Below are 72,089 nucleotides of genomic sequence, written 5' to 3' on the forward strand. Positions count from 1 at the left end.
GTCTGGCAGAGTCTATTTCTTCCACCCATGAAATGGGAAATCAGTACCTTTGCAACTTATGTCCTTTTTCAATGAAGTTGCCTTCCTCATTTTCCTTTTATTTTTTTTTTTTAATTTTTTTTCAACGTTTATTTATTTTTGGGACAGAGAGAGACAGAGCATGAACGGGGGAGGGGCAGAGAGAGAGGGAGACCCAGAATCGGAAACAGGCTCCAGGCTGCGAGCCATCAGCCCAGAGCCTGACGCGGGGCTCGAACTCACGGACCCATCAGCCCAGAGCCTGACGCGGGGCTCGAACTCACGGACCGCGAGATCGTGACCTGGCTGAAGTCGGACGCTTAACCGACTGCGCCACCCAGGTGCCCCCTCATTTTCCTTTTAAAAAGCATTAATCACCATCAGAGTGCTGTACAGGATCAGAACAAAGGCATTCATTCAACAAATGAGCTTCTACTAAGTGTCAGGCACTATTCTAGGTAATGCAGATATTGCAAAATAAAATATCTGGCTTAATGGTACTTATAGGCTAGAATGGGAAGACAGGATGAAAACAAATAAATGATCAAGATAACTTTTGTCAGTGATACATGCTTTGAAGAAAATAAAACAGAATACTAAAAGCAAGTGACCTAAGAAAAGCTACTCTACTTTAGGCTGTATCAAAAGATGGGTAAAACACCAGTGACCAACAGTAGGGGATTTATTCAATGGACTATGCTCTATCCACATAATAGAGTACTAATCAGCTGCAAAAAGTAACAAGGGAGGATCTCTAAGTACTGATGTGGAATGATTACCAGAATAGTTTCTTATTTAACATACTACCTTTTGTGTAAGAAAGGGGAGACATGAACATATATGTATATATATCTATTATACATGCATACACACAAATATATACGTATATTAAAAGTGTATATTTTGCTTGCATTTTTTTAAATAAGAGTGGCTGAGAGAAAACTGATGAAAAATTTACCAATAGGAGAGAAGGGAAAAGAGAAGAATGAAAAGGAATAGCAGTGAATTTTCTGTGAATGTGTGTTCTTTGGTATATAATTGAGGCAAATTATTCTTTTCATAATTTAAAGAAAGTTATTGATTCCAGAAATTGCAGAAAAGAATGGAAACAAGATTCAATGAGATGCTTTAAAAAATATTAGTAGATGCCATCAACACTGTTTTCTTACTGGTTCTTCAGTATATCACATATATTCCTGCCTCAGGGGCTTTGAATTCAACATGCTCTTTTTAGAGTGGTCTCTGTATCCCATAGCTTGTTCACTCTATTAGGCATCTGATGATATATTCTGAGTCGTCTGTCCAAAGTAGCACCTTCACTTTTTTATGACATTTATTACCATTTGTCAAACCATGAGATACAGGAAATACATAGCTGGATCACTGTGGAAGAGAGTTAATCTTTGGTAATATCTGTATTCTTTTCTTTCCAAGCTAAAAGCTACATTAGATTCCCAGGCTCCCTTGTAATTAATTGTATGTAACCAGTCATGTGGGTAGACTGAGTTCTAGCCAGTTTACTATGAGCAGAAGTGATGCAGACAATCCCACACAATTATTCTTCCCAGTCCTCTATCCTTTCTGTCTCCCCATATACCATTGAGTAGGGAAGACTCCAAAGACTTAGATAAGGTCAGAATTTCAAAAGCAAAGGATCTTGAACCCAAATGCCTGCTGGAGAAGGGCTCCTGCATTTTTCTGTGAAAAGAGCATGGTATAAACTTTATTTTGTTAAGCCCTTTTATCTGTTGAAGTCTAAACAGGTAAATGGAAAACACATGAAGTACATAGACCAAAAACATGGAGAATTGGTTGAAATACATGATGGAGGAGATGAGAGTCAGATAAGGGACTGAGTCATAAACCAGAGGTTAGTATCAGCAAGAGACTACTACCATCCTAGCCAAGGGAGACAAATGGAGGTGTGGTGATCATAGAGCTTAGGGCTTGGTGGGCGCCAGGACCATGGAAAGCCTGCTCTGTGGGAGGTACAGGAAAGAGACAGAAATATATTGATTGGAGTTTCCCTTTCCAACCCTCCAATCCACTGGCAGTGCCCTCTGTTATTGGATTGATCTAGAAGTGAGTTCACAAAGGAACCTTTGAAGAGCAGCTTGCACAGATCAGCTCACTTGCAATCAGAGCAGAGTAGGAAGAGGGTAAGTCTCAGGCTATCCCTGATGTTGGCTTTTGGGTTTCTTTAGGTTATGGTAACTATGCTAGCTTTTATGTCCTGCGTAATCAAAAACCTCTTGAGGATTGTGAGCAGAATAATACAATGATCTGATATACAATATGATAGCATTGCTCTGGCAGCGATAGGGAGAATCTACTATAAACTGGTTAGGAAAAGAAACAGAGAATAGTAGCCTATTGCACAAATCTAAGCAAAAGATGAAGAGTACTTGAACAGCATGGAAGTAGTGGAGGGAATGAGAAGCAATTGAATATCGGAAGTTTGAGCCAACAGTGTTTTAGATAGGTTGGATATGAGGTATGAGAGAAAGAGAGAAGTCAATGAAAGCTTCCAGATTTTTGATCTGAATAATTAGGTGAATGATAGTACAAGTTACTATACTGGGGAACACTTAGGTTTAGAATTTGGAGGAAGGAGTGAGGAATTACTGGATTTTTGAGATGCCTATAGGAATGACAGTTTTTGTTGGATGCTTTAGACACCCACTACATTTTTTTTAATGTTTTAATGTTTATTTATTTTTGTGAGAGAGTCAGAGCATGAGTGGGGAGGGGAGGTGCAGAGAGAGAGGGAGATGCAGAATCCGAAGCAGTCTCCAGGCTCCGAGTTGTCAGCACAGGGCCTGATGCCGGGCTCCAACTCACCACTGTGAGATCATGACCTAAGCCAAAGTCAGATGATTAACTGACTGAGCCAACCAGGCACCCCACCCACTACATTTTTAATGGTGGGCAGTGGCTACTTGGAAGTACTGGAAAGTCTCATTTCATTGGCATTATCTATTTGGATCACCACCATCCTTTTATGTAAAACAAGCAAACAACAACAAAACCTTGTATATGGTGCATAGAAACCTAGTTTTCATAATGTCACCATTGTACCATGTTACTATGTCATAGTAACACCAAACTAAATATGAATTCCTTTGGTTAATAGATTAGCATTCCCACTTTTTTTTTTCCATAAAAAAACTGAAATCAGATCTGAGTCTTGGAATGGGAGGGAAGGATCTTAGGAAGGAAAAAAGAAAATTCGATTTTAGACCAAAATACAACTGAGTCATAAAATTTGAAAATTCCAAGTAATGACTTTGTGGTTCTGAAGAATTGAGACTAACCAATAACTGTTATATAATTATAATCTCACCTTAAATACTAAACTTAAAATAAATATATGACTATAAGACTCACCTATAAAGTATTAAAATTTTATTATACTGATGATGATGGGAGTTATTACACAATATTTAAAAAAAATTTAGGGGCACCTAGGAGACTCAGGTGGTTAAGTGACTAACTTAGGCTCAGGTCATGATCTCATGGTTTGTGGGTTCGAGCTCTGCATCAGGCTCTGTGCTGACAACTCAGAGCCTGGAGCCTGTTTTGGATTCTCTCTCTCTCTCTCTCTCTCTCTCTCTCTCTCTCTCTCTCTCTCTTTCTCTCTCTCTCCCTCTCTCCCTCTCTCCCTCTCTCTCTCCCTCATTCTCCTTCTCCCACACTCATGCTCTGTCTCTCTCAAAAATAAATATTTTAAAAATTTAAATTGTTTAGTTTATTTATTTTGAGAGACAGATAGAGTGAGTGGGGGAGGGACAAAGATGGAGAGAGAATCCCAAGCAGACTCCATCCACGCTGTTGGCACGAAGCCTGAAGCGGGCTTGAACTCGCCAACCGTGAGACCATGACCTGAGCTGAAACCAAGAGTCAGACATTTAACCTACTGAGCAACCCAGGAGTCCCATTTCACCATATTTTTTAAAAGTATTCTCACATCTTTTCCTTTGGATTGCCCTTAAAATAGCTTCTTATGTTAGCATGGCTGAAATTAGAAATAAGAAATGGCTTTCAGTCTGTCACACTGTAGTCTCCTTTTGAGGGTGTTCAACATTAGTCAGTGTTGAAATAATGAATACTGTCTTGAAATGGACACAATACTCCTGATGAAATCTAAGTAAGGTACGGCACAGAGACACTATGGTTTCCATGATCTGGACACATGTCCAGATAATGACAGTATGACCTGGTGATTACAACTGGTCTGCTTGGGTTTGAACCCCTTCTTGGGTTTCAGCTACTCACTGGTGATGTGATTTTGAGTATGTTATTTGTTTTTAAGTCTTCTTGTTGGAAAAAAAAAGAATGTTCTAGGAGGCATTGCATCTTAGCAATTGGGTTGTAACCCTCTTCACTTAGCCATCCCTTTCTGTGTACTTTCCCAAAGCAAAATGGAAACTGTATTATTCAGAATAAAATCTATAAAAACCAAATCTCCAAATAAACACAATGATCTATAATGGAAATGATCATTATTTATCCCTGGGACAAAAAATTAAATAGATTATGAGTCATATTTTGCTGAAATTTCAGGTTGAGGAGTCCTGTGACTCCCTTCCCATATATTACCCAACACTGTCCCTGGTGTGAATTATTGATAACTTTTTTGGTGGATTCTCCTAAGATTGAAGTTTACAGGTGAAGCAAATATTCACAAAATGTGATAGCTATTGTGGGGGTGGGACATGTATAGATTGAGTCAGAATGGGGAGACACCTGTTTCTTTAGTAACAAACAACATACGAGATATTGGCTTCATTAATTTCACTGCCTTTGTAAACTTAATTAACAAACATCAGCATCCTGCTATCTATTCCCCAGGGTCCCGACATTTTCCACATCTTCAAATACCTTAATTTTTATTGATTGAACATTTCCCAAGCAGCTATTCTGACAAAGTTACCAATAGGTGAAATGTCAAGAGTAAAACTATACTTCTTGAGGCTTTTAATTGGCTAGAATACCAGTGCAATTTTTGACCACTAATCATGGGGTGTGGAAGAAAAACTGGGTACATTGCATTGGTTTTTTTTCTTACTGTCCAATTCCACAGATGTCAGCAAAAAATTCAAGATCACTTCAGTGTCTGTAGTGCATATATAACTAAGTTCATATCAATTCAGTTTGTTTTAAAAATAACCAGTGATTCACTACGCAGATCTTAGATGTATTTTTATATTCCCAGGCATATTCTTTTGTCCTTTTGGTGCCCCTTCAACATCCACCCAGGGTTTGATCTTCCTCAGTAGTGGCAGATTTATGGCTGTGATTACAAGGAATGGGGAAATCTGTCTGCTTCTCTTTCATATGAATGGAAGGCCTAGATGTGGATTTTGATGGAGCTGGGCAAAATTATTTTACCTCCTAAAGGCCTCAGGTGAGTGAGTTTGTGGCAAAAGATAACTGTGTCTAAGAGCCCTCTGAACTAGCCCATTTCTCTTAAAGTTATTTCAAAGGATGTCCCTGGCAACCAGCTGATTGCTCAGCCTGCATTATCAATAGCCTGCGTAGGTGCCACAATTTAAATTGGCTCCCTGGCTTCTTAGGTTGATAGTTAATATTTTCGAGGGATGCATCTCAGTGCCAATGGAATACTGTTTGGAAATGGAAAATTACAGACATATAGGTAAAAAATTATTCATTTTTATAGAAGGAAATGTGTTCTTTTAATATGCTGCGATTATTTTTAGATGTCGAGATGAGAGCATGACTCACCACCTTCCATTTCATCCACCACTTGTGCCGGCCCCCACTCATCTTTCCTGACACATTGTGCTGATGAAGGGAGTGACAGCCTGTTCTTCACAATGTGGCCATCACCACATGTTGCAGCCACTTTGGGAAAATATGGGGTGCTCTATTTCTTGGATACATATCCCCTGACTTAACATCAGTATTCTGTGGGTCAGTCCACCCTGTGACCTAGAGTATGTATCATCACATAGGGTATCAATCAGTGTACTTCTTAGGTTTCAGAATATATTAGACATCTGGGTTCAGATCTAGGTCTCACCTCTTAAAAGTTGTTGACACTGAATACATTTTGTAACAACTTTGAACATCTCCTTTTCTATGAGGGAATGAATAATACCAACCCAATAGAGTTATTTGAAACATTAAACAGGATTGTGATTATTAAGAACTTATTACTGTGATTTACACAGAATATAAAGCCATTGCTCTGCTAATAGTGAAGATCATTATTATAATCATAGTTATTCCAACTATGGCCTCTCCCATTTTCTCAGCTGTAAAATTAAAATATGCCTATAGCATCCATTAGAATACCATCAAGCTAAATTTCTACATATTCATATGAGCATGGTGTGCTTTTGGGGAAGAATCCTAAGAAAATCCAATTTGCTACTACTGATATTTACATCCGGGGGGATTTTTGATTGGTGGTATCAAAAAAGAAATTTCCTTTGCCGTTTGATTTTTCTTATGCTCAAGAGGCAATTATTTATTTGTAGTCAGTTTTATCAAGCCTTAGGCATGATTCATGTTCTATCCCATCCTTGGCCAAGATTTCTGCCCACTGGCTCCCCACACACCCCAGTTCTGCCTCATTGCTAGTCCATTGCTCATATTTTCAGAATTACCCTTCACCAATTTTCCTATTATTCCTCTACTTACCTTCTTCTAAAAGCAATTGGTTTTTAGACTATTTTTACTGATTGATCAGAAGAAATATAAGAACTGTAAAACACTTTAAAAAGGGGGAGGATAACAGAAGAGTGCTCAAAATATCCTTCTCATAAATATCCATTATCATAAATATCCTTCTCATAAATATCCATTATCCTTCTCATGTGAAATCCCTCTCCAACGTCTCTGATTTTCATTGCTCGTATGACTGGTGAGTAGACACATCTTAGAATCTTTGTCAAGCCAGCTAGGGGACAGATGATTGTAGTAGATTTATATCAAATTGTTATTATTTCAGAAGAATTTAAGCCACAATGTGTAGTTCTTCTTTCTTAGTCAGACATTATGTTTCTTGATATAAAGTTCAGAAGATTATAGGGGACATTTTAGGGGGGAAAAAGCATGTCCGTAGTGATTTGTCTGGTGATCTCTTCTTTTCTCACCTCCTTTTCTCTCTTGGCAAATAGAAAGGGAGAGAAAAGAAGATTCTCAAAACTACATATTGAAAATAAAATTGACAAACTGCCATCTTTCTAAGGGGAGGGTGAAAATATCAGTTGACTGTTATTCAGAAATGAAATTTTTGTATGTGCAAGTCCATTATAGAAGGAGGGATGGAAAATGTGAAGTTAAGAAGAAGTAATTTAAAGAAAATGATTACTCTAGTTCTTACATTGGTGTGGATATCTATGTGGTAAAATGAGGAAGACAATGACCTAAATATAATATAGGTTTCCCAATGTTGCTACTGGTGCTTAGGATCTAAGAATCTCTAAACAATGCCTTTAAAATGAGTCTATTCTACTTCTAGATCAGAGCCAGATTAAGATAGTGTAAATTTCTAGAAGTCTTAAGTAATAATAATAATGATAATGATGATAATGATAATAATAATAATAATAATAATGATGATGATGATGATAAGTCAGTCCCCACTGTCCCAGACTTGTCACATCCAGTTAAACACAATACATCCCCCCACACACCTCCCCTCTGGTAACCATCAATTTGTTCTTCATAGTTAAGAGTCTGTGTCTTAATGGTACCCTATATATAAGCTTAGTGTGAAAACTTGCATTGCCTTAAACTTTAACAGATATGAAGTGACAGGTTGTAAATAGTTATAAGTTTCAGCTTTAGGATAAATCTCTACTCTTTATTTTGAAACCTGGGAAAATTTCTCTAAGCTTCAATGTTTTATAAGTGACGTGAATGATAATAGAAGCAAAGAATTAGTGTATTAATTAACTGAGATAACGTTCAGTACATTTTAATCATTATTATAAAAATTATATGAGTGCCCACCTCTTAGGTGCTCATGAACAACGGGACAAATACCTGATCCACTCATATCTCTTCTGTAAAAAAAGGAATGGATAGCAGCAAAATGGGAGTAATGAAGAGTAGTATTGTGGAGAGATAGAAAAAATCATGTTATTAAAAAACAAAGCAAAACACAAGTCTGACACATAATAGACATGTAGTAAATCTTCATTCTCTTTTATCAGTATGCCTTACCAGCACCAATGCTGTTCAATGGATTATTTGTTTGTTTGTTTGTTTCTTTGTTTGTTTCTGGGAATGTAGCAGAAGTTATATGAGTGTTGCTGAGGAGGAGAGGACAAGGAGAAATCAGGAAATTCTTTTTCTTCATTTTCTTCAAGTCATCCTGACAATTGAACTCTACTTTACCAAAGAGAATTTGGAATGGACGATAAGGGTTCATTCTCACTCCGAGATTTTATAGGATTTTGAGTAGAGAAACTGTTTCATAATAGTATAGGACATTTAACCAGGAATTGGTTAGCAAAATATGAAGATCTTAAAAGGACAATTTTCTTAAACGGAAATCAAACACTAACCCCATCAGTTAGTGGCACCATTGCAGAGGCTGTACAGAATCTGAAAATGTAGTCAAAATAAGAGGTTGCTGGCACAAAAGAATTATCTTAAGTCTTTCCTTATTTTCTTGGTTGTTTTTATTTTGTATTGATTAATACTTACTTCACTGGGTTATTTGATTAAAACCATCAAAATCTGGGAGTATGATGAATGTTAAAAAATAATCTATATATCTAATACTCATACGAGGACACTTGCAATAAAATCTAGCCATGCATGATACATGCTTATCAAGATTGTACTAAATAAATTATAAAAGCAAATCTCAAATATTTTCATCTACAAATATTGTGTATAAATTACTTCTATAGCAAACTTACTGCTTGTCAGTTTCTGTTATGAACACTATATATTTACAAATATGTTTACAAACTCAGTGCCTGTTTTAATTGTTTTGTTGTGTTTCCTCCCAATAGAATAAACATGAATAAAAGAGTTTTCTCCAAACCCATTTTAACTTTGAACCAAAAATGTTAATTTATGGGAGAAAAGGTGTTGAGGTCTCCCAATTCAAATCATAATCATCCAAGGAGTCAAAAAATTGACAAAATAATGAAATAATCGTTTTTAAAATACTGGATGAATGAATGAACGATGCTTAACCCTGAGAGATGGAAAACAAAAAAGATGAGCCAAACAAATTTCACAATTACTAATTTGAGAGCATATCTAGGCAACGGTATGTGGAGGAGAAAATTATGTGGGGCCAAAGGAGTCTTGAGTTAAGGAAACAGTGCTGAGAGTCTAGGAAGACAAAGGCAGCTAGAGTATAGGACAAATTATCAGAAAGAGTACAAAGAAAGAACACTCCTGAGATCTGTAAGTGTCTCCCTTCAGTATTCAGCTGCACATGCATGTGAGAAAACTACTCAGGACTATGGAAACAATTACCAAAAGGAATAGAGTAACGATGTCTAACATGAAGTAGGAATAATGCCTGCTTGCATCAGGCAGATTGAAAAATCTCATGATTTACAGGGACTTGGGAAGTATTTAAGGAGATCTTGCCTTGATAGTGCAAAATAATTATTTCTAGATTGACCATTGACCCAGAAACAACTAACAATCATTAAAGCAGGACAATTTCCAAGTGACTTAATTGAGTACCAGGAAGAAATCCAATAATATTTATAGGAATACAATAGTACTCAATACCCAATAAAGTAAAATTTGTAATATCTGGCATTCAATAAAAGATTACTACATATGTAAGAAAATATTCCTATTGAGGAGAAAAATCAATCCATTGAAACCATTTCAGGTCTGAGCCAGATGCTAGAATTCATTGACCAGGGTGTTCAAAACAGTTATTATAGATAATTTAAATATGTTTAAAAAGTAGAGCTATAGAAGATATGAAAAAGACCCATATCAAACTTGGTGACATGAAAACTACAACATGTGGGATGGAATATATAGGATGTTGAGTAGATATGATTAATTGCAGATTAGACAGTGTAGAAGAAAAGATGAGTGAATTTGAATATATAATAAGAACTGTCTCAAGGAAAACACAGAAAAATATTTTTTAAAAAATAAAGACAGTATATTCTAGTGTTGAATCATTATATTGAACACCTGAAACTACTATTACAGTATATGTTAACAAACTGGAATTTAAATTAAAACTTTAAAAAATAATGAAGAGAATATTACTGAACTGTGAGACTTCAAATGACATAATGTATATTTGGAGTCCCTAAAGGAGTAGGAGCTGGGGAAAGGAAAATATTTGGAGAAATTGATATGGAAACGTTTCCCAAATTTGGTGAAAATTATAAACCTATGGTACCAAGAAGCTCAACAATTCCCAGACAAAAAAAAAAATGGAGAAAACCTTAGCAAAGTACATTATACTAAATCACTCACAACCAGTGACCAAAAGAAAAATTTAAAAACAAACAGAATAAAAGTAAATATAAAAGTTCAAAAATAAGTATGATGGAAGGTTTCTCATAAAAAAACAATACAATTGAGAAAATAGTGGAGCAGAGCCACTGGGCGCTACATTTGCTTAAGTGTTCAACTCTTGATTTCAGCTCAGGCCATGATCTCATGGTCATGGAATCGAGCACCGCATCAGGGTCCATGCTGTCAGTATGGGAGCCTGCTTGGGATTCTCTCTCTCTACTCTCTCTGCTCCCATACCTGTTCACATGCTCTCTCTCTCTCTTCTCTCCCTCTTTCTGTGTGTGTGTGTGTGTGTGTGTGTGTGTGTGTGTATTAATGAAGACATTGGAACAATATCTTGAAAATACTGAGGGACAAAGCTGTTAAACATGAATTTTATATCCATTACTATATTTTTCATATATGAAAGTGAGATTAAAACTTTTAGGCAAAGGTGAAAGAATTCGTTGCCAGAAGACTTGCACTATCGGAAATGTTAAAGAAAGTTCTTCAGAAAGATAATTAAGCCAGAAGGAAATATGAATTTATGCAAAGTATGAGGAACACTAAAAGTGGTAACCACATGAATTCCATTCCTAGGACACTCCTCAGTAATCCTCTTGCATATAAATCTCAGCATATCAAATTATACAATCTATAGTAATAAAAGGAAAGATGATAATGATTAAACTCCAGTGTCTGAGCTAGTATTGGCAAAGAATATTAAGACTAGTGGCAAATTAGTTAATTGAGTAATGTTTACTATGTATTCTCAATTATGCTATTTGTTTATTTGAAATTCCTCTGGGAAAGAGAATGTATGGAGTTGGATTTCACAAATATGTGATAATTACATAAATGTGATATTTCCTTAACAAGGATCAAGTTCAGATTGCTTTCAGATATTAGCTTTTCTCAAGAAGGCAAGGAATCCATGTCAAAAAATTTGTCCTTTGGGGGTGCCTGAGTGGGTCAGTTGGTTAAGCATCAGATTCTTGGTGTCAGCTCAGATCATGATCTCATGGTTTGTGAGTTTCAGCCTCTCATCGGGCTCTGTGCTGAGAGTAGGGAGACTGCTTAGGATCTTGTCTCCTCCTCGCTCTCTGCCCCTCCCCCACTTGTGTTTTTTCCCTCTCTCTCTCTCTCTCTCTCTCTCCCTCTCTCTCAAAATAAATAAGTAGGGGCGCCTGGGTGGCTTGGTCGGTTAAGCGTCTGACTTCGGCTCCGGTCATGATCTCACGGTCCGTGAGTTCAAGCCCCACGTCGGGCTCTGTGCTGACAGCTCAGAGCCTGGAGCCTGTTTCAGATTCTGTGTCTCCCTCTCTCTCTGCTACTCCCCTGTTCATGCTGTCTCTCTCTGTCTCAAAAATAAATAAACGTTAAAAAAATAATAATAAATAAGTAAACTTAAAATCATCTTTTGCATTAGAAAAACAAATTTGAGTAATCCAGGATTTACTAATAAATCTTGTTTCCTATTTATAGACTTCCCAAATTTGCTCTAAATCATATATATACTTCTATATATAATTATACATATGAACATATATCTATCTATATATAACTATATAGAGAGAGAGCAAGAGAGAAAGAGTGCTAAGTTTATATATATATATGTGTGTATATATATGTATATATATATATATATATATACACACACACACACATATATATATATGTATATATATTTCTGGTATAACATAAAATGTTCATTTATGCTTAAGCATATATATATATATATGTCTATAAACAAACATGGCAGTTAGGGATGCTAATTCACTATACAGTCAAAAATATGCCTGTATTAAGGGAATCAATAACTTTTGATTCCCCCAAAAAGTAACTACCAATAGCTTATATACTGTGGACTGGTAACCTTACCAATAATATAAATAGTCAATTCACACATACTTTGTATAATTAGATGTATTATATGCTGTATTTTTACAATAAAGTAAGATAGAGAAGATGTTATTAAGAAAAAAGGAAAATATTTTTACTTTGCTGTATGTTTCTCAAAAAAATCCATGTATAAGTGGACTCATATAGTTCAAACCTGTGTTGTTCAAGGGTCAACTGTGTGTGTGTGTGTGTGTGTGTGTGTGTGTGTGTGTGTTAAGTGCATATATATGTAATTTGTAAGTATAATATAGAGATATTCCATAGTTATATTTGCTTAAGTTATATATAAATATGCACATATAAATGTATAATTTATGGGAGTATAAATATATAAATATATATCCTACAAACTATATTTGCTTCAGTTATATATACATATATATACATATATGTATCATATATACACAAACATATAGGTTTTTTTTAATGTTTATTTATTTTTGAGTAGAGAGACAGAGGATGATCAGGGGAGGGGCAGAGAAAGAGAGGGAGACACAGAATCCAAAGCAGGCTCCAGGCTCTGAGCTGTCAGCATACAGCCCAACACAGGTCTCCAACTCACAAACCGTGAGATCGTGACCTGAGCCAAAGCTGGATGCTTAACTGACTGAGCCACCCAGGCACCCCAAAACATATAGTTTTTATATATAGTTGTGTGTGAGTGAGTGAGTGTGTGTGTGTGTGTGTATGTCTATATAGTCATATATAAAACTTATGATTCCATAGGCACAAACTTTGAGATAATACACAAGACACTGTTAGCAGTGGTTGCATCTGGGGAGGGATATTGTGAATCAATACCTTTTGTACTATATGAGTTATGTTTTTTTCATTATTTGTTTGTTTTCTGTTATATACTACAATGCTTGGCTGGTTGCAGAATCCTGCTGTCTAAAACAATAGTCCTATGTGGCTGTTAATCATTTGAAAGTGGTTAGTCCAAACTGAGATGTGCTATAAAGTATGATACACACTGGATTTTGAATACTTAGTATCAAAAAATTTAAAAAAGTGAGTTTTACTAATATAATGATTATATGCTGAAACAGTAATATTGTGGATATATTGTCTAAGTAAAACATGCTTATTAAAATAAATAATACCTGTCAATTGTGTTGGGTGTACATTCAGAGTTGATACTTTTCATAAGGAATAGTATTTTCAGTACTTATGCATACCAGTATTTCTTACAGTATGCCTTGAAAGTGTCTTGTTGTGTGTTACTTTCCCCATTTTACAAATGACAAGATAGAAGCAGAAAAGTGTATGGAAATTTTTGAAAATTTCAGAGTGAATAAAATTTAACGTCATGAGTTAATTTTTTCAGTTGGCAATTTAAATATATGAGGAATTAAATTTTCTGGGAAAGATAGCTGAAATAGAAACATGAAACATTTAATCCAGTTCATTACTCTACCATTTAGAGGAAGACTTGTAATGTCACTTCCACATAGAGGCATAGAGGTCTTTCCTTTATCCCAAACTAGGTTAGGTGACCGGTATGTATGTAGATCTCTTCAATCCTGTCATAATTTTAATTAATTACTTTTCTCCTATTAAACTATGGACCAAGAGAGCAATACCTCTCTGTTTTGTCCATCACTTTATGTCCTGTCATTAGAGAACCAGGAAACTAGTTGATACTCAGCACCTATTTATTTAATCAATCAACCACTCCTGGAAATCAGGAAATTGTTTGTTTTACAAATATGATGTATCTCTTTGCTGTGCTCCATTGTGTTCATTACTCATTCATTTATTTTACAAATGGAATTGTGTGAGAAAACATACTCAGTGCTCATTGTTTTGTGTACTGAGTACAACTTAAACCTTCTTCATATTTTTTTCCCATTGTTTGCAGGGGTAGATAGTACCATTTCTCTATCGTTCTTCTCACCACCTGGGGTTAATGCTACCTTCTTTTATTATTAAACACTTAGAATTTACATTTCAGAAACTTTCAGATTCTCTTTTTTCATAGTGTTATGTTGGCATTACCAGGAATATACTGGATGTTGTTGCATATTTCACCATCTTTTGTGGGTGATATGACATTAAATATGACATAGTATTTATCATGCCAATAAAGAAATAAATATTTTGTAACTATAAAGAGAGAAGATTGATAGACGGATAATTCCTCACCATGCCAAGAACGACATTCTACAATCTGTGTGAATCTTGAGGTCATTAAATTTATAAGGCAGCATGAAATAAATTAATGTCTTAAAGAGAGCTGATAATGATTTATTATGAAATTGACAATAGCATGGTATTTTATAATTTTATAAGAGTAAGCTAAGCTATGTGTCTCATTGACAGTACAAGTGAGAAGCTCTGCTCTTCCTTCTTATGCAGATATTTCAATCTCATTTGAGATGAGGCAAACCAGGTTCTGTCTTTCTCCAACATGTTGAAGAGAATGTGCAAACATACACATTTTATTAACCTATTTTAATTATTTAAATGAATAATGAATGAGATGAAATAAGTGGATAATATAGCAAGATATCATGGATTTTTCTTTAAAGTTTATTTTGAGAGAGAGAGAGAGAGAGAGAGAGAGAGAACATGAGTGGGGGAGGGGCAGAGAGCGAGGGAGAGGGAAAATCCCCAGCAGGCTCCCTGCTGTCAGCACAGAGCTGGACACCAGACTCAAACTCATGAATGGTGAGATCATGACCTGGACCAAAATCAAGAGTTGGATGCTTAACCAACTGAGCCACTGAGGCACCCCATCATGGTTTTTGTGTTTATTTGTTTGTTTGTTTTAATCAAATTTAAATTATCTCTTGTGAACAGAGTCTTAAGGGTTTAGGACTCAAAGGACTTTTTATGCAATTTACTGAAAACATCTTGGAAATACAGACTCTTGGAGAACAGTTTCTATAAAATGAACAGCTTTGCTGCATTTCTCTATCTTTTCTTAAAATGCACACCTCACGATAATGATGTCCAGACTCTGATATTTGCTCCTTGATTCGTGAACTCATGTACACATATACAGACACAGACTTATAGATATTGCAGCCATATAAAGAGAATTTAGAGACCTATATGAAATAAATTATATAAGAACCATTATTATTAGTTTTAAATAGCATCTATACAACACAGAAAAAAAAGAACATTCAGTTAATAAATGTATTTCCCACATATAATACAACAAATGTTTTTGCTCTCTTTTATTTTCTGAACTGAGTTGATGTTTTAATATCCTGTGCACAGTGGATGAAAGCATTAAGGGATTTGCTATATTTGCCTCTGGAAACCACTTATTACTTCTGACTTCATGAATTTCCTCAAATGATAGGACTATGGGTGAATGAAAAGAGCAAGGGACTTGTATTAGAAAACATGAGTTCAGTTGTCATCATTTTTACTTATTAGCTCTGTGAACTTTTTAAGGTCAAATTTGCTAAAGATACTAATTTTTAAAGAAATGAAATTTAGAGAGATAATCAAGATCTCCTTATAAACTTCTCTTCCTCCAGAGGAAAGGAAAAAAATCACTATCTTGAAGTGGTGTGGTATTCTCATGCTAATTTTCATACATTTGCAAGATATATATGTACCCATAAAAAATATTTAGTATTCTTTTCTGAACTCTCTTCCATAAATGTTCTTAAATTGTATGGGTTATATTACACTTTACTTTTATTGCTTATGATTTAACATTTTTCCTATTTAAATTTTTATAATCCAACTGCTACTTTTTACTATAACTGATGTTGATTATTTTTTCTTTTATTTATTGGTCATTCAGGCATCCACTTCCCAGAATTAGATCATCCTATATTTTGTTTGATTTTTTGTTTGTTTGTTTGTTTTTACTTTTGGATTGTTTGTCTTATTCTAGTGTTAATTTCTTATTTTTATGTTTAGTATAATCTAGATACCAGTTCTTTCTTGATCACGTGCTATGAAAAATACCTTCTCATAAAGATATTTGTCTTTTAACTTGATCTTTAAGAATTTTTCCCATTCAAGTTTATGCCATTTGAATGGTTTTTTTCAGAAATAGTTGCCTACTTCTAATTTATAAAGGCATTCTCCTTCAAAAGCCATAACGTTCAGTCTTTAATTCAAATCTGAGGTGATGTGAAATAAAGTTCTAAGTAGGGAATATGGTTTTATTCATTATCCTATGGTTAGCCATTTTTCCTAGAACCATTTTGTAAATATTTTCCTTTCTCCCCACTGAGTTATCATGCCAAATTTGTCATACATCAATTTCCTATCTATAAATAGGTCTATATCCAGGATTATAGCTCGGTTCCAAGGGTCTACTTTTCTATCTCTATAAGAAGTAAACATTATCCAATTATTTAGCTTTGTGATATCTGCCTATCCTATAGGAGAATTCTACTTCCCCCATTTCTCAAAATTGGCCAGAATCTTGACTGGAATTATATTTGATTTATTGTTTAATTTGAAGAGAACTGGCATCTTTGTATATTGTTGTCTCATTCGTTACCATAATGTGATAGCCATTGTTGTAAGATGGCTTGCTTGCTTGCTTTCTCTCTCTCTCTTTCTCTCTTTCTCTATTTCTTTCTTTTTCTTTTTCATAATCCTTTTAAGGCATTAACATATAGCATGAAGAAAAGAAAAAAATCTGGAATACAAAAAGAAGAAGGATAGGTAATATCTCAATTAACCCAACAGAGCAAAATTACAAAGTAACAGTAGGGACAACTTGGGATGAGCCTTTTGCAAGAGAAAACATGAAAGTCATAGGAACTGGAACACCCAGTTACCCTTAAACCAAGAGGGAAAAGAGACCAAAAATAAGGAAAATTGAGTTAAAGCTCTTTGATAAGTAGTTAGATTTCTAGATACTTATATTTCTTTTGCTTTGTTGGGTGACTGCTTTTCCTCTGCCCCAGTAAAAATGTAGGAATTTGTTATCTTGAAAGAGTATCCACAGCATCATCGAACTGAAGATGGCAGGCACATTTGAGATCACGGGTGCCCTCCTAAACAAAAGGAAGACAGGTAACAGTAGATATACTAAAGGGTAAAGAAAGAGGCCCTTAGATCTATACCCTCCATTTGACCTCCAGAATACTAGGAACCAAATCCTTACTCCAAAGTTGAAGAGATATAAGGGCTCTTCTAAAGATGTCTGAGCAGCTCAAGAAGAATATGAAATGATACATCTATCTCATGCTGTGAAGCACAAATAGTTCAAGTTGCCAATTCTTAACAATTTCTAGAGAGTCAAATATATTCATATTACAGAGAAAAGTTATTAACAAGGAAGAAATAGACACAAATAAATAAACCATAGAAACCAACTTGAAAAAAGATACTAAGAACAAAAAATGTTATTAATACTCTCAGAAAAATTGGAGAATATGTTACATCTATGAAACATGCTATATAGATAATATTCAGTTAATAGAAAAGGATTCTTAAAAATTAAAAAGAAAAAATGTGAGGGGCACCTGGGTGGCTCAGTCAGTTGAGTGTCTGACTTCAGCTCAGGTCATGATTTTGTGGTCCATGAGTTCAAGTCCCACATAGGGCTCTGTGCTGACAGCTCAGAGCCTGGAGACTGCTTCAGATTCTGTGCCTTCCTCTCTCTCTGTCCCTTCCCTGCTCATTCTCTCTCTCTCTCTCTCTCTCTCTCTCTCTCTCCCCCTCCCTCCCTCCCTGTCCCTCTCCCTCTCCCTGTCTCTCTCTCCCTCAAATTAATAAATATTAAAAAATTAAAAATGAGTTTTAAAAATGTGAGAGTTGGGGCGCCTGGGTGGCGCAGTCGGTTAAACGTCCGACTTCAGCCAGGTCACAATCTCGCGGTCCGTGAGTTCGAGCCCTGCGTCAGGCTCTGGGCTGATGGCTCGGAGCCTGGAGCCTGTTTCCGATTCTGTGTCTCCCTCTCTCTCTCTGCCCCTCCCCCGTTCATGCTCTGTCTCTCTCTGTCCCAAAAATAAATAAACGTTGAAAAAAAAATAAAAATGTGAGAGTAAAACAAAAATAATACAAGTGTTGGAAAATAGAGTTGAGAAAGTTTTCTCAAAATTAGAGCAAAACATTTTAAAAGATACAAAAGGAAAGAGAAAAGGAAATCTAACATATGAATAACAAGTGCCCCAGGAAGAGAAAACAGAAAGAATGAAATTATCAAAGAAGCAATATGAAGAATTTTCTTAGAATTTCAGACTAAATATTGTTAAACTGACAAGTCCAATTGGATTAGGCTCAGTAATAGATATGCAGAGGCAATTTTCTTTAATATTCTTGTTCCTGGAATAATTTATGTCATACATAAGTCAATTATTCAAACTGATCTATAGCTTCAAACAATCACTCACACAGATTCTTTTTTTTTTTTTTTTGAGTTTATTTATTTGAGAGAGAGAGCAAGAGAGAGTGAGCATGCATGCAAGCAGGAAAGGAGCAAAGAGAGAGGGAGGGAGAGAGAGAGAGAGAGAGGGAGAGAGAGAGAGAGAGAGAGAGAGAGAGAGAGAATCCTAAGCAGGCTCTGCATTCACAGCTCAGAGCCTGACTCTGGGCTCAATCCCATGAACCAAAAGATCATGACCTGAGCTGAAATCAAGAGTCAGATGCTTAACCAACTTAGCCACCCAGGGGCTCCACTCACACATATTCTAATAAAAGTTTTTCCATGGAACAAAATGGTTTATGAGACTTACTATTGCTGAGGATAGGGTTTTGTGGGGGTTTTTGTTGTTTGTTTAGTTATGTTTGCTACTCACTTATTATTGTTAAATGGGAAAGCTTTTGTCTTTTTGTACATTGATGTTGTTGTATGCAACAACCTTGCAAACTTAATGATGCTTGTGTAGATTTTTCCAAATTTTCTGTTTAGAATTAAACTATCCATGAATAAACGCAATTATATTTTTTTTCCTTTTCTATCCTTAGAGCCATTCATTGTTTTTTTCTTATATGATGCATTGGCTAGAATTCCTAATACAATGTTAACTATGATATTTTAGTGAGTTTGAGGACTGAATCTGGCAGGTTAGGAAAGCTTTTCTATTTTAAGTTTGCTAAGAATTTTTCTTTTTATGACTGAACATTAAATTTTATTTCCCTTTTAATCTGTTAAAATGGCTAATTATATTAATAAATTTGGGGTGATATTGTGAAAATTTTTAAGTATATATTTCTGAATTTAGTGTTTAGTATTTTAATTAGGATTTTGTATATGTGTTTATAAACATGATCTGTGCATAATTTTACTTGTGCAGTCATTTTTGGGATTTAGCACTAAGGACACGCATACTAAATTCAAAAGAAGTTTGGAAAGTTTAACTTTTTCATATATTCTCTTGAACATTTTATGTAAAATGGAGATTATGTATCTGTTCCTGGAACATTTGGAAAACTCTATCATCAGGATGTGATGTTTATTCTGTGGAGATATATATATTTAGCCTAATTTATGTTGTATATGTATGTATATAAATATATATAATAAGGCATATGTGTATGTATATATATATATATATATATATATATATATATAAATAATCATGACTAACTTATTCACTAGAGCATTAAATTGGAACTCTGGTTTAAGTTTTATTTTCATATTTTTAACATGGGAGTTATGAGGATTTTCTTTCCTTTTTAAAAATTTTTTTCACCATGAAGGATATTCAAACTTTTTAACCCAATTAGCTAATTTTCAAATTAAATAAATGCAGTGGATGTATCTCACCCTTATAAAAAAATCTTTGTGGAGATTGAAACAGTTACTGGTTTTTCCAGTACTTGATATTCAAGTATTTTAAGCTGAACTCTTAAATATGGAAGAATGGAGCAATGTAGTTGATTTCTGGGTTTTATTATAAAGAGTAAGACATAGCTTTGTACTCAAAGAACCAAATGATGGAGTTAAGACAAAGCAAATACAGATATAAAACATGTCAATATAGGAAAATATCAAAGAGAAAGTTGAAACACCTTGCTGTAGCCTTGTATGATCTGACTCTTGCTATGTGATCTCCTATTTTCCTTGCTCTCCTATATCTTTGCTTACTATGCCCTATCCATCTTGAACTTTGTTTTGAATCTCAAAACTCTGAAATGATTTCCATCTCAAATTCTTCATACTTCCTACTCTCTCTGTATGAGGTGCATCTCCCCAGATTCCACATGCCAGCTCCTTTCTCAGTTGAGTTCCAACTCTAGTGTGATGTCCTTGAGAAGATTTTTACCACTATTGTAAAGAATCCCTCCCACATAGTTATTCTTGCTTATCCTGCTTTATTTTCTTCAAGACTGTACTCTGAAATTATCTGTTCGCTTATTTGTTCATATATTTATTGCATGCATACTCTCACTAGAATGTAAGCTCTATGAAAGAAGAAATGTTGCTATCATCACTGAATCTATGGAACCTTAAAAATCCCCTTGCAAAAATTATGCTGCTCCACAAGTATTTGTTTAAATGAAAATGGCATTTTCTATACTTTTGAATTTTTGTTGGATGCTGTATTCTTTAAATTGACATTGGAAGACGCACATTCTTCATTTTAAAGACAACAGCATAATAAGAGTTAGGTATTCAGCAATGATACCCCACAGAGCCCCAGAGGGATCACAGCTATAGCACAGCATACAACACAATCATTTCACACATAAGAAATATCAGGAAATATTTTTAATTTTAAATAGAATAAAAATGAAATTTCTCCATCCTCAAATTTCATTTAGTTCTTTTAATTTGGTTAATTTTCCAAAAAGCAAATTGCCTAAAAAATGACTGTCAGTTTTTAATATGCACTGCCTTCAGAAGGTATACTTGAGAGGTACAGATAGAGAATGATGTTTTAAGTTATATTTACAGTGAAATAGCCTCTAGAAGGAATTGTCTCTAACATCAGGTATATAACAGCATGTTATATAACTTCAAGTTCTTCACAAGTACTGACTTATTTTGTAGTTATCATTGATGTCAAATTGTCTCCTCTGTAAAGGATGTTCAGTTAGACCTCACTATATTTTTCTGTTCCATGTGTAACAGGATAGTATCAAGATAGCATTTATTAAATGTCATCGACCTGTTTCTTACCTATAGCACCAAGAGTGTTGCCCTGTATTGAAAATAATGTGGTCTTTTCGTGGTTATGGTTCAAACAATACTGTTATGCTTCTGCAGATTTTCAATAAAATGATATCTAGCTAGACAGATGAAATTTATATGCTACAACATCATCATCATCATCATCATCATCATCATCATCATCTGTTTTTAAATATGTATGAGGAATTGCTCCATCAAAAAGAACACAGATGGCAAATATCAAGGCCTAAAATAATTTATAAAGAAACCAATTTCTCCAATGCAAAAACAAATGCAAAGCATGATACCTTTTAATTGTACTTCTATGCAGATCCAGATATTCCCCAGCTTGTGTGAGTGAAGAAATCTATTTTAATATAATTGAGAACTGCCTTCCCACTATGGGGAAGCACTCAGTAGAGTAAGCAGTTTTTAGGACTCTCATTTTGACTGCTCTCCCCCAGCGTTGCCATCCTGTCATCTAGCCACATGTGCTCCTGATCCAAATCACCATGCATATGCATAGCCATATGTTTCCTCCTTGTGGGCCTCCTTCGTCTCATCATTTGGTTCAATATCAACATTCCCATCCCCTCCCTTGCAATTCCACACATTGTGTTTCACTCATTGCACCTCTAACCACACCTCAGGAAAACTGTTGCTATCCAAAGGGAAATGATATTGCCTAAGATGTGTGATGGTTGTCATTCTGACAATCTATACCATCTATACCATGGCTATTCCTGACTGCCTTCTCCTCTGATCTGTCATCATAGAGAAGTCAGTGTTTTTCTCTGCTTTGTAAATTGGAGTGTAGGTTGAAGTTCTTTGCCATCCTCCACTTCTCAAATGAATTAAGGTTCTCAGAATAACTCTGAAGGGAACTGAGTTTTGCATGTGTTTCTAGCAGCTTTGTCTGCAATGGAGGTGATCTAAACTGCTAGGACACCCAAGGGAGCTTGGTTAAAAAATGCCATCTAACTTGTCATCACTCATGAAATCTAAGTGTGAAGTACTTTGTGGGAGGGGGGTTCCAGGGGGAGAAGGCAACAAAACAAAGTAGAAATATAGAGAGGTACAGTGGTGTTACTCTGCATGTCAACAGGGAAGGTAAACAAACATTTACATAATAACTGTTCTCTTTAAGTAAGCTCTCCTGAGAAACACAGCTTCCCAGAAAAACAAAATGCTTTGTGGATTAAGGGGGGAAAGGAACTTTAGAAAAGGAAAGTAAATGCCCAGAAATGGCTTAAATCTCCTACATCACATTTCTTTGTTAATTGATTCTACTTTTAGGTCCAGGTATATCATTTGTGAGACCTAGTACAAAATGAAAATGTAGATCTCCTTGTACAAAAAGCGGGAAAATGTTATGTTGAATATACTAAAAAGTTTTTCTTCCTTCTGTGGTCTCACTCTCAATCTGTGGTTATGTTTATTATTGGGTGTTTAATGCCATTCTAAGTAAAAAAAAATTAAAATTTGAAGCAATGAGCGTAAATTTTACCATTCATCTTAATATTGCGCAATGCTAATTTTAAATACAATAATTAGAACATAATTATTATGTGGAATCCCTTTAGTTATATAATATGCACTTTGTAGCTCATACCTTCATACGTATTTTATACTTACCAGAGCTATAGTAATACCTCACAAAACTAACTCAACTTCTTCTATTCCTTGACACATGCACATCTACCAGTACAGTCTATCCTTGGCTTACTGATGAATAAGAAATGAAAACAGACTATGGATTGCTCTGTTTTCCTTTTCTATCTTCTATGTTATGATTTTCAGCCTAAGTGGTTGACCAATACAGGAAAGTAACATGAGTAAGAAGATATTATAGGATTTCTTGGTTGCTCTTGTTTCTTTTAATTATCTTCTTTCTACATTTCAAGCAAGTTCTGGTTCAAACAAAATGTGACCTCTTAGAGCTATTAATACCCTTGTTTACTCTATTGTAAATTTAACAGGTTTTCCTTTTATGCGAGTCTCACCAAAGTGGCCACACATTTTGAGTCCATTTGAATTCTGTTCTCATGGGACATCATGAATGCTATATGTAAATGGGGTGACAAGGAACAGGGGACACGCATTTGCATGAATCTTGTTTGCTTTATTTTCTCATTGTACTTCACTTACAAAATTCAAGTACAAAGATAAAATCATTAAGAATTGCAAGATGGTGAGAGCAGAGCACTAAACCAAGTACAAAGCCCTTCTGATTTCAAGACCCTGTGTGACTACATAATTGTATTCCTATACAGGTTTCACTGTCCACTCTTGATTGTTGCCTTGTTAAGTGGGAATCTTTGTTTGAGGACCTAAAGTTGTGTTATGTTCACCCTCATTCAATCATGCCCAGATATATCTTGAAACTAAGAGGATAAAGTCTCCAATCCCTTTATTTGGAAACAAAGGAACCCTTGGGAGGGGAGAATCAAAAATAAATTTGTTTAAGTAAATTTTGCTCAAACAAGTATTATAGAGGTTAAAGATACCTAAATCGAAGGGTATCCAGTATCAATGGGCATATCCTAAAGGCTTAAGGAAGAATGGCATAGTAAAGAGTGAGCACAAATTAGTATAGAGATGTCTTAATACAATCTCTGTTTTATTTTATTTTAATTTAATTTAATTTAATTTAATTTAATTTTATTTTATTTTATTTTTAAGTTTATTGATTTTTGAGAGATAGGGCACAGAAGTGAGCGGGGAAGGAGCAGAGAGAGAGGCAGACAGGATCTGAAGCAGGGTCTGTGCTGACAGCAGAGAGCCCATTGTGTGGCTCTAACTCATAAACCACAGGATCATGACCTGAGCCAAAGTCAGAGGCTTAAGTGACTGAACCACCCAGGCACCCCTCTGTAACATTTTAAAATCGAAAGTCCTCATTGTTTGTCACCTGTGTAAGGAATAATAGCACCATGCCTCAAAGAAGAATACTTAAGGTTCTTGGACTATTAATATTGGAGTATGAAATTCATGCAATGAGTAGCGTCCAGCCCAAAGAAGAAACTCAATAGTATTTTAGGTAGTAGATGATATTAATGCTCTTAGTACAAGATTTTTGACTTCTTGGTGTCAGAACAGAAGCTTCAATGCTAATGGCAACAAGAAAGAGCCCCGTAAGAGGAAACATTTAATAAATACAGTTTGTCAATAGGAGTAACAGTAATGATGATAAATAGTAATTATGGCTCATATTATAAGAGCAAAATTGTGAACTCTGTGCCATAGTGTGCTTAGACTATGTATTATCTTACTTAATTCCCACAATAAATCTGTAGGAGAGACAGAAAAGAAACAAACTTCATTAAGATCCCAGTTTAAATGTGATAAATATGAAGTCTAGAGAATGAAATATCTTGCCTAAAGTCTCTCAGAGGATAGGTTGTGGAGGCAAGGTTTGAGAACAGGTGGTGAGCAGGTGGCATGGATGACTTGGGATTTCTGTACCATCTGCATGTAATATTCCTCTTCTTTAAGAACTGCACCACACTGCCTTTCCAGAGGTAGAATCCCTTAGCCAGGTATATAAGACATCATAGTTCCTTCTTTGAAGAAGCATATTCATGGTAATTTGACAAAAAAAAAAAAACTGGTTGGTAAGAATCTGTTTCCCAGGATTTTGGAATTGGGACTGACAAACAGCTAATTAAGTGTTTTTTTTTTTTGTTTTGTTTTTGGTTTTTTGTGTTTTTTTTGTGTGATTCTAACAGTGATGTGTGAATTTTATTTATTGGTGCTTCAGGGGAGAGGGCAGCCATATACTACTACTTCTGTACAATTTTGTGTTTACAAAAGATAAAGAGGAAGAGATTGATGAGTTATAGTACTTAATTGTGACTTTTGATTCATTTAGTCAATTACTAGTTTGTTGTTTGGGTTAGAGGAACAGAAAGGCTAGACTTGCTTAAAAAAATCACCAGAAGAACCAGGTGAGATTAAGTTATCTGTCTCTGACCGGGTTTTGTTAAATCATCATCTGTATTGGTTTTGTAGATAAGATAGGGGAAGGAAATACTATCCAAATATAGAAAAACTCTACTTACTCAGAGGACAAGATTATAATAATTCCAATAAATTGAAAATAGGAACATATCCCACAACCAGAAATATGTGAATGCTTCAAAAGCCAATATCTAAAGTTGCAGTATTTAAAATCTTTCTTTCTTCCTTTCTTCCTTTTTCCTTTCTCCCTTTCCTTGCTTTCTCTTTTTCTCTCTCCCTCTCTCTCTGTCTCTTTATTTTCTTTTCTTCTCTTTTCTTTCCTTCTTTTCTTTCCTTGTTTTCTTTATTTCTACTATTGATTCCCACAACAGAGCCTGAAGAGAATATATGTGAGAAATACTCATGAACCCCATAGTATGGTTAGCTCTAATTGACTTTAAATTCAGTGTTGTGACAACTGTCAATTCTATTTTTGTCCCTTCCTCCTCTACAACAGAGAAAAGACATGCCCCATTTTCAGTGACACCTGTAAATCCCGTAGTTAACTGGTGACTTATCCTGTGGGATGTATCTTTGGACTGATCTTGAGTGACAGAGGCAATTCCAAATTCAACTTGCATTTTCTGCTGATCAAAGGTACTCATCCTCCCAAGCAATGATTGCTTAAATCTGTAGAATGAGAGTAGGAAAAGCTGGCACAATTAAGAACTGAATTACATACTGTCCCCAAACTCAAATTGATTGGGATAGAGCTAGTTTGAGAAGTTACCGGTTTTCTTTCCCTTTCTCTAGTTCATAGGCTTCAATACTTACATGACAGAAAACTCACATGCAATAATGAGTGAGTTGCTAGGAAAAAACAAAGGTTTGTATGCTAGGTTATAACTCCTGAGAGCAGCTAAAAATATCTGGGAATAAACATGTCACAATCTAGCCTTCATGATTTGGCCTCTTCGTAATTTCATTTGGTAATTCATCCATTTATATTTTCTTAATCACTTACTACATACAAAGTGCTAGGTAATAAGATTATAATAATGTGTGTGGACAATTGTATTTTTCAAAAATAAATGTGTGTGTACATTTCATTTTACATTCTCTTCCTACAATGTGACTGGCACTCTTCTCACTGAGATGTGCATTTCAGGTGTCTCTGCACACCTACCTTGAACCTGAGCAAACTTTGCAACTATCTCAAGCAGTAAAATGCAGCGAAAGTGACACTGTATGACATCTAAGCCTAGATCATATAAGGCAATGCAGCTTCTACTGGCTCTTAGAAAGTTCATAGTGAAATCCATGTAGGGATGAAGATTACAGACAGAGATCCAGGAACACTGAAACTGAGATTCCCAGTCAACAGTCTGAATCAATGATTCAATGTGAGAAAATGAAACTTAGGATAATTCAAGCCCACAGTCTTTTTTAAAAATTTCTTTATGTTTTTATTTATTTTTGAGACAGAGAGAGACAGAGCATGAGCAGGGGAGGGGCAGAGCGAGAGGGAGACACAGAATCCAAAGCAGGCTCCAGACTCTGAGCTGTCAGCACAGAGCCCAACACGGGGCGTGAACTCACAGACTGTGAGATCATGACCTGAACTGAAGTCGGATGCTCAACTGACTGAGCCACCCAGGCGCCTCTCAAGCCCATAGTCTTTTATCCTCTGCCCGATCTCTTTTCTTTTCAAATTCCTCATTCATAAAAACCAGGAAAGAAAATAAATGACAATTACTGCTTTAAGCCACTAAGTTTTAGAGTAATTTGTCATGTGTCCAAAAGAAGTGACAGGATAAAAAAAAAGGCCTCCAATTTCATGTAGATAACCATTTGTTAAAAGATATTAATCCAATATGACTACAAACAACCATAAACCTTAATTACAAGTTATAAAAGCTAGAATGTAAACTCAATGAGGGCAGAAATAATGTCCATTGCTTTCATTGTCTTGTCTGCAAGCCTTAATGCAAAAACCTAGTATGTCCAGAATTGTTGAGTGGACAAATGAATGAATTAAATGTTATGAAGGGAATATACACAGAGGTATGAAAGCATATACCAAGGAGCCTGAATGAGCCTGAGGGATTAGGGCAGCTTTTCTAGAAGAACTTTTCATGAACCTGAAAGAATAACATGTGTTAAAGTCTGATTGAAATAAGGAACATGATACATGTAAAGGTTTAAAATAAGATCAATGCAGAAGAATGTAGAAGGTAAAGGTGAAAGTAGTTCATGAAAAGGAATAAGCTTTATTGTAAAACTAATGGGAAACCATTCATGAACTTTAACCAGGGTCAAGCTATGACAAGATGTTTTTTTGTTTTGTTTTGTTTTTTTTAAGTTGACTCTGGCTTAAATATAAAGGCATGGGTGGAGGAGTTAATGTATTTTTTCAGTAGTTCAGATGAGAAATTTTGATTAAAACATTTGTGGTAGGACAGAACAAATAAGTGCGTTCAAAAGATATTAGGCAAATAAAACCTATAGGACTTGAAGTTGGATGATTTTTGGAGGGTGAGACAGAGAAGAGGCATTAAAGATACCTTCAAGTCTCAAGAAATGAGTATTTCCTGGTTTCATACATTGAGAGAGAAACCATTAAAAAAATTAAGTTTAGGGGTTAAGATCACAAACTGTACCTGTTACACATCTGAATGGAGATCTCATGTAGATGGTTAGAAATATGGATTTGAAGTTCAGAGGAGACGACTTAATAGAAATAAAACTTGGCATATTAATGATTAGTGAAGATTTGAGCAGAGATGAAGTCATTTAGTTCACAGCCTAAAGTAATATTTTGGAACTTATAAAGGATGAATCTAGAGAGGAAAAGGAAATATGATCAAAGAGATAGCACTGAAAAAAGTATAAGGTCATGGAAACCAAGGGAGAGATCATTGCAGCGAAGAAAGTATATAGTACGGAATAGTGGGGGAAAGCCAAATGAGAAGTAGACTAAAATCCAACTAATTTGTAGTGACCTGAACTGTATTGTTGACCTTACATGGTGCTTACTTGTGTTTGGGCATTAGGTTAACTTCTATACACATCTTGTCTCATTTATATTTACAAGTGAGAAAAGAGATTAAGAAGATCTAATAACCTGTTTCAGAATTTAGTTTAATGGAAGTGAGACACATCTAGAAACTGAAGTTTACTATAGTTTCTATTCTTGAAAATGGTGATAAGTATTGTGTATTCCACCAATGAGTTACTTAAGGAAAATTTGTGATTTACAATTGCCCAACATTTAAGGAAAATTAATGGGAGGAAGTTTAAAATGGACCTAGAATATCAACTACACCAAGTCAGCTAGCTTTAGAAATAAAACTACAGAACAGTATGCAAGATGTAAACATAATTTTAGAAAAATAATGGATGATTTACAAACCTGTGATATGTAGGTAATGGTTATGCTCTATTACATACCATTCTGCCTAGAGCACAAGGAGTTGATAAGTTGATAACAATAAGTTAATCTGTGTACTGTTGGTCTCCAAATAAAAGTATGTAAAGTTTCTATAGATAAGCATTTTATCCTTACATGAATATCTGGCCATAGCAGTGAAAACCAGAATACAATCAAGTTCATAAAAACACATGATGGTGGACAAAAGACCATGGCCTCTGGAATGTCTAAAAACAAGTAAGAAAGCTATGGTTTACTACTCTAATTTAGATAGCTGTTTTATTGTAGGTGGCTACTTTGCTCACAGTGGCTAACATTATTTAAAGGGACTAGTAGATCTTCATGGACAAGAACTGCAAGAGTGAAAAGTATAAAGTTATGTCTGCTGAGTACTGGTTGCAAGTTTCAGATGAAATGTGGACTAGGATTGCCTTATTACTATGATTGGGTTCACCTATAGTTTGATGCTAGACTGGGCCTGTTACTGAATCAGAGGAAATGAGTCACTGCATTCTTGTTAAGTGCCCAGTTTCCCACTTCTATGCCCAGATGAACCTAGTATTTCTTAAAACATATTGGTGATAGAACAAATCAATCCATACCCAAAGTGGGTAGAGAGAAGATTTGCAAGCAGGGAAGAAATATGGACAGAGAATATTTGGGAAGGCTTGTTTATCAAGATTTTGGCAGGAAAAAACTGGGATATTCAAACTGCGTAGCTTGAGAAGAATTTATTTTTTAAATGTTTATTTATTCTCAGACATACACAGATACACACACATACACTATAGGGTTTGGGCCAGAGTGACAGGGAGAGAGAGAATCCCAAGCAGGCTCCCATGCTAGTGCAGAGCCTGACACAGTTTGTGAGGAGATCGTGACCTGAGCTGAAATCAAGAATTGGATGCTTAACCAACTGAGCCACCCAGGCACCCTGAGGAGAATTTGATGCAGGGCCTATTTATATAAAGGTGTATTAAGAGTTGAAACCAATCAATAATAACACATATCCTGTATATCGTTATAATAGTAAGCAGCCACTGGGACTCAGAATTGAGACAGCCAGTGGAGGAAGCATTTATTGGAACTCAGTAGTGAACTGGCAAGGAGAGATCCAGTGGAATAAACATGCTTAATTCACTTTTCTCCTTTTCTGCCATGGCCTCTCATTGGCCAAAGCCAAACAGAGGGAAAGGAAGCTTGTTGAGGTAGTCCATTGAGTCTGCCTCTCTATACACACAGCAAAGTGGAGAGTACATCTGGAAGGCCAAATTGGAGACTCTTTCTAAGTATTGCCTCTAATGAAAGATGGAGCTGGTGGTTCCCTGGTTTTATGTTTAATTAAGTTGAACAAACATTTATTCAGAGGAGAATAGATACAGTGGGCACACATTTTGAGATGTAAAAAAATGGATAAATCTCATATTCTATCCTTAGAGGACCAGCCATGTAGCCAAGCAACTATACTACAACTTACAAAATGAAAAAAAAAGTAACTGAAAAGAGGGATATATTTCCCTTAACATATTAAGAGATGACCCTGATATGCAAACTTTTTTATAGCTGGGGAAAATTTAAAACTTTGTTGCTGGTTATTCAAATTTAATCTTAGTCAAAAGCTCACTATGTTAATCAGGTAAAAGAGGCACATTTGTTCAAGTAAGGATGGGTCAAGAGGTGTGTCTATAAACGACACAAATCTGCTATTGTGTGTAAATAAGAAATGATATAAAAATTTTGGAATAAACACATGTTTTTTTGAGTACCTGCTATGTAATAGATACTACACTAGGTACTGGAGTTATAAGAGTGAATAATAATGCAACATTCTTTGTCTTCACAGAATTAAAAATCTAGGGGAGGGCAGAGAAGTAGCAGTTCAAGTTGATAAGAATTATAGGAAGAAAGTAGAGGTGCTATGGGAGCATCAGTGAAGGGAATAAGGATTAAAATTTGGAGCTCAGGATACATTGGTCAAGAGAGACTTCCAGGTGATGTAATATCTAAATTGTTATCTGATAAAATTTCCTCAAAGAAGCCTAGAGGGGGTAATTTTCCAGGCAGAGAGAATGGCATATATAAAATTCGAGAGAAAAGGGACAGTGCTAGCATGATACTATCAGGGAGAAGCAAGAAATTGAATAGTACTGGAATTCAAAAGGAAAGATGAAAGAGCTAAGGTCAGGCACATCAGCAAAGGTACATTCATGATGAGAGCAAAAGAGGAAAGAACATAGATTTTATCTGGAAGGCCCTGGGAAGTCTTTGAGGGTTTTTAGGCAGGGATGTGGCCTTAGCATATTTGCATTTTAAAAGACTGCTCCAATTAATAGGGTGAATTAGAAGCAAACTGGATTAGAAGAAAGCTAGAAATCTAGGTAAGAGATAATGATGACCTGAGCTAGGAATGGAGTTGAAAGAACTGGATGAATTTCAGAAATATTGAAGAGATACAATTGTCTGGATTGACGATGGATTTGATGGGGCCATGGAAAAGAGAGATATACACATGGATGCCGCCTGTTTCTTATTCGGCAATTCAATAATCAGTGGCTTCATTTACAGGGAAATTGCAGGGAAAGAAGCAGGTTTGGAGTGGGGTGAAATGAGTTTAATTTTTGATATTTGAGACTAAAGTACTTGGAAGATATTCAAGTATAAAAGCCCAGTAATCATTTGAAAACATGAATCTGAATTTTCTGTGAAAGTTATTAGATGGACCTCTAAATTTAGGAGATGTCAACACATGAGTGGCAATTAAGCTATTCAACAGTATAATGTTACTGTGAGAACATATAGAGTGATAGGGAAAAAGAAAAGATAGCTTGAAACATAAAAAATTAAGAATGGCCAAAGGAAGAGGAGCCTGCCAAAAGACTGAGAACAGGTGGTGTGGGAGACAGGACAAAAACTAGAAAAATGTGGTATCCAAAAACTCTTACAGAAGACAGTATTTCCAGAAGAATTGGTTTTTGATGGTAGCATGTACATAATCACTTTTCATTGACATGAAGGACAGACCAGAGTTCTTGCTGATACCTGTCTTAAGAGGAGAGACACGTTTTTATCCTTTCTTACAATTTCAAATTTTGTTTTCTGTATCTACAACAAACAATTTCCTTCACTTCACTAATATTTCTGCAGGTCAGAGAGACATAAATCACCATGTTCACACTTACTAAAAGTCTACAAGGTGGGTGGAGTAGATTCAAGAAAGTTTCTATCACAGAGTTAGTTGAGTAACTATATGTGGAATTATTACCATTTCATTTGAGGCTATGCTGAGTACTCAAATCAATATTTCTCAGCATCAATGTGTAGGACTTCTTTGACTAAAAAACAGTCATTTGCCAGTGTGAAAAAAAGGAGAGCTCAATGACAGACTAGAGGGCATTTCACAAAAGTTAATAGATTATTTAAGTCACATATATTATATAGAATATATATGTATATTATTTTCTATTATGCTATAGATAGAAAAACATAATTTTTAAATTTTATATCATTTATATATAAATAATTTTTCTTGGTTGAGTCCTGCTAATATAAAAATAATCCAACTATATGATGAAATATATGATGAAAAATATATATGATGTTTTGGGACTTGATGAGTCAGAGGAATAGGGCAGAAATTTCTTATTGGACTGACATCATTGAAGGATTCCAGCCTTGCATTATCAACCAGATGTTTTTTTAACAAGTTGTCACCTTCTTCCTTTTATTTTTTTAGGAGTAGGACACAAAATTTCAAAGCTCTCATTTGGGTAGACACAAAGTTATAGGAGTATAGGTGGACAAGGCACACAACTTGCCTTTGCTGTATACAAGCATATCGATGGGTTCTAATCCATCTAAATTAATTAGACTTCTTGATACCAAGAATCAAGATTTGCTAACGAGGTAATGTTAATATCTTAGACCTGAGTGACAAGGGCACTGTTTTGTTGGATCTAAAAGGTTGAACTTGATTACAAAAGTCTTCACAGAGGAATTTCCTTTTAAAGTATTCACTAAACCTCAGGAGAGGTAAAGGGATAAAGCCGTTTAAAGCATCTATCCTAAAAATTTTTAAAGATCTCAGTCAGAAAACTATTAAAGTATAGCTATATTTTTAGAGATAAATCATCTTAAAACACAAACTTTCTGAGGGCAAAGACCATGTTCATATTGTTCATCACTGTACCGTTAGCTCTTAGCACTTAATATTGCCTGGCACATATCAGACATTCAAAAATATTTCTTGGATAGATGTAGCATAATCTCAGCTTGGTTAAAAAATACTTGGCTGAGAAATACTGAAGCCTACTCTAAGTATGGTTTCTATCATCAAATAGTTTTCTCTACCCATCAATTATGATTGATGTCTAGGCCACATTATGTTGAATTGGAAGCTGCATTCACAGCTTTTGCATAACAGCTATGGTGGAGAATCAAAGATATCTAAAACTTCTATATGGTTCCATATATATAAGGCAGAAATCACCATAATAATGTTGATTCTTTAAAATTATGTAACACTTTTATAGACTTTTTGTTTTCATTTGAGCTTCACAGCAACCCAGGTAGAGAAGAAAGCAGAATACCATCTCCAATTCACACCTCTCTGTGTGATTAATTATTCTTTCAACAGGCACTGATTGTGTTCCAAATACTGACAGTACCCCTTGCCAGATAGATACATAGATTATTAGGAATGAATCCTGCTCTTAAGAATCTGGCATTCTTTTAAAGGAGATATGATAATGATATAAATAATTATAAGAAAGTAAAGAGATCAATATCAAATAAAATACATAACCTCATTGTATAGGGAGGCTGGAGAAGAGTACAGTGAAGTCCTTAAGAGGGAAGGTGGAATGTCAGTGACATTTTGAGATATGCATTTATCAAATTTTGGAGGTTAATAATTATTCACACCTACTGTATTTTAAGCACTGTACCACATGCTGGGAATAGAAAAAAAATAATTAAATATATTTCTAATTTTTTGGTGACCTGTTTAGTGTAAAATGAGTATAGACCTTAAAGCAAATCATTACATTGAAGGGGAAAAAGTTGTAACAACAATCCACTACAATAGAGCCAGTACCCCCTTAGTCCTTGACAAAGAGAGACCCTGCCTCAGCCCTTAGTTTTGTAGAAAGGAGTTACATAAAAATATTCACTGGAGATGGGACTTTGCATACTTTAGTGGAGGCACTGGGTAGAAAGGTGAGCCAAGTACTTTTGGAGGATTGATGTGGAGGAAAATAACTGATTAAAATGGTTAAAGAAGGCTTACAGAGGAGACAACATTTTTAATGAGAGAATTTGATGTTAAAAACATTATTTGCTATTTTTAGCTAATATAATTATTTCAAAAGATATAACTATTTTTGCCTCTTCCAAAATGAACTTTTGAACAGTGTTAATAAAGATATAAATTTTGTACTATTTGCAGCATGGCTAGAAAAAATATCAGGCTTGAACATAAGCTCTGAATGAGTTAGACTTACTATATAAAACCTAGCCAAATTCCCCAAATTAATTTGTTTTGCAGAGAAGGATTTTATTTCATTCATACATTATTAAAATTAATTTTTTGAGAATAAAGCTAAAAATGATGTAAGGGAAATATGGTGCAATGGGAAAAGAGCTGGAGTTTGGTTCTAACTATAAAAACTATGCAAAAAAAAGTATTGACACAATACAAAAAAGTTATCCCTCATTTTATCCCCAGCTTATTTTCTATAAGCCCTCAGGATGTGGATAGTAGTATATTGTTCATTTATGGTGGTTTCTTTTTCCTTTTCCACCACTGTTAAGCTTTACTATTCAACTGGGAAGAAACGTCCTTTATATTGTCCAAAATGACTATCACTAAACGTGCCACATTTAAAAATGGTCGTATAAAATTTAACAGGTAGAAATGAGAATTTCCTTTTTAATTTCCTCTTACTGTAAATAGTTCTTATGGAAACTCTTGAATTAATTTTGATGGAATGGATTATTTATGAAAATAAGAAAAAAGGAAACCTATAAAAATACTTCATGTAATATAGATCAAATACTGGTTTCACAGATGGATAGACTTATTTAAATTTTATACTTCCAACAGAAATTTGTTATCATTGAGGCAAAAAAGTCTTCAAGTCACACACAAAAAATACTTTGAGAATGAGATTCTGATAAATCAATTTTACTTAAGTAAAGATGATAGGGAAAATAATTTTTTTTTTAAATAATTCCATTGGAAAAAATAATAAATGTTTAAGTCAAATCTTCTCATTGGGGCCTGTTAGTAGAGTGCTTGGAAGCTTTTGGGTTTCCATGGCAGACCTGAATTTTACTTTCTCAAGAATTGTAGTTGGAGCCTTAGAATTTGTTTAATAAATCCACATTCTCTGGAACTTTTTATTTAACAATTCAGTTTTATTTGTTTATAGCAAATCTCCATTGTTAACTCATATGAAAGTAGAGACATTTTTTATGTAAATAGCTAAATTTATAAAAAAAAGTAATAGTTAAAGCAACAAACAGGTTTGAATTTCATCTTCATAACTGTATGAATCATTTATAGGAATTGAATTTAAATATAAAGTGGTGTTTGGAATATTGTTATTTCAGTTATGGTGAGGTAGCATTAAGCTACCCTTTTTTCTCTCTAAGAGCAGCTACCAAACTAGATACAATTTAAGGGGGGAAACAAACCAGCTGTTTGAATATATCAGGAAACTGCAAGCTAGGAATTAAGGAACCAAGATGCTAGAGATAATCAGAAATAATGGAAGCACAACTATATGAGGTGTGTATTTATGCCTAAATTTTCTCATCAGGGAATTTGTTGATTTTAATGGTGAGATATAGAAGCTGAACAGAAAGTAATGATTTGGATATTGCTGTCTTACTGGACAAGTGCAATTAAAATTTGAATTTAGGGCTGCCAAGGAATTCTTCAACTCAAAGGACTGCTCTCAGAGAAATGAGAACTACAAAAAAGTAAGCCATGAATTCTGTGTGTGATTTCCTCTTGAGGCATTTGTTGGTTCCTGAGTTGAATATTTGTGGGCCACAATTCTGGAAACACAACATGGGAATGGTTGATAGATGACTAAAAAGCAAGCAGATATTTAAGCAGTTCCAATATGCTAGAGACACAAATGTTAGAGTTGAGAGCCCACCCAGAAAGACATACATAAATATCATAGACTTTTTAGTTAAAAACTCAGAAATGGATAGGATTTAAGACTAATGGTAAATTGGAAATAAACTATTTAAGGAGATCCTGCCCATAATCAATACCAGTCTATTACACCTTTACTACTTAGTCTTTTATACCATTCAGACTCTGTACAATTTTTCATATCAATTTCTAAGGTTTAATAAAACTTGGCAGGAATGCTAGAAAATAGATCCAAATGACTAAACCAAACAAAGAAGGATTATATAGGAAGACCTATAGGGTATAGAAATATTAGAGTTATCATCTAAGGACAGTAAAATAACTGTAATTAATATATACAGGAAAAATATCGCTTTTCAGGCTTTTGGCTAAGATCAAGTGTAGTATCTGTTCTTATCAGTTTAATATATCTAGGAAAATAGATGTATAAGGTAAAGAATTTCATTGAAGAATTTTAATATATTACAAATAATCTGGAAATAATGGGACTGAGAAATAGAATGAAGAAATTAAAAATTCAATAAGCAACAAATTAGACAGTGTAAAACAGATGATTAATGAACTTTAAGTTATTTTGGTAAAAATAATTCATCTTGAAAAATGCAGAATAGTAAAGAACATAAAGAAAAACAGAATCCTATAGGACCCAGTGAAAAGTTTTAACATAAATGTATTGCGAGTCTCAGTAAGAGAGTATTAGAAAGTAAGTGGGTCAGAAACAATATTCAAAAAGATAACAATAAAATAATTTTCAAAATTAATGACAGATATGAACACAGAGATTCAAAGAGATTTTGTAACCCTAAGCAGAGTAAATATAGATATTAACCACATCTAGGCATTTCATAGTGAAACAAGTAAAAAACAAAGATAAGAGAAAAAGTAGCCAGAAATAAAAGATACACCATCTTCAAACAATAAGATTCATGAGTAACTATTTACCATAAACTATGGAAGTCAAAAGATAAGGGGATGACATTTTTATAGTGCCAAACACTTTCTTAGAAAAAGTCAAATTTGTCAAAATGGACACAAAAGAAACAATGTAAACAACTTTATATCCATTAAAAATGTAATCATAATTTACAACCTTTCTACAAAGAAAGCTCCAGGATTAAAGGGCTTCATTTACAAATTTTTCTAAACATTAAAAGGAGAAATAACATTAATTTTATACAAAATCCAGAAGATAGATAATAAAGATGAAATACATACCACAAAAATTTTGAGAACTAAAGAGCCTTAGATTGTACAAAGATAATACAATAAAGGAAAATTGTAGGCATTATCTCAAAAAAACCTAAATAAAAAAATCTTGGGGCACCTGGGTGGCTCAGTTGGTTAAGCATCCGACTTCAGCTCAGGTCATGATCTCACAGTTTGTGGGCTTGAGCCCCACGTCAGGCTCTGTGCTGACAGCTCAGAACCTGGAGCCTGTCTCGGATTCTGTGTCTCCCTGTCTCTCTGTCCCTCCCCTGGCATGCTCTGTCTCTGTCTCAAAAATAAAAAAAAAAATTAAAAAAAAATTAAAAATCTTGAACACATTACTAGAAAACTTGATCCAGCAATACATAAAAAGGATAATATATCACAACTAATTTGGATTTTCCAGAAATGTAATGTTGGCTAATCATTTGAAAATAAATTATTATGGATCAGTACAGTAAACAAACCAAACCATATGTATATTTCAATAGATACAGAAAGCAATTGATAATAATTTGATAGCCATTCATGCTGAAAACTTTTGGCAAACTAGAAATAGAATGAAATTTTGTTAATCTGTAAAGTTTAACTTAAAATTTAGAGCAAACATGATATTTAATAGTGAGATATTGAAAGCCCTTCCCCAGAGATAAAAATTAGAATGCCTGCAATTATGGCTTTTATTAGTATTTTAATGGAAATCTTCCTGATCTTCCTTGCTAGAGCAATAAAATAAGAAAAATAAATGAATTTCCTGAGGATTTTGAGAGGCGAGTAAAATTGTCATAATTCATAGATAACATGATTGTGTACCTAGAATGAATATGTGTGTGTGTGTGTGTGTATCTGAATTTAGTAGTAAGATAATATACAAAGTTAATATACAGTAATCAATTATATTTTATTTCTAGCAATGACCATTATGGATACCTAGGAGCAGATCAAAAGAGCGATGAGCAAGATCTCTATAGACATGGCCACTTTGAAGCAAAGTTTCAGTACTTTGGCACCCAGTGTCAGTCAGTCATTAAGTATGAGCTGTCCTCTGCCCTTGCCTCATGATATAGGAGGTATAACCTCGCTCTGTGGTCATTTGCAAAGGCAATTCTCTGGAGAAGAGGGCAGCTGTGATCATTAACAGGCAATATTCACAGCTCTCAGGGGCTGGAGTTTTGGTGCACTTGCCTAGAAAATGGGATCTGGGAGGCCTATCAATAGGGTGCTCCACATTTGAATTTCTGTTATTTGACTCCCACTATAGGCTGAATGTTTGTGTCCCCTGCAAATGCAGGGTTGAAAACCTAATGGCCAAGATGATGGTATTAGAAGGTGGGGCTTTGGGGAAGACAATTAGGTCTTGAGGGTGGAGCTCTCATGAATGGGATTGTGCTGTTTAAAAGAGATCCCACAGAGCTAGCTTGCCCCATAAATCATGTCAGGATACAACAAGAAGTCTGTGAGACTCAGAAGAGGGCCTTCACCCAGCTGTGCTGGCATGCTGATCTTGGACATCCTCCTCCAAACTGTGAGAAATAAATTTTCATTTTTTATAAGCTACCCAACTATTCAATCTATGGTATTTTGTTATAGTGGCCTAAATGGACTAAGACACTTCTCTGCTAAAAGGGAAGTACCAATATTCCTCTGATCATAATTTATTATGTATCAATCAATATTTAGTTTTAGAAGATGACAGGAAATCCTGTCTAATATACAAGAAAAAATGAGTTTTATAAAGAAAGATGAGAGTATAGGGTAAAATGTAGAGAAGACAGTATGAGATATAAAAACAAAAGTTTCTGAAAATATGCAAAAATAAAAAAATTACTGTAATACAGGAATGTAATTTTGAGAATTGCAAAAGCAGGAATAAAATTTTATATAGTCCTTTTAGTTAAGGTGACATCTGATTAGCAAAATATATTCTACTAAATTGAAACTAAAAACTAAGACACAAAACTATGAAAACAGAATCAAAGACAATTTTTCACTAATTATGGATTTGAAGATATGAAATGAAAATCATCACCAGTGACTGAAGCCGAAATACAATTTCATTCCAAAGAAAAACAAAATTTGAGGAAGGAGATGAGAAGATATCCTTGCATTGCATGTCTCTGTATCAGAGATCAGGATCTGTATTAAGAAGAAAACTTAGTCATGCTCCCTTAACCTACTCCCATAATCATTCATGCATTTGGACATCCTGCTTCTTGTAATAAATATATCAATGAATGGATGCTAGCACACTTATAAAATTTGAAGTCAGACTAGTAATAGTTTGTGATGGAAAAGTCATGGGAGTACATTCTTGAAATCAGTTTTTATTCAGGCTTTTTGGCAAGAGGAAACTATTACTATAAATTACTAAAGACTAAATTTTAATTTTCTTAATCCCAGTCAGAGCTAGCAGATGATTCCTCCCCTCAATTCTGTAGCCAGATTTGAAAAATTATTGCTAGATACACAAATTTTGCCTAGGGGATATGCACATCTGTGGCCCTCTAGCTTAAATCCTGAGAGGAAACTCTGCTACTTGTAAACAGGAAACAGGAATAGAAACAAAGGGAAAGTCTTGTTTATGGCAAAATGCTAGCAATGACTGATCTCTTTTCATTCAAGGCTGTGTAAACAGAAACACCCAAAAACATGACCATGAAAAGACTCTGTACTCAAGTCAAAGAAAACAAGAATAGAGTACTGAAGAAACAGAAGAACATATTTTAAAAATTGTAAATTTAAGAAACAAATAAATTTAAGAAACAAATTTGCTTTGTCCTCATAATATAAATCAAAGAATTAGGGACTTAGTAAAATTAAAACTTTGATAAAACAACAGTCTAAGATAAACAAAATTATATGATTGAGAGGGGGCTAGAAATGAAAAGACATCCAGTTTAGAGAATCATTGAGAGAAATTTTATGTATTGATGGACATACAAAGAAATATCCAAAACAAGATTTTTTTTAAGTATTTAAGAAAGTAAATTTTAAAATAAATTTGAGAGAAAACAGACTTGATGATTTGTAAGATAACTTGGCGATAATACTTAAAGTACAGAAGTGGAATCATGCACCTGGGAAAATGGGGAGAAAACATGATCTGTATGGAAGAAACAAAAGAAAACACATTGTTTATGGGAATTTTGCGTAATAGATTCATATATAATAAGTGGTAGTATAAGTCAGTATTTTCATTTATTCAACAAATGTTTACCAGCTACAATGAACCGGGCACTACTATAGATGAATCAGAAACATAAGTGAACAAAAGAGTTAAAGATTCCATACCCATATACAGCCTTTAGAGTGGGAGGGCAAACAGTTAAAAATAACACAATAAATAAATTATGTAGCTAGCACTTTGAGGGTAGTAATTGCATAAGAAATGTGGTGATAAGGTGCGTTTCATTGAGGGTGAAAGATTTTTTTTAAGTTTTAATTTTAATTCCAGTTAACATAGTGTTATATTAGTTTCAGGTGTACAATATACTCAGTCAACAATTCTATACACCACTCAGTGCTCATCACACTCCTTACTTTCCATCACCTATTTCACCCATCGCCCACCCCCCCACCCCACATCCCTCTCCCCTCTGGCAACCGTCAATTTGTTCTCTGTAATTAAGAGTCTGTTCTTTAGTTTCTCTCTGTCTCTGTCTCTGTCTCTGTCTCTGTCTTTCTGTCTCTCTGTCTCTTTTACCCTTTGCTCATCTGTTTTGTTTCTTAAATTCCACATATAAATGAATCATATGGTATTTGTCTTTCTCTGACTGACTTATTTCAGTTAGCATTATACTCTCTAGCTCTATCCATGTCATTGCAAATGGCAAGATTTCATTGTTTTTTATGGCGGAGTAATATTCAATTGTATATACACACCACATCTTCTTTATCCATTTTCTGTTCTGTTCCATTGAACTGTGTGTCTGATTTTGTGCCAGTGTCATACTGTTTTGACTATTACAGCTTTGTAATATAGTTTAAATTCCATAATCATGATGCCTCCAACTTTGCTGAATCCATGTATTAGTTCTAGCAATTTTTTGGTGGAGTATTTTGGGTGGTCTATATATGGTATCATGTTGTCTGCAAATGGTGAAAGTTTGACTTCTTCCTTGCCAATTTGGATGCCTTTTATTTCTTTTTGTTGTCTATTTGCTGAGGCTAAGACTTCCAGTACTGTGTTAAATAATAATGGTGAAAATGGACATCCTTGTCTTGTTTCTGACCACAGAAGAAGAGCTCTCAGTAAAGTCACAGAATACAAACACAAAACACAGAAATCTGTTGCATTTCTATACACCAATATTGAAGAATCAGAAATTAAATAAACAATCCCAGTTACAATTGCACTCAAAATAATAACATACCTAGGAATAAACCTAACCAAAGAGGTGAAAGACCTGTACTCTGAAAACTATAAAACAGTAATGAAAGAAATTGAAGGCATCACAAAGAAATGGGAAATCATTCCATGCTCATGGATTGGAAGAAGAAACATAGCTAGAATGCCTATACTACCCAAAGCAATCTACACATTTAATGCAATTCCTATAAAAATACCAACAGCATTTTTCACAGAACTAGAACAACATTCCAAAAATTTGTATGGAACCACAAAAGACCATGAACAACAAAGCAATCTCGAAAAAAAAAGAAAATAAAGCTAGAGGTATCATGGTTCTGGACTTCAAGCTATGTTACAAAGCTGTAGTCATCAAGACAGTATGGTACTGGCACAAAAACAGACACATAGTTCAATGGAACAGAATAGAAAACCCAGAAATGGAGCCACAACTATATGGTCAACTAATCTTCAACAACGTAGGAAAGAATATCCAGTGAAAGAAAGATAGTCTCTTCAACGAATGGTATTGGGAAAACTGGACAGCAACATGTAGAAGAATGAAAACTGGACCACTTTCTTACACCATACATAAAAATAAATTCAAAATGGATGAAATACCTAAATGTGAGACCTGAAACAATAAAAATAAAAAAAGGGGAAACAATCCATAAGATACTCTTAACAATAGAAAACAAACTGAGTGTTGATGGAGGGAGGTAGGTGGGAGATAGGCTAGATGGGTGATAGGTATTAACAAGGGCACTTATGAGGAGCTCTGGGTGTTGTATGTAAGTGATGAATCACTGAATTCTCCTGAAATTAATACTGGACTGTATGTTAACTAACTAGAATTTAAATAAAAATTTGTAATGAAAAAGAAATGTAATAATTTTAGATGTGGAAGTTATCCATTTCTGATGAAAATTCTGGACTACATTAACATTAAATAAAATGTTTATTGTGATTTAAAAATAATTTAAAAAATGAAATAACAATATGTGTTTGATAGATCAAACATGATATAAAGTATTTTAATGATGATGATAGGAAACAGAATTCTTACTCTGAGCCAGACACCAGCTTAAATGCTTTGTTTTAATTAAGGAAATCTGTTTTTTAATCTGCTGGGTTAAAATTAACTTTGTGAAATAGAAGGAATTATAGGAATATGTTTCATTTTGTCTACTGAATCAAAAGATGTCAATCACACATGAAGATGCCTTGATAGCATTCTGATGGCCAAAATTATCATCTATTGTATGGGATTTTCGCCTGTAAGTCTCTCTGATTATAAATAAAATAAAACAAAATGCTCCACCTATTGGTGAGCATTTCTATGTTTTGGAGGTTGTATGAAATACTGACACACTTTATAACTTTTAATCTTTATAATAGTTATGTGAAGTAGGCATTATTCATCATTTACATCTTATAAAATCAAGTCTTTGAGTGACTACATGGCCCAAAACATCTTAGCTAGCAAATGCCAGAAGCAAGACATAACCCAAGATATATCCAAATACTCAATCTTCTTTGCTTAACCACTACTATCAACTCTTAGGAACACAACTTAAATACAGGCTTAAGTCACTAGATTTTCATTAGCATGGTGGATAATTTGTTCACTGCATTTATCTACTTTATTAAATTCTGTCCATCTAGGAATTTTTAAAGCACATCATATGCTTAGAATAGAATGCTAGAATCCAAAGAACCTTCGGTTATCTTGTCTAACCTCATATCCCAATACCAAAATCCCATTTTATGTGTATTTGCTATCCCATTTTATGTGTATTTGCTATTTGCATTCCCCTTGCTCTAAATTATTATATCTCTCAGTAACATTTCTTGGTGGTATCCTGACTGCAATGCCTACTTGACTGAAACTCTTTCCACAGCATTTTCGAAGATTGTTGTGTAGTTTCAAAGGATCCTTCAAGATTTTAGTAAATTTAATAGGAGCTTAGGATCTGGTATCTTTGCCTTAGAAGGAGCAATAATACCGTTGGAAGCAGATTTAGTTTACAATTGAATATAATGAGTTCATATGTAAATATGTATTGAGTATCTGGACACACATATACACATACTTTCTCCTCCTTCATTTAGTAGCAAGCATTTATTGAACACCTAATACATTCCAGGCAATGCTCTAAATGCTAACGATAACAGTAGTGAACAAAACAGGTAACATCCCTCACCTTCAGACTTCAGGGAGGATGTATACCAGAAGTGGCCAAAAAAATTTTTACAATAGGAAAGAATGAAAACTCAACAATTGATATTAAGACTAGAGCCAAAGGAATTGTTTTAAAGCTTTTCATTTAAGTTCATTAATTTAAGTGACACTAATTTTACTGCAGGACTGGCTGATGCCTGGGAATATGCATTGCTATTTTGTAAAATTTTGGAGTTGAAAGGAATAGTAAACATGACCTATGCTCAACTTTCTTGATCATGGATGGGACTCCTTTCTTTACCTTTTTTTACCTTTTTTTACCTTTCTTTACCTTTCTTTACCTTTCCCCATTGATCTGAGTTCTTCCTACTAGACTATAGAACAAAAAAAATATGACATAAGAAAGGAATTTTAATCATTACATGCTTTGCAATACATATCAGCATTCCCATTTTATAAATTAAAAAGTTAATGCTTAAAGATATAAATTGACAATCTAAAACATACAGTTATTAAGTATAAGATATGGCATTAGAACACGGGTCCATTTGTCTTGATACTGTACTCCCTGCCTTATCAAATCCTTCCAACTCAACAAGATTAGTATTTCATGCAAGGATTATGCTAAATTACTTGGAAGATAAAGCAGTGTGTGTCTTCACATCAGAGTAGTGCTTTGGGAATAGAGCTAAGACATAATTAATGCCAAATATAGGAAATTAGAGATGATTTCACAAAGATGTTTTGAGATGGGCATTAAGGATAAATAGAATGTTGATACATAGGGTAAAGCCATATCCCCTCTGGCCTTACCATGATAAACAAAAGCTGACTTCCAAACACCCAAGAGCTTGCTATTACACCAAATCTACTCTTCCCAAGCTCATGGTAGGCCAAATATGACTGCAATTTTTTTTTTTTCTTTTAAGAGCAGCTGCCAACCAATGACAAATGGGATTTGGTGTAGAAATATCCTCATTACTTTATTCCTCAGGCGGGTTAACTACAAGGCACAGGTTCCAAACAGACTCCTAAAGTTTTCAACAGAATTAAAGAATTAAGCTGCAGTAACCCACAAAGAAAACATGATTTAGTGCACTCTTTATTGTTTTCTTTCTCTTCATTGTTTTCTCCACTCCTTTATTGGAGTTTGCTGGTATTATTAATCTACTAAACTACTTGCATTTGAATTGACTCATGATCTGCTTCTGAAAAACTCCTTCACATCATCAGAATGGGAGGTTCTAAGAGCTTGCTGAAGCCATTGTGAGTCTCAAAGTTATCTAGTAAATTTACAAAGGCTAACTCACAGTAATTGTCAGGATATGCCCTGAAACCAACTGTGAATTTCAACATTTGCCCATGTGGGGTTGCTGATGCTCCCAAGATTGAAGGACTATCTTTGTCTTGTACATTCCAAATATCATATTAATGCCTTTATTGACACCTAACTCCAAATCTCTGAAAGCAATGTAGGTGATGTTGAGTTATAACAGGAAATGCAGCAAATTTTAACCTAAACATTATTTCACTATTTCTCTATACAAATGCTCCCTACTTGCCACTGTTTTCTGTTCATATCAACAATAACCATGGTGAGATTTCTCACCTTTTCTCTTTCTGCCAATAAAAATCCTACTCAATCTTCAAAGTGCAGCTTTTGTCATTCCCTTGCAGTGATGTTTGGGGGGTGGCTGGAGGAGATTTGGATAAAGATCAGCTGCTTTTATTGAGAATTAACAGAGAGAAGTGGTAGACTTAAGAAAAAAATAATGACCTGAAGAATAAAAACTCTGTAAAGAATTAGGTCATTTATTCAAATCCCTATGGCTAACTACTGGTTTTCCGAATCATTTTGGAAAACTTCCATTAAGAAATTAGATTTTCTGACATGATTGCTAACACATTGTATTTCTAGTCTTTCTGACCCCTTGGGAGAGTTACCATTTCCAAAGTGTTATCCTAAAACCTTCCTCAGTAAAATGGGAGCAGGTAGTACAGCTAGAAAAGTTTTAACCTAATTTAATTTTGGAGATGAATGTTGGTTTGATGACATTTTTTTTTGAAAATTTGCAGGCAAAACCCAAACTACTTCCCAAACAGTATTTTCTTCTTTCTGTTTGCCTTATGTTTATAACCAAGGCATCTGACCAAAGATTTTCCCAAATTTTATTTGTCTGGAGTAAGCAAATTCAATCTTTAGGTTATGTGTATTTGTATGTCTAGTGTGTGTGTGTGTGTGTGTGTGTGTGTGTGTGTGTGTCTATGCCAAAAGGAAGAAGATACTTGCAATTATTTTCTGAGTTATGGCTATCTGATCACTTCTGAATTGTTATAATAATTACACCTGAAATTCATTACAATACATGAGACCCTGTCTCATACTTGTATATGCATATTATCATTTAATCCTGACAGTAAATCTACTATGTGGATACTTTTATTATCATCACTTTTATAAAAAGGTAAATGAGTTAAATATCTTAAGAATACAAACTATTAAGAACTAGAGTCAGAAGTTGAATCTAAGCCTACTACCTTCCTGCTTGTAACCAATAAAATATTCTGCCTCTAGGAAGTACTTAGTTTTGCTTAAGTGTTTATAGTACTATTTAGGAGTATTCCCGTATCATAGGGAAGCACAGTGTCTGTGGTCCCAAAAATGCAAGATGAACCAATGTGCTTAAAGTTTTCTCGCCACCGCCATATTTGACCCTCTATATCAGCCTTCTGATCAAAGGCAGTGAACACCAGGCTTTGGTTAAATTCTCCAGACAGGATTTTCTCCATGGAATGGAGACCTCCATTTTTTAATAAAAATATATTTAGGGGCACCTGTGTGGCTCAGTCAGTTAAAGGTACAACTCTTGATTTTGGCTCAGGACATGATCTCAAGGTTATGAGATGGAGCCTGCCATACTGGGTGTGGAGCCTGTTTAAGATCTTCTCTCTTTGTCTCCCTCTGTCCCACCTCACCCTCCCAAAAAATATCTATTGAAATTGATGGATATAATTGCGATCAATATCAAAATTTCATAATTTTTATCGGAAAGGCCACTATATCATTAGTTCTATCTCTTCTCTGTGAAGTGATTTGAGGATTGCCACAGCAGTAGTTGAAACACAGTCAAAACTATAACTTTAAATGTCCTGTATTAAATATACAAATGAATGGAAATAACAATTCCCTTGAATCCTTCAGTTTATATCCCTGACACACTAGGACTTCTCCATAATCAGCTTCCAGTGAGCAAAACTCAAATACTCCTTTAAGAACACAATTAAGTAGGACATTTTACATTTCTGGATTTGGTAACTATACACGTGAGAAAGTCCTGTTTGTGTTATAGAAACATATGATCTTAAAAAAAAAAACAAAAAAACAAAACAAAACAAAACAAAAAAACAAATCCCAGGGCAAAGTAGAGAAAGGGTTTGGAAACCAAAAGCTAAGGAAGATATTCCATTACAATGATCACATGGCAGGTCAGAATTTAGCATGGCCTCTGTCCCAACTGTCATCTTGCCCTTTATAAATTGATTTTTTTCAGAGTCCCAATTCATAAAGTCTCTTTCTCCTCCTTTTGTTTAGAACAGATTCTGTTTAACACTTCTGCCTTATTTGTGAGTCTGGGCAGTACAGATTACAAAACACAAGAAGTTGTCCTTTATGATACATGTACACAGGTCATGGGGCAATTAAACCTCAGTTGCACTGACTACAGGTAATATGTAAATTAATGAAATGGGATTGTTCTAACTGCAGCAGAAGAGAAATGCCAGATGTGAGGTCAACCAAGAGTTGTTATATCAGCAGCTATTCTAAGTAAGAGGGAATTTAATTATTTGAATGGAGCAATAACTGAGACTAAGTTTTATTTAACACTCAGTGAAGATGTGATAAGGATAGGCTATCATAATAAGGTTTTTCATTGTTCATTTCTTTTTAAAAATTTTTTTAATTTTTTTTTATTTCTGAGAAAGACAGAGACAGAGCATGAGAGGGAGAGGGGCAGAGAGGGAGACACAGAATCAAAAGCAGGCTCCAGGCTCTGAGCTGTCAGCACAGAGCCCGACGTGGGGCTCGAACTCCCAAACCGTGAGATCAAGACCTGAGCCAAAGTCAGTAGCTCAACCAACTGAACCACCCAGGTGCCCCTTCATTGTTCATTTCTGAGGGATTTCTAAGCACTCCTGAGTTTAATGGAATCACAGGGAAAATACCTGTTGAGAAAACAAGTCTTAGAAAACAGTTCAGAATATTCACTTTATGCTCTGGATTAGAAAAGGGTACCAGAATAAATACACAATGACCATTTAAGAGGAGGAAGAGGCAAGAACAATAACAAAATTGAATTATTCTTCATCCATACTAGAATTTAAGAATTAAAAACACTCTGATAAACTAAACATATATATAAACATATATATAAACATATATATATGTTTATAACATATATATGTTTATAAACATATATATAAACATGTTATATAAACATATATATATATATATATATATATATATAATATATATTTAGTTTCCTGGATTCTGATTTTTTTTTTTCAATTTCCTAATTCTTTAGGAGGACAAAATCTGACATGGCCAGTATCATCTTTGCTTCAACAAGCTCTTTGAATTGCTTTAGCACATTTTTAAAATTATATAAACCAGGACTTTAATAACATGAAAGAAAGATCTTCTTATCCTTTAAGGAGACAATATATTCTCCTTTTGTCAAAGTATCTTCACTCACATTGGATCCCTGGATATTTCTCAAACATCATGGAGTATTTCTTATATTCATACATTCCTGCAATACCTTACTTCTCTTGTCAGAGCATAAAGAACCATGAGGAATGCTCTGAAGTCAGACTCCCTTCTTTCAAATCCCAGTTCTACCATTTCCTCATTGTATGATATTTAGCAAATTGTGTAGCTCTCTAAAATTTAATGTCCTCATCTATAAACTCAGAGTATTACTAATAGATACCCTAGAACTATTGAAAGATTAAATAAAATAACCATGTGGAGGATTTAGCTACATGCCTAGCTATCGCATACAAAGAATGATCGCAATTCCTATATTACCATTATCTATATAAAAATTATGTCTAGGCTCTTTGAATAAGAAAAATCATTCCAAAATCTTGGTCACAGGTTCTTATGATTCCTTGAAGTACCAATCAATACCAAGATTGGAAACTAAAGTCAAAAGCAAAGCATAGTGTCAAATAATTCCTTAAGATCACCCAAAGATTCAATGTGGAAAGATTCTAGAAATGTAAAGGACACAGGCATGCTTTATCTTGGTGACTTGTAAGAATAGTAATTCTTTTTGTTGTTATTTTTCTTTTTGTTTTTAACTTTTTAAAGTTCTTATTTAAATTTCACTAACAAACAAATGTATTAGTTTCAGGTGTGCAATTCAGTGATTCAGCACCTCTATACAACATCCGGTGCTTAACACAAGTTCACTCCTGAATCCCCATTACTTGTTTTACCTATTCCTCCACCCACCTCCCTTGAGGTAACCATCAGTTTGTTCTTTATAGTTAAGAGTTTATTTCCTGGTTTTCCTCCTTCTCTTTTCCCCCTTTGTTTGTTTCCTAAATTCCACATATGTGTGAAATTATAATGTATTTGTCTTTCCCTGGTTGACCAGAAATTATTACTTATCTCCATGGATATCTAAATGCAATGAAAATAATATTTTGTTACTATTTTATTTAAAAAGGTTGATTTTAGGGGTGCCTGGGTGGCTCAGTCGGTTGAGCATCCGACTTCAGCTCAGGTCATGATCTCACAGTCTATGGGTTCAAGCCTCGTGTCGGGCTCTGTGCTGACAGCTCAGAGCCTGGAGCCTGTTTCCGGTCCTGTGTCTCCTTCCCTCTCTGCCCCTCCCGCACTCTCACTTTGTCTCACTCTGTCTCTCAAAAATAAATAAATGTAAAAAAATTTTTTTAAATAAATAAATAAATAAATAAATAAATAAATAAAAAGGTTGATTTTAGTCTCAAAATCTCAAAAGCAAAAGAAACTATTTCTACTTAGGCTTTTTAGAATTCATTTCCATTTGGGGCTGTTGCCATTAAATGTTATTTTCTGGGGCACCTGGGTGGCCCGGTTGGTTAAGTGTCTGACTTTGGCTTAGGTCATGATCTCATGGTTCATAGGTTCAAGCCCCACGTCGGGCTCTATGCTGACAGCTCAGAGCCTGGAGCCTGCTTCAGATTCTGTGTCTCCCTCTCTCTGTTTCCTCTCGCACTCTGTTTCTCTTTCTCAAAAGTAAATAAACATTTTTTAAGTTATTTTATGACTCTAACAACTATGGTGATTTACTTTTTGAGCTAACTACTTACTAGCTACTGGTATTGCATACTAGCTATGTGACTCCAGAACTTTACATGGCTTCTCTGAATCTGGTTCCTCATTTACAAAAGGTATAAAATGATCTTCTCTTAAAAATCATTTTAATGTTTATTTATTTTTTGAGAGAGGGAGACAGAGACAGAGGGCCAGTGGGGGAGGGGCAGAGAGAGGGAGATACAGAATCTGAATCAGGTTCCAGGCTCTGAGCTGTCAGCACAGAGCCTCATGTGTGTCAGCACAGAGCACTAAGCCAAAGTTGGATGCTTAACCAACTGAGCCATGCAGGCATGCCTAAAATGATCCTTTAAAAAAAAAGTTTATTTATTTATTTATTTGAGAGAGAGCACAAGTGGGGGGGGGGGCAGAGAGAGAAGGAGAGAGAATCCCAAGCAGGTTCTGTACTGTCTGCATAGAGCTCAATACAAGCTCGACCTCATGAACTGTGAGATCACAACCTGAGCCAAAATCAAGAATCAGACGCTTAATTGACTGAGCCATCCAGGGACCCCTGTATAAAGCAATCTTAACAATACTTTCCTAGCCTAGTATCTATGATACTTTATAATATATATAATATTTCTTGTATACACATATGTATGTATACCATATGTAGTCAGTATACAGCATAATGAGTAGTTAATGAGGTTAGCTCCAACTCATAGATAAGTATATATATATGAATATCAATATCAAGATATTTACATCATGCTACCTATATCAAAATATATTGAGATGTCTATTTTTATATTTTCTTTCCCAGAATCAGCACAGAAGCCTTATTCTGAATAAGGTTAGACCTTCTCCAGATAAAATAAAAATGTATACTTAGGAAATACATATTGTGTGCAAGGCACTATGCAAGATTTTATTGAGAATGCAAGAAAGCATAGATATTGTTCTCATTCTCAAAAATTTACCTTCAAGTTGAAAAGATGAGGCTTTTCCATCTGAAGAGTTATGTGATAATAATGGCAATAATTACAAGTGCTGCTCCTGTGTGGTGTGACATTATTTGACCAATAAGTAAATAGAGGCAAAATTTTCACCTTAGAAGGTCTCTACTTCCCCCTGAGAAGCTACAAAGTTAATCATGGTTTAACCCTTTTGGAACATCCCATAATTTTCAGGGTAAAGTCTATGCTTCATTCAATAAGGCTTGCAAACTCTTCCAGATCTGCCTCTTTCTCCATTCCATCTTCCTTCCTTTTGATACATGTCCCATATACTCCAGTCACACATCACTTTTTTTTTTTGTAGTTCTTTGATTAAAACAAACTCTTTATCAAGACAGGTCTTCCATCATACTGTTTTCTCTAGTTGGAAAGCTTCCTCTCCCTCACCTTCCTAGTGCCTGTTCGTCCTTCCAGACAGCTCAGGCATGGCCTTCTATTAAAGTGAGTTTAGTGTGTCTCCTTTACGCACCAGTCACATTCTGCGTGCGTTTCACTTGCCACAGAGTTCTACTGTAGCCTGCTTTCATCCTCTCTTTGCCACTAGGATCTGATCTCCCTTGAAAGTTGGAGGTCCTGTTCTCCGCATTTGTGTGCAGACTACTGTGCTAAGCACATAGTAAGGGTGTAATAAGTGGGTATTAATATTTGATAGGGTTTTTCTGAAAAAAGGTAGTATTTTGACTGGACTTTGTATGCTAGAAGGAAAGGCTTATGCCTATTAACTGATAAGAAGAAGAAGGCTCTAAGAATTCTATGGGGAATTACAATCACAGGACCAAAGAAATTATAATCACTTTGCTGTAAATTGCCTATATCCTCGTCCGATGAAGTCATTAGGTATATGTATTTTTTTCTTTTGAAAAGTTTTTAATATTTATTTATTTTTGAGAGAGACAGAAACAGCACGAGCAGGAGAGGGGAAGAGTGGGAGAGGGGGACACAGAATCCAAAGTAGGCTCCAGGCTCTGAACTGTCAGCACAGAGCCTGATGCAGAGCTTGAACTCACTAACTGAAAGATCATGTGTGACCTAAGCCGAAGTTGGGCGCTCTACCAACTGGGCCACCCAGGCGCCCCTGTAGGTATATGAATTTTAAACTATACAAATAACATTTTACACAGCACTAAAATTCAATTATGAAAAGTTTTCAGGAGAATTGGCTGTTATATTTTGGTATCAAAACGCTTTCTGTGTAAATAATGATAGTAGGCTAATACTGAAACTAATTAAAAATCTTCACATGATCAGTATTCCTATGGAATCAATGGCATGTTCTGGGAAATTATATTTCTTGATTGAATAGTGATTTTGATAATAATCCCTTTTTTTCACTACTCTATAAAAAAACAAGTTCCTTTAATATTGACAAGAATGTTATAAAATATATACAATTCTTATTCTTCACAGAAATTTTCCTCTTTGAAAAATAAGAATTATGTCCATTTCATAACTAGAAGTTGTATGAATGTTCACATTAATTACTTTTTGGTTTTGGTTCCACCATGTAGAATATCTTTGTAAAATGAGAAAATTATAATAATTTAGAACTGGAAAATATCTTCAAAATCTTTTTCTATCCTTATATTAAGCTTATTTCTTGCTTTATGAAGAAGAATAAATCTTGCCATTTGAGATAAGTAAGTCCTATGTCCTTCACAAATACCCAAATTCACCAACATTTTACAGTTTTTACCATTGCCTTTCTCTAGTCTCTCATTTATATTGCAAACATGGTGTACTTTAGAAATGTGAACATGGCCATCTCACACCCTTCCTCAAAATAACAGGATATGCCTTTTCTTTGGGTTTTCCTAGGATAAAGACACAGACGTCTCCTAAGAGGATCTTTTCTGTGGTCTGGCCCCTGCTTACTTCTCCAATGGAGCAATCAAATCTCTAAGCAGTGGCTTCCCTAGCCTTCTTTTCATTTCTCCAAATTACTGTGCTACCTTTGCCCTGAGGCTTTTGTGCAGCCTCTTTTCTCTGTCCCTCCTTCCTACTGTCCTTTTTTGGTTAGTATCCTTTCTTTCTTCCCATCTCAGCTCATTCTGTTTCCTCAGAGAAGACTTCCTGCTCTCCTTGAATAGCTCTAAGCTCCTATTAGAATTTTTTTCACAGCCATATATTTCTTCTTCACAGCATTTATCACAATTGTAAAGTTATTTTGTTTGTGTAATTATTGATTTTTTCCATGCTCTGCACAGAACTGTAAGCTACATAATGAGAGACTCTCTGTTTTACTGACATTATATCCCAGCATCTAATGGTGTGTCAAGGACAAAGTAGGTGCTTAATAAATTTTGGTGGGCTGTTACAAGGATTTATAGAAAGTAAGAATGTGGGGCTCCTGGGTGGCTCAGTTGGTTGAGCGTCCGACTTCAGCTCAGGTCATGATCTCGCTGTCTGTGAGTTTGGCCCTGCGTCAGGCTCTGTGCTGACAGCTCAGAGCCTGGAGCCTGCTTCGGATTCTGTGTCTCCCTCTCTCTCTGACCCTTCCCCACTCACTCTCTCTGTCTCTGAAAAATGAATAAACCTTTAAAAAAATTTTAAAAATTAAAGTAAGAATGTATATGCTTCCTATTATGTAATTCAGCTATGGCAAGAAAAGTTAACTAAAGATGAGGTCATATAGCTGAATTGGTAATTGATAAAGAAAATTGAAAGATTTAAACTCTTTTCATATGGGTGATCTGAGTTCTTAACTGATAGGAATTGATAAGTAAGGAGATGTTTCAAAAATGGTTACATGGTTATGGGGCACCTGGGTGGCTCAGTCACTTAAGTGACTCTTGATTTTGGCTCAGATCATGATCTCACAGTTGTGACACTGAGCCCTGCATTGAGTCATGCACTGGGGATGGAGTCTGCTTAAGATTCTCTCTCTCCTTCTCCCTCTGCCCCTCCCCTGCTTATGATCTCTCTCTCTCTCAAAAAAAAAAGTTACATGCTAGGATTTCATAAAATATAATTTAATTTTGTCCCCTTATAATTAATACATTTCTGTCTAAGGTACTGTTTGATTTATAAGCTTAAGGATACTGTCTTAGTCAGTTTGGACTGCTATAACAAGTTGGTGGCTTAAACAACATTCATTTCTCACGGTTCTGAAGGCTAGAGTCAAAGATTTAGGCAGCAGCTGATCGGGTATCTGGTGAAAGTTTTTTTCTGGTTTGAAAATAGCCTGTCTTCTCATTTTATCTCATGTGGTGGAGAGAGAGAGAGATCATCTCTCTCATGCCCCTTCATATAAGGGTCCTAATGCCATTTGTGAGGGCTTCACCCTTATTGGGTAATTACCTCTCAAAAGCCCTATCTCTAAAACCTTCATACTGGGGACTTAGGCTTCATCATAGGAATTTTGGAGTGATATAGGCATTCAGTACACAACAGATCCAGTATGCTTCCTATGCGGAACAACATTTGTTATGTTTATTAGAAAAAAATGCTAGTTCTTTACTTAGAGTTATAAGTCATATCAGTCACAGGAGGATTATCTTTCCCATCTATGTTAGTGATAATTAATTTAGTGAACATAAGTAATCTAGCTCTACCTAACTGGTAAAAAAAAAAAGACTGTGGAGTTCTTTAATTTGTTAAAATGAGGAAATAACTAGAGCAATCTTTAATCCTTATAGATGTATTTACAAATAGAGTCAATTTAAAAATAAACTACAGAACCTAAATAGTATCAAAATGGTGACATGTGGGGTACCTGGGTGGCTCAGTCAGTTAAGCATCTAACTTTGGCTCAGGTCATGATCTGGCGGATTATGAGTTCTTGCCCCACTTTGGGCTCTGTGTTGGCAGCTCAGAGCCTGGAGCTGCTTAGGATTCTGTCTCCCTCTCTCTCTGCCCCTCCCCCATTCGTACTCTGTCTCTCTCTCAAAAATAAGTAAACATTAAAAATTTTTTTAAATGGTAACATGTAATAAAAAGTCTGTTAAATATCTTAGTGGATTTCTGGTTTAATCAAAGTTAAATTAGATTCTTTATTTCATTGTCTCAGAATCTTTAATACAGTAATCTTCATTGCGAATCTTAAGGTAGGAAAAGTACAAACTGTATTTAATAAATTCATCTTGTGTTTGATAAATTCATCTGGAAACACAATTCTTTTTTACAAGTAGCTCCCAAAGAATATACGGGGGAAAGCAGATACTGGGGTACTTTCCATTTTTGTCATTCTACATCTTATGTCTTAGATGTATACTATGATGAATATGCCTGAGAAGGGAAAAAAAAGAAACTGTTTTAAAAATAAAGTGGAGATATCGGATTTAAACAATTGGGAAAAGTCTTTCAAATATAGAACTTGGTGAAAAATGGTACACTCAGCACTTTGCTATTTCCCACTCAACTCTGAATTTGAGATGTTACTGCTTCATGTAAAGTACACTACTTTACACACATACTAACCCTACACACATACATGCAAATTGACCTTAACACTTGTTGTGTTAGGAGGGCACAATTGCTAATGATGTTTTCATGACTGTATGTATAACCCAAATATTTAGTTCATTGCACAGCTGCACACTCACTGGATGGCTAATTTCAATACACAACTTTTAAAATTTAAATTCTGAGGTAGGTAAGTAGAACTTTCTTTCCAAGGTCTCCTAGCTTAATCATCAAATTATATTAATTATTTAAGATGTTTTGTCAAGAAATGTAGCCAGTTTTAATTCATATTGCCAAATAAATTTGAAAGAACACATTCATTAAATTCTTCTATTATGTTCTTGTCATTGTTATTGGTATGAATGTTCTGACCTTTGAAAATGATGAACAATTCAGAAATTAAACATTTAAAAAAGCAGTATTAAACTGTGATTGAGGATACTGAAGAGTTGTTTTGCTGTTATTGACTTTTTGGAATTTGCTACTGGTTGTCATCAATTTCATCTAGGCTTTCTCTCGATAAAAATAAACAAATAAACACTAAAGCAACTGTAAGGCAGACATGTGAGCACTTTTGTTAGAAATTCAAATATGGAGTCTTAGAATTCTTTCTCAATCTAGCACTGTGGTATAATAGCAAAACAGGTTCTGAACTGTGAATTATAGAATCTAGGCAGATGTCAAAGGTCAGGATTTTTATACACCACATTCTGTTGCCATTTCTATTTACAAATGTCTACATGAAGAACGTAAATGCTCAAATTACCTTCTGAGTAATTTGTGTTATCTTTAAGAATTTGCAGTACTTTGTGGGGCACCTGGGTGGCTCAGTCAGTTAAGTGTCTGCCTTCAGCTCATGTCATGATCTCACCATTCGTGGGTTCAAGCCCCATGTTGGGTTCTGTGCTGACAGCTCCGAGCCTGGAGCCTGCTTTGGATTTTCTGTCTCCCTCTCTCTCTGCCCCCCTCCCCTCCACTCACACTCAGTCTCTATCAAAAATAAACAAACATTAAGAAAATTAAAAAAAATAAAAAAGAATTTACAGTACTTTGGAATATGTAAGCATATAAACAACTAACAAATAATGCAGGCATTTAAATATAGAGTATTGAACGTGGTGACACACAAAATAAATATTGTATGTGTATTTCAAGAAAGAATGCAAAGTATGTTATTTTATATAGGTCTTAATACATGAGTAGATCTTTACAGGGAAATAAAAAAGGAGGTGCTGGTAGAGGGGGAATGGGGGAACCATAGGATTTCCAGATTAGGCAAGTAAGAATATAGAATGACTTTGGGAGTCCTTTCACATTCCAGATTGAATAGAAATATTATACCCAAAAGGATTTATTGATATTAACTTTCATATTTAATGGATAATCCTGTGTGAATACAATATTGACTTTACAATGATGTGGAATGCCCAGCTGTTACATAGAGTGAATGTGAGTCAATGGGGCTCAAAGTGTGTGAATTTAAGCACTGGGTGTTATATGTAAGAGATGAATCACTGGGTTCTACTCCTGAAGCCAAGACTACACTGTATATTAACTAATTTGAATTTAAATTTTTAAAAAATAGGTGAGGGGCGCCTGGATGACTCAGTTGGTTGAGCGTCCAACTTCGGCTCAGGTCATGATCTCACAGTTCATGAGTTTGAGCCCCGCATGGGGCTCTGTGCTGACAGCTCAGAGCCTGGAGCCTGCTTCAGATTCTGTGTCTCCCTCTGTCTCTCTGCCCCTCCCCTGCTCATGCTCTCTCTCTGTCTCAAAAATAAATAAAAAAACATTAAAATTTTTTTTTTTAAAAATGGGTGGAACAACCAATACGGAGAATGGCAATGGTTACTGACTAGTACCTACTAAAATAATTTTCTCAGGGCACCAAATTTTCAGTATATTAGAAACTGTCTTCATATATTATTTCAAATATCCATATACTTGATATAGTATAAGCACATATACAGGTATAGGATTAATTATATAAATGCTTCTTATATATTTTCTTTTTTTAAATGTTTATTTATTTATTTTGAGAGAGACAGAGAGAGAGAGAGAGAATAGGGGATAGGCAGAGAGAGAGAGAGGGAGACAGAGAATCCCAAGCAGGCTCTGCACTGACAGCACAGAGCCTGATGCAGGGCTTGAACTCATGAACCATGAGATCATGACCTGAGCCGAATTCAAGCGTTGGACACTTAACAGACTGAGCCACCCAGGCGCCCCATGCTTCTTATATATTTTCTTATATATTATATGTACCCAATTTCATTTTATTTTAAAATTAATACATATGCAAGATAGGGAAATTTAAGGCACACAATATGTAAATATAAAGGAAAAAATAATCATATCAACACAGAAATAACATGTTACATATTACATATAAATATATAGATAATATATACATATATGGCTATACATATATTTAAAGATTTATGCACTATTCGTGCACTGAACAATAGGAAAGCATTTTATTTAATTAAAATAATATGAAAATATCATTCTCAGTGGTTATATATTATATTGTTTGTATTGATAATTATTGAAGCAATTCCTTATTATTTAACATTTAGAATGCTTTTCAACTGCGCACTGTTAAGGTAACATTGCAGTAAAGTAAAATCCTTTAGCATAGAATTATTGTTTACCTTTTTGTTATGTGTTTAGGATGAAGTCCAAGAAGCGTAATTAAAACATGTACAACTTTTAGATCTCTGGATTTGTTTTGCCAAATTGCTTTCTAGAAAAGTTTTATGAATTAACTTCTGAGAGTATGAAAGAGTATTTGCTTTATGTAAATTCACTAACATTAAATATTTTTAAAAATTATTAACTATTCTTAGGGGTTCCTGGATGGCTCAGTTGGTTAAGCGTCTGACTTTGGCTCAGGTCATGATCTCACGGTTCGTGGGTTCAAGCCCTGCATCCAGCTCTGCGCTGACAGTTCAGAGCCTGGGGCCTGCTTTGTTTTCTGTATCTCCCTCTTTCTCTGCCCTCCCCTGTTTGTGCTTTGTCTCTCTTTCTCTCACTCAAAAATTTATAGACATTAAACAATTTTTTTTAATTATTAACCATTCTTGAATTCACATTTCTTTGTTTACAGGAAGTTTTACTAGGAAGAGAAAGCATAGGTGTGCCTAATTCCAGGATTATCTGCTCATGCCTTTCCTCAGTTTTCTATTAGGCTATTAGCTTTTATTTTCTTAGTATTGCACCACCTTCCCATTTTGAGATTAGGCATAACGTATGCTTTACTTTACCCAATGAAATGTAAGCAGAAATGGTGCATAATTCTGTTGAACAATTTCTATCTTCCTTTCTCCTTGCCACAGTACAGAGCATATCAATATTTGGGTTCCTGAATGAGCACCATATGGAACAGAGCACCCTTCCAACTGACTAAAGATCTGAAACATGAATGAGAAATCAAGGTTATTTAGGGGGATTATTTGTCACTGAAGTATAACCTAGTCTATCCAGAATGATTCAAGCATTTTATAATTTTTTTCATGTAAGTTTATATAATGATATAACTAGACAATAATTCCATGTGTATATGTGTGAACAGTACATTGTTTTGTGTGTTTTCAGTGTGGAATACTTCTGGCTTTATGATATTTGATTGAAATGTTTTTTTTTAATATTTCAGGTACTGTATTTTAAGTACATCTGATGTACTTGATTTTTTATATTAATCTGATTTTTATATTAATCTAGAATATAACCACTGTTCTTCAGATGAATTCAATCTAAAAGGTTATCTCTCAATTCTTTACCATTTTCTTATATACGATTTGGCCACCTGCAAATAATGTTAATTTTGTCTCATTTCCAATAGTTATATCTCTTATTTCTGTCTCATGCTTTATTACTTTGGACAGAACTTCCAGACAACGTTAAAAAATAATGATGTCTTTGTCTTGTTCCTGATTTTAATGGGAATGACTATAGTATTTCACCATTAAGTATGATGTTGGCATTTGGTTTAAAAAAAATTCTTTATCATATCAAGGAAGTAACTCTCTATTCTGACATTTCCCCATATTACTTTTCTTTTTACCCAGAAGTAATTATTTCATGCCTTTAAATGCTTTTTTATTGTTGTTTTGAAATGATAACATTGTTCTCTATGTTAATCAGTAGGATTAATATTAACATATTAATTGATCCCCAAATGTGGTGAGATGATATTTGTGATGTGTCATCTGCTAAATGGTCCCTTCTCAGTAATTTGTTTTTCTGAAGCTCTTCCACCATTAATATAAGACTTATAGCCTCAGAAAAAAATAGTAATACTGCCTCTGTAAGGAGAAGAAAATATTAAACAGTTTCTTCCAGACAAGAAGGGGAAATGGGAGCCCCTTCTGTTGCAAAGATGGATTTCTGGGGAGAGAGAGAGAAAGATAGGTAATGCCTGGGGGAACTGAAGAGGACAGCCCCCAAACATGATATTCCTTTTCTTTTTTTTTAATTCCTATTCTTCTATATGCACAGATGACCCAGGGCACAAAGGATAAAAAGATTTTCTAATTTTCCAAAACTTAATATGTTCTTAGAATAAAGAAAACTATTTTTTGTTCCAAAGTAAAAGCAGAAGGTTAAGGCTTCTGACTGGTGACTTCATATTCTGTGTGGTAAAGGAGCTAGGAATTTTTAGAGATTTTTGACACTTATCATTTGGCTGATGTTTAGTGATGTGATCACCGTTCCCTGGTTGCATGTGACAAAAATTCAATTTAAAGTAATTTAGGAAATAGCGAGAGGTGCCTGGGTGGCTCAGTCATGATCTAGCAGTTTGTGAGTTCCAGCCCCACATCAGGTTCTGTGCTGACAGCTCAGAGCCTGGAGCCTGCTTTGGATTCTGTGTCTCACTCTCTCTTTCTGTCTCCTCAAAAATAAATAAATATTTAAAAAAGTAAAAAATAAACAGATAGTGATGGTTGTACTCTTACCCTGTTTGTTGTTTGATTTTAGGATCCAATAAATCCCCATAATTGGAATCAAAACTTCTCAGTCTCTATCATTCTCTTGCCATTCTTTCTCATCTTCTCTCTACATGTTGCTTTTATCTTTTAGGACTCTTTTTACCATGAAAATGAAGTCCCAGTCACTGGTAATTCCATTCGGGAGGCGGGGCAGGTAAGGACCAGATTGATCTGGCTTGAGTCCTGCGTCTATCACAGTCATCAATATTTTGTTCTGGAGACAGAATGTTGCCTTTGGTGCAAGGTGGGTCATACATCTGCCCTTTGGCTATGAGAGTGGGATGTCATGATTTTTAGCTCGCATGTGAAATAACTGTTGTAGAGAGGGAGAAGTATTTCACTAACATAATGGGTATGTAGTTACCAGGAGAAGGGAAGAGGATTCTTTGACAGCTCAACTCAGGAGTTGTTTATTGCAACTAGGAAATGGGGAACAATGTCCAAAAATGTACTGATAAAAGGCAAAATCAAAATGCAGAGTAAAGATAAGCTGTTATTAATAGTTCCAGAAAGAGAATGTAATCAATTGACAGTTGACAGCTGATAGTTGAAAAAGAGGAAGTGGAAGATTAGTGAAGTGTTGATGGGACAAATACAACAGGGATTTGTCAACTGAATGGCAGTAAGGAATGGAGGGATTAAGATATTTAGAAAATACAACCAAGTGAATACTTTAGTTTTGGTAATGATAAATCCCAAATTATAAACTTTACTTTGCTATTAATAGAGAACAAGCAAAACGTATGGTATGAGGAGATCTGAGAATTTTTCAATTGAGATGGAAAGGACACATGGAATCTTATGTGCTAATTGTAACTCTGTGCATCTCTATCTGTGGGGAATCACAAATATTCCAGGCACAAGGGAAACGCCCACAGAGTATGGCATACCTCTACGTCTCATCTCTGTGAGAATTCATAACTATTGTTAAACAGCCACACTGTCAATAGACCATGAAAAAGAAGGTGGTCCATGGAGGATGGGCTAATAATTAAGTAGCGTTTCTATTAATAAAGAAGTCAAACATTCTAATTTTTAAGCAGCATTCAAAATTAAGTATTTTTTTCTATTATAAAAGTTATGGAAATGAAAATAATAGTCAATAAACATTTGAAGAAATTAATGTGGTTACAAGGGAAAGGCTTAGATGAAGTAAGATTTCAAGGCAAAAGATGTACATATTAGATGACTTCTGTATCCATCCTCATATTATCTCTGCTTACCCTTTTATTCCAGTCTTTGGTGTGGAATCCAGATTTGCACAGGTATAAACTAATAGCATCTCACCTCAATTGCACTATATACCTCTCACTTTCTGCTTCCAGGCTTCCATTCAGCCATTTTAATGCTTTTGCAAACAAATACGAGGTAGTTATGGGTTAATTCTTAACTGGTGGGAAATAGAACCCAGTGGATTAACCCTTACCTCTTCTGCCTCTTAGGCAGACAATTTTTTTAAGTTTATTTTTTTTATTTTGAGAGAGAGACAGCGTGAGCCGGGGAGGAGCAGAGAGGGGGAGAGGGAGTGAGAATCCCAAGCAGGCTCCACACTGTCAGTGCAGAACCCAGTGCAGGGCTTGAACTCACAAACCTTGAGATCATGACCTGAGCCAAAACCAAGAGTTGGACACTTAACTGACTGAATCACCCAGGGCTCCCTGGCAGACAATGTGAAGTACATATTATATGACTCCCCAAAGAGTTCTAGCAGGATTGAATCCTGATTGCCCACAATAGGATCACCTTGTGACTTACTTTTTGGATTATTTTTTTCCCTTCCTGTTGCACATCTCCTGACCCCTCACTCTTGTTCTCTGGGATCACCTCCCAAAATAAACTACCTGAACAACAGCCCTTTTTTTTCTGGCACTGCTTTTAAGGAAATTTTAAAATAAGACAATGGGATAAAGATGATACAAGTATGATTGTACAAATGAAGTCAGGGAATTCTAAGGGCCAGAACAGATGAAATTTGCATGCTAAAGGAAAACACTAATACAATTACTGACTTTGTAAGTTGTGATTTGGTCCATGGAGAGGTAGTTCTATGCTCTGTGAGTATGGTATAATCTGAAGAGATTACAATGGAAAGAAAAACTTCTTTAGTTTCAACTTCATTAAGAGAAACTATAGTATAGTGCTCAGAGGCACGTGGCCAAAAGCAAACTATTTAACTTCTATTAACCTCTGTGCTCTTATTCTGTATAAAATATAAGTAATGATAGTATCCTCTTCCTTTGGTTGCTATAGGACAAAATTGGGTAATAAGAAGTAATGATGATATCTACCTCATTGATTATTTTAATGAGGTAATGTCTATAAATCAGTAATGCGTTTTGAAAATATAAGAGCCAATTTATTCTCCATGATGGAAGGAGAAACACCTTATATCATATTCTGATATATCAATATCTATTCTGAAAAAAATAGGGATTCTTCCTACTACCAAAGTAATCTCCATCACTACAAATTAGTTTTCTGAGGGTTACCTACTATCCAAGTATTTCTTAGGATACTCTTATGCTCTTACTACAACTGTTTTTATGTTACATACCATTACAAATTGTATATCAACATGACTATTTATATCTGTATTTCTGGCATCCAGCTAGTCCCTAACCTGAGTACTCAGTAAATATTTTTTGAATGTGTAAACAAACAGTTTGCTAAACTATGAATGGTATAATAATTATCATAAAGAGAGAATTGACAGCTATAATGGGATGAGAAATCTCCAGCAGATGTGGCCTCCCTGGTGGCACCAGTTTTATAGTGAAGACAAAAATTAATATAGTTTACCAGATCTGAAAATTAGTTGACATCATGACAAATGTCTGCATCACAGGAATAGACAACAGAATATCTTAACCTTTAGTAGAAGGAACAAGTTTTTGCAACTTCAATATATTAGTATGTTAAAGAATAAACTTCAAGTTTACATATATCCTACATCTATTTCAAAAATGTAAAGAATTTTAACTTTGACACTAAGATCACAATTTGAAATTCTGAAATGCTCTGAAGTTGAATGGAATTCAGAATCTCACAAAATATGCTTAGCCAAAAATACAACATGTACAACTTTTTATCAATAATAGTAATAATATCACTCAGGGACACAAGACAGTCTCAAGGGCAGGCCTACGAAGGTCAAGCCACTGAGGCAAAATTAAATATCCCAAAGAACACTGTTGGCTTTCAAAGAATCTGAAGAGCATATGTTGTTCTGTTTCTATTCAAATAGGCTTATTTTTAAGTCCCTCAGTATAACCCTTTATCAATGAGAATATATTAAGAACATAATGTTGCCACTCAAGTTTAAAGCCCCAGATATTTTCCACAAGAATGTGAAGAATAAACATTCCATTAAGATCTCAATGTCATTAATGCTTAATTTTGGAGAAATTATTAACTGAAGAACTACCACATGGCTGGACAGGCCGATGCCTCAACTGATCAAAGGCAGAACAGAAGAAAGTGGCGTAATGTGTGACTGACTGGTAAACCTGATGTCAAACTTTAACACAACTCTAGAGTAGGTTATGCATAATAAGCATTAAGAACAGAAAGAGTCAACATGAGTTCCCTAAGGAAAAGATATGTCAAAGTAATAAAACTTTTTAAACTACTGTGTCTGCTCATAAAGCACTATAAATTTAAAATGCTTTAATTTTATCAAACTATTTGATAAAAGGAAGAGACTTTGCAGCTGAGGAGTATAGAGTAAGCTGAAACATGTATGATGCAAGTGAGTGCACCATGTGAATATCTGATTAAAAAAAAGAAAAGAAACATAGTGCCAAAGGGGAAATGGTCTTGAAGTGAGAAAATTCCAGTCATGTTCAGGGGCAAGGAAGCCACTGTGAATGGTGTGGTGCGAGCACGGGAGAGAATAGTAAAAATGAGATCAGAAATAGAGGGAAAGACTGTATAGAGTCATTACTGTAATAAAGAGTCTGGGTTGTTTTTGTTTTTGTTTTTGGTTTTGGTTTTTGGTTAGGATAAGAAACTGTCATAGCAGGATAATTATGTGAATTATGATGAGAATTAAGATTATCAAGATATAGGATCTGTTTTCAATCATTCTGACCTCCATATGGAAAATAGATTATCGGGGGCCAAGAATAGAATGAGGATGTAAGTAGGGCAGTTTTGCAAGTTTCTAGTTGAGAAATGGTACTTTGGATATGGTGTGATTAAGGCAGAGATAAGGAGTGACTATATTCAGATTCATTTTTAAGTAGGACCAATGGTCTTGCTCCTGATTCCATGAAGAGCCAAGAACAGTACGTGGGACATAGTTGATCCTTGACAGGTATATAGTCTTAAATAACAAAACAAAACAAAACAAAATTGTGATGGAGTGAAAGGAAAAGAGAAGTGGCAAGCATCATTCTTAGGTTTAGGCCTGAGGTGAATTGGAGAAAATTAGGAAAGAAACAAAGTTAGGGATCAGGAGTTTTATTTTAGATGTGATAACTTAAGGATGTCTATGTCTATATTTATAGACATAGTTTTGAGGTCAGAAATCCCAAATTAGTCTCATTGGATTAAGTCAGTGTCGTCAAGGTTGTTATCCTTTTTGGGGGCTCTAAGAGAGAATCCATATTCTTGTCTTTTCAACTTCTAGAGGTTGTTGGCACTCCTTGGGTCATGACCTTCTCTTATCTTCAAATCCAGCAATGATGGCTTAGTCCTTCTCAAAGCATCTTACTCAAAACACTGAATGTTCTGCCTCTCTTCCACATTGGGTTCACTCAGATATCCAGGATAATTTCCCGATCTTAAAATCAGCTAATTAGCAAATATAAGTCCACATGCAACCTTAATCCCCCCTTTGCCATGTAACATAACATATTCACTGATTCATGATGAGGATGCAAACATCTTTGGGGGAACATTATTTTGCCTATTATACATATCTATAAACTAAGTTTCTCAGGCCAATATCCTACAAGAAAAGGAAGCCAATAAGCTAATGTTAAGGTCTATTCCTTTATCAATTTCTGTGTATTTTATCACATTGTGGAAAAATAGGTAAACACACACACACACATTATTTGAAGAATTTATAAGCATTTCATGAATCTGTATCATAACATAAGGTATTGATTATTGCTTGAAATGTATGGTTCAAATGATCCATAGAAATCGGTGCATGTTCAGAACTTGCCTATCAATAGCACCTTAAGTGTCAGATTTGTTAGAAATGGTCTCTTAGCAGGCAACATAATTTCCAGTGGAATTATATATAAATATATTCTTGGCAACTCCTCCTCCCAACCTCTTCCTCTATTTGTATATAAATTACTTGTTAACACTTTTGATGGAAGAGATTTATGATCCTTTCTTCTGTGCACACAAGCAGATAGAAAATTAAGTATTTTTCTATAGACTTCTGTCAGACACTTCCAGATCACAATCATTTTAGTGAATGCCTCTGAAATTCTAACAAGCCATCAAATCTCAGGTTAAATAGATGTGTCTTGCTCAGGGAAGACTTCCCTGTGACCATCACCTTAGAATAATTCCTTCAGCGATATTTCTTCGTGGTACTTTGCACTTTTTCTTCATATTTAATTACAGTTGTAAAGAATTAATTGAACGATTATTTCTTCGATGATTGTGTTCACTGAGTGCAAAGGCAACACCACTCTCTTTGGCTACCCTGCTTTACCACTAATGCTTCACATACAACTCTACCACTTGATGTGCAATTATTATGTGATGAGTTATTTAAGCCAGCAGACCTAACCTAGATATGTATTTTGTAACTGATTTATCTTGAAGGATTAATAGTAAAGTTAAAACTTTAACTTCAGCTATCCTGTGGGTACGTTATACATTTTATTTTGAATGACTTCTTGAAGATTTGGTGATATTTGCTTTAAAAAAAAACATTCAATTTAAAATTTTCTTGTGCATGTGGGAGCATAGAATCACTAATTGTCTACATATTCAATAATAGATCAGAAATTATGGAGAAAGAGGATCTTGGCTTTCTGGCATATATACACTTGGCTCACCTCAGTGTGGACCTTTAATTTAGGACACTGTTTTATTAAAACATATTAACTGTCATAACTTACCTATAGACACAATAATAATCAACATTTAATAAATGTTTACAGTGGGCTAGGTACTAGTCTAAATGTTTTTCGTACTCATTTAGTCCTCACAACAACAGTCTGCAACATACGTATTTTTTATCGCCTTCATTTTACATATGAGGCAACCGAGATACAGAGAAGATAAATACTTACTCAAGGTTGTGCAACTGAGGGAGGTGGCCAGGATTCAACCCAAGGCTGATTTTGCTCCACATCTCATGCTTTAAACCAGCAAAGTTTATTGACTATGGAGTAACTGCTAAAGCAATAGAAAATATCTTTATTTCAGACATTTCTTAAAGGGTATACATAAGATGTTCAACCACAAAATAGTTTTCCAAGGCTCAGAATGGGAAATAATATTCAAGAGAGACTATCTGAAGAACAGGTAGTCTGGACATTCCTCTAGAGCAATGATTCTCAAAATGTAGTCTTTAGACCAGCAGCATCAGCATCACATGGGAATGTGTTAGAAATGCAAATCATTTACCACATCACATTCTTACAGAGGTGGTGCCCCACGATCTGGGTTTTAACAAGGCCCCTATATAATCCTGATGCATATCGAAGTCCAGGAACCTCTGCTCTCTTGCATGAGTTGGAAAAATTGCAAGCATTTTTTAGTACCACTTCATTAGTTAAGAATTGTTTTTACGTTTTTAAAGATGAAAAAAAGCAAATGAAGGTAGTATTTTATGATATGTCAAAACTACATGAAATTCAAATTCAGTGTCCATGAATAAAGGTTTATTGGAACACAACCATGCCCATGCATTTATGTTATCATCTATGGTGACTTCACACTAAAATACTAAACTTGAGTTACATAGACTCTATGACATGCAAAGACTGAACCATTTATTATCCAGCCCTTTGTTGATCCCTGATAATTGAATAGTGGTAGTCAACTGAGAAAATAGGGCTATGGTAAACCTACAGATGCAGAGACCCAACCTAGAGCTACTGAATAATAATCCCCTATCTATCTATCTATCTATCTATCCACGCATGTACACACACACACACACACACACATACATATAGACATATATATGTATATACATATATATAGCAACAAAAACAAACCAAATCATAAGGTAAAAAAATAAGGTGAATTTGAGATGAAGCCAGGATTGAAAACCCCATTTCTAGATACACTATGTTATGTCAGGTTTTCATCTCAGCAATTCTGAGAGATAAGTGATAATTATTATTTTCTCCAAGTTACTGACAGGAAAACTGAGGTGCAGAGATGTTAAAAATTTTTCTGAGTCACAGTTAGTAGGATTTGAGCTCTGGATTTGCACTTTGGCCTAAAAACACAAAACCAATGTCTTTAACTCCCTCTTCTGTACTGCTCCGTTTTGTATTTTTTTTTGTTTTGTTTTGTTTTGTTTTGTTTTGCTTCTCCTGCCTGAGGGTATCTCCTCTGGGCCTCCACCAGTGCATTCCTTTATATACTCTTTTATACTCTTTTGATGTCAGTACTTTTTAGGTGCCTGGTTCTCAGTTTTTTAAAGTTTTCTACTCTGTGTATTTCCCCCAGGCTGTAAACTTGTGTGTAGCCTTGCAGTCTCTGATCATACTTTTTTAGCTTTTAGCTCATTTCCATTTGTCTGCTGTTTCCTGTAGGTCCACCTTGACCTTGTATCCGTGACAAGGTAAAACCCATTGCTCTCATTTTCAACCTCTGAAAGCATATGAGCTGTCTTTTACAGGGCTCTGGATTTCTACATCGTGGGTCATGCCCTCAGTAGATCTCTTAAACACCTAGAATACATCAAGAGAGCTATGTTTCCATTCAGAAGGAAGGTTATTTTCGACTTGGACCCCAATCAAAGGTAGGACCCATCTTGCAGCATAAGTATAAAGCACCTCTCACACGGTCAGGCCAGAATACTGCCTATGGAGAGACTGCATAGATCAGAGAGCAGTGTGGCTCCGTGGCTCTCATTATTAGAGCAGCACTTTACAAAGCCTGCTGCTGGGTGACTAAGATTCCCTGAACTCAGGACTTGTAGCAGAGATTTCTAGAACTCTCTAGTATATGAATTCTCCTTTTCTTTGGCACATGGCTAAACTCCATTCCCCAGAATTCCTTGAGTTAAGTACAGCCATATGATTGAGTTCTGTACAATGGAATGAGAGCAAAAGTCCTCTCACCCTTAGAAAGCCCCATGCCTAATCCCCCATGCTTTCTTCATCTGCCAAAAGTAGAGAATCTAAGGACCTAGGAGAGGGTAGAGACACAGCATGGTAGGAGATTTGATCTCTAAATTTGTGCATGGAGTAAACCCCAACACACACACACACACTCACTCACTCACTCACTCTACATGTATTAGCATATGACATGAACTGGAATTTAGTTGTGTTAAGCCACTGAAATTTGGGAATTTATCGCTAATAGCAACCAGTGTTATTTACCTTAATACAGCTCTTAAAGTCAGTTCTGAGTAGCCACATTAGTTGAGGTGGAAGTAATACGAAAATAGGTATCAGAAAAAGGAAGTATTGAAGTACAAACAACTCAGAGAGTAAGACACTGCATTTCACGTACTAACTTATTTACTCCTTAAAACACCCATTTTATGGATGTGGAAACTGATGTAAAATGTTAGGAAACTTGTTTCAAGTGACACAGTTTCAAGTGGCAGAGCTGATATTCAAACCTTGGTCCTTTGGCTCTAAAGCCTAATCTTGACTACTACACAATACAAAATGCTATTCATATGCTTATAATCTTCAGATCACCCTGAGCTAAAGATTTCTTCCACAATTGTTAAGAGCCTTTTGTCCATGGTAAGATAGATATTGTACTCAGCAATTATACATCTGATTTATTTGAATACTTTATACCTATGCTATTATCCCTCTTGTGCAGAGGAGAGCACTGAAGTTTGACAGTTTAAAGCTCATGGTTCCAGAGCTGGTCTGAGCTATTATTCTTACCAGTAAGATTCCAGAGGATGGGTTTTTATAAGCATGCTCTGCTATCTCAAACCTGTGTAAATTCCCCTTCTAGGGTACTCTCTTCCTCCTGGCTGAGTGTCTACAAGATTGCTTTGTGAGCAGGATGACATAACATTTGGGAAAGTACTCTGTAAACTTGGAAACACTGCACAAACATAAAGTCTGGTTATTACCATTATTACTTAAGACAGAGAACAAACCATGACAGCCAAATTGCATGTACTTCCTTGTTATTCAGTCAGGGAGCTCAGAGGAAAAGGCTTGCCTGGGGAATTCACTACCATCTGACTGTATGCTCTGCAGTTCATTCAGAAAACTGTGATTTGGCAGTTCCTTTCCTAAGTTCTGCTTCCCAGTAATTGGGTGATATTCACTTAGATGCAGTGCAGTAGGATCACCTCTGCCTCACGTACCCATGCCTCATTTCCTCACTCAATGCCTTCTTAGTTCCGTTATTTATTTTCTTTAATATTACAGCAGCACGGCAGGATGAGTCACATTCCCTGCCATTTCCAGTAGCACCCTCAAAGGCCCATGAAACCATAAGGTGATTTATGAGGCCCTTTCCACCCAAATGCTACACAATCATGGAAGCTCATTTTCACAGAATTGATCTCCAGATCCAGAACAGGTTTCAGCAAGCAGATCAGGGAAGGGGCTCTGGATCCTTACACTGAGCTCCTGTAATGAGACCATTCCACTACAGGGAGACATGGATGGTTGGATGGCCTAAGAGAGAGGGTAGAGACAAGGGTATGAGGGCAAGTGGATGCAGTCTATAGAAAGAGAGATCACAAACACAGAGCTCAGCTTATACACTACTTCTTAAAATGGGAGTAGTACACATCTAACCCCATAGTTCTCAGCCAGTGAGCATTTTTGTCTTCTAGGTATCATTTGGCAAAATCTGGAAACACTTTTTGCTTGTCAAAATTGGGAGGGGGGTGCTACTTGCATTTAGTAGGTGGAGGTCAGAAATGCTTTATACATTCTATGGTGCACATGACAACACCCTCCTGCCCCACCCCAGCACAGAAATAACTGCCTCAATTTCAGTCATGCTGAGATTGAGAAACCCTGCTTTAAATGAAGAGAGAGTACCCAGTCCCATTCAGAATTAGAGTTTGAACTTTGGGACCATGATTGAGGAATGGAGCAATATGATTGGAGTCTCCAAACCCTTGGTGACACCAGTGTTTTCTTTTCCCCAGTGGTACTTGTTTTGAAAGTTAAATTATATCACTTTCTTTTTAAAGTTCTTTCCAGTTTTATCAACACATAACTGACATATAACATTATGTAAGTGTAAGGTGTGTAATGCAATGATGTAATATATATGTATATTATGCAATGATTATCACAATAAGTTTACTTAACATTCATCACCTCACATACTTACATTTTTTTTTAATTTCTGATGAGGACTATAAAGATCTATCTTAGCAGCTTTCAAATATACAATACAGTATTGTTAACTACAGGCACATCTCAGAGATGTTGCAGATTCAGTTCCAGACAACTGTGATAAAGCAAATACTCCAATAAAGTGAGTCAAGTGATCTTTTTGGTTTCTCAGTGCCTATATAGAAGTTGTATTTAAACTCTAGTCTATTAAGTGTATGGTACCATTATGTCTATAAGCACAATGTATATAACTTATACTTTATTGCTAAAAAAAATACTAACCATTATCTGGGCTCTTGGCAAGACAACATCTTTTTTGCTGGTGGGTGGTCTTGGTCCAGTGTTGCTGTCTGCTTACTGATCGGGGTGGTGGTTGCTGAAGGCTGGGGAGCTGTGACAATTTCTTAAAATAAGACCACAGTGAAGTTTGCCTCATAAATTGACTCTTCCTTTAATGAATGATTTTTCTGTAGCATGTAGTGTTGTTTGATAGCATTTTACCTATTGAACTTCTTTCAAAATGGGAGTCCTTTTAACTCTATTGGTCCTCACTCAGTCCTCTTAAACTCTACTGGTGTTTTATCAACTTAAGTTCATGTAATATTCTAAATATTGTTGTCATTTCAATAGTCTTCAGAGCATCTTCACCAGGAATAGATTTTATTTCAAGAAACCACTTTCTTTGCTCACCCATAAGAAGCAACTCCTCATATATTAAAGTTTGATCATGATAATGCAGCAATCCAGTTACATCTTCAGGGTCCACTTTGAATTCTACGTCTGTTGTTATTTCTACAACACCTGGGATTACTTCCTCCACTAAAGTCTTGAACTCCTCAAACTCATCCATGAGGGTTGTAGTCATCTGCTTCCAAATTTCTTTTCATGTTGATATTTTGACTTCTTCCCATGAATCATGAATGTATCTAGAGTGGTAAATTCCTTCCAAAAAGTTTTCAACTTCCTTTGCCCAGATCCATCAGAGGAATCACCATCTAGAACAGCTATAACCTTATGAATGTATTTCTTGAATAATAAGATGTGAAAGTTGAGGTTACTCCGTGATCTATGGGCTGAGAAATGGATGTTGTGTTAGGAGGCATAAAAAAAAAATCAATCTCTTTATTCATCTCTACTGGAGCTCTTGGGTGACCAGGTACATTGTCAATGAGCAGTAATATTTT

The 72,089-nt window shown here is 35.1% G+C and overlaps 1 pseudogene; it reads left to right on the top strand.

Moving 5' to 3' along the window:
• Nucleotides 1-36,315: 36,315 nt before the first annotated feature.
• On the top strand, nt 36,316-36,424 carry LOC125147328 (uncharacterized; annotated as a pseudogene).
• Nucleotides 36,425-72,089: the final 35,665 nt, after the last annotated feature.

Source organism: Prionailurus viverrinus, chromosome D1 (assembly GCF_022837055.1).
Source record: "Prionailurus viverrinus isolate Anna chromosome D1, UM_Priviv_1.0, whole genome shotgun sequence".
NCBI lineage: Eukaryota > Metazoa > Chordata > Mammalia > Carnivora > Felidae > Prionailurus > Prionailurus viverrinus.